This window comes from Lepisosteus platostomus, chromosome 5, assembly GCF_059453375.1.
Source record: "Lepisosteus platostomus isolate fLepPlt1 chromosome 5, fLepPlt1.hap1, whole genome shotgun sequence".
In the NCBI taxonomy this organism is placed as follows: domain Eukaryota; kingdom Metazoa; phylum Chordata; class Actinopteri; order Semionotiformes; family Lepisosteidae; genus Lepisosteus; species Lepisosteus platostomus.
Genome location: NC_142615.1, coordinates 18,953,072 through 19,014,019, shown reverse-complemented (window position 1 = coordinate 19,014,019; position 60,948 = coordinate 18,953,072). Strand labels below are relative to the sequence as shown.

At 42.9% G+C, this 60,948-nt stretch overlaps 4 protein-coding genes and 5 non-coding genes across 12 annotated transcripts in view; 6 read left to right on the top strand and 3 right to left on the bottom strand.

Annotated features, from left to right (window-relative positions):
* Positions 1 to 4,139: 4,139 nt before the first annotated feature.
* On the top strand, positions 4,140 to 4,222 carry trnal-uaa (transfer RNA leucine (anticodon UAA)). The gene has a single exon. It is a non-coding gene; the product is annotated as a tRNA-Leu (tRNA).
* Positions 4,223 to 6,667: 2,445 nt separating this feature from the next.
* trnaw-cca (transfer RNA tryptophan (anticodon CCA)) lies at positions 6,668 to 6,739 on the top strand. The gene has a single exon. It is a non-coding gene; the product is annotated as a tRNA-Trp (tRNA).
* A 5,258-nt stretch (positions 6,740 to 11,997) lies between these two features.
* On the top strand, positions 11,998 to 12,862 carry LOC148664497 (uncharacterized). Its single transcript, XM_088633062.1, has 2 exons — positions 11,998 to 12,649; positions 12,751 to 12,862. The coding sequence occupies exon 1, from the start codon at positions 12,092 to 12,094 to the stop codon at positions 12,473 to 12,475; it is 384 nt and encodes a 127-aa protein (XP_088489188.1). The 5' UTR covers positions 11,998 to 12,091; the 3' UTR covers positions 12,476 to 12,649; positions 12,751 to 12,862.
* A 107-nt stretch (positions 12,863 to 12,969) lies between these two features.
* On the top strand, positions 12,970 to 41,580 carry LOC148664493 (zona pellucida sperm-binding protein 3-like). Its single transcript, XM_088630911.1, has 6 exons — positions 12,970 to 13,045; positions 13,123 to 13,297; positions 13,375 to 13,492; positions 13,691 to 13,791; positions 13,869 to 13,942; positions 41,447 to 41,580. The coding sequence occupies exons 2-6, from the start codon at positions 13,173 to 13,175 to the stop codon at positions 41,578 to 41,580; spliced, it is 552 nt and encodes a 183-aa protein (XP_088487037.1). The 5' UTR covers positions 12,970 to 13,045; positions 13,123 to 13,172.
* trnas-gcu (transfer RNA serine (anticodon GCU)) lies at positions 24,432 to 24,513 on the top strand. The gene has a single exon. It is a non-coding gene; the product is annotated as a tRNA-Ser (tRNA).
* On the bottom strand, positions 31,849 to 31,921 carry trnak-uuu (transfer RNA lysine (anticodon UUU)). Its single transcript has one exon. It is a non-coding gene; the product is annotated as a tRNA-Lys (tRNA).
* Positions 33,207 to 33,278, bottom strand: trnaa-ugc (transfer RNA alanine (anticodon UGC)). Its single transcript has one exon. It is a non-coding gene; the product is annotated as a tRNA-Ala (tRNA).
* A 1,372-nt stretch (positions 41,581 to 42,952) lies between the features above and the next one.
* LOC148664492 (zona pellucida sperm-binding protein 3-like) lies at positions 42,953 to 45,216 on the bottom strand. The gene is made up of 9 exons (XM_088630910.1): positions 44,509 to 45,216; positions 44,292 to 44,407; positions 44,124 to 44,230; positions 43,868 to 44,042; positions 43,673 to 43,790; positions 43,374 to 43,474; positions 43,224 to 43,297; positions 43,008 to 43,067; positions 42,953 to 42,963 (listed from the first exon to the last, which is right to left on the bottom strand). The coding sequence occupies exons 1-9, from the start codon at positions 45,064 to 45,066 to the stop codon at positions 42,953 to 42,955; spliced, it is 1,320 nt and encodes a 439-aa protein (XP_088487036.1). The 5' UTR covers positions 45,067 to 45,216.
* An 11,233-nt stretch (positions 45,217 to 56,449) lies between these two features.
* Positions 56,450 to 60,948, top strand: part of LOC148664491 (uncharacterized) — a 21,521-nt gene continuing 17,022 nt past the window's right edge. For 3 of the 4 annotated variants that reach the window (XM_088631505.1, XM_088631506.1, XM_088631504.1), the window contains exons 1-4: positions 56,450 to 56,647; positions 60,146 to 60,175; positions 60,344 to 60,397; positions 60,900 to 60,948. The exon at positions 60,900 to 60,948 is cut by the window's right edge and continues 62 nt beyond it. In XM_088631505.1, the coding sequence (XP_088487631.1) occupies positions 56,548 to 56,647; positions 60,146 to 60,175; positions 60,344 to 60,397; positions 60,900 to 60,948 (233 nt within the window). In that variant the 5' untranslated portion in view covers positions 56,450 to 56,547. Of the gene's footprint in view, positions 56,648 to 59,289; positions 59,320 to 60,145; positions 60,176 to 60,343; positions 60,398 to 60,899 lie in introns of all 4 variants that reach the window. The other variant, XM_088631507.1, reaches the window with a different exon arrangement.

Genomic DNA, 60,948 nt, shown 5'->3' with positions numbered 1-60,948 from the left:
CCTGTTTGTTTGACTTCTGACACTGCCCCTTTCCCTGTATGTTCCTTTGATATGTTAAAGTATTGCCTACTTTTAATGTATAAAAAAGGAAAGTATAACTTCAGTCCAGTGAGCATGTCTTGAGTGCTAGGGGAAACCCTTTCTCTGTGATATGCTCCCCTTCAGCTGATTGTATTAAAGTTCTCTGTTGACAATCTCCCAACCTGAGTGAAGACTGAGTTTTTTTCGACATACGCCTTCCCGGACTCGGACCCCTGCCTGTTTACTCCGACTACGCCTGCGTCTCGTGCCAACCCTACCAAGGGCACCGCATTGGATCCCTATCCTCAGCAGTCAGCCCCTGCGTGACAGGTTCTGAGTGTCTTGGTTACATCCGTTTGTGTGTATAGATGAAAAAGCTATTGAAGAGCACCCCGACACCCCCCACCCATCTCGGTGGAAGTTGCCATGTTCAAAAAATTAAAGTTTCACACAACAAAGCATGACTTTGAAAGGTCAGGAGGCCTGCCTAATGGTGGTGCTGGCCCCACTAGCACCTCTTCCAGCAGCAACCTTAGTTTTTCCCAGGAGGTCTCCCATCCAGGTACTGACCAGGCTCACACCTGCTTCAGTACTGAAGGCTGCTGATTATGGCCAGCAGCCATATCACCCTGCAACTCACAACTGGCAACCCACTGAAGCTAAGCAGGTGTGAGCCTGGTCAGTACCTGGATGGTAGACCTCCTGGGAAAAACTAAGGTTCCTGAGGGAAGAGGTGCTAGTGGGGCCAGCAGGGGGCGCTCACCCTGCGGTCCATGTGGGTCCTAATGCCCCAGTATAGTGACGGGGACACTATACTGTAAACAGGCGCCTTCCTTCGAATGAGATGTAAAACTGAGGTCCTGACTCTCTGTGGTCATTACAAATCCCATTACGTTTCTTGAAAAGAGTAGGGGTGTAACCCCGGCATCCTGGCCAAATTTCCCCATTGGCCCTTACCAATCATGGCCTCCTAATAATCCCCCTCTTTGAATTGGCTACATTTCTCTTCTCTCCTCCTCACTGATAGTGGTGAGTGTTCTGGTGCACTATGGCTGCCGTCGCATCATCCAGGTGGATGCTGCACATTGGTGGTGGTGGAGGGGAGTCCCCATTACCTGTAAAGCGCTTTGAGTGGAGTGTCCAGAAAAGCACTATATAAGTGTAAGCAATTATTATTATTATTATTATTATTAATGAGCACAACACTTGATTACAGTAAAAAAATCATTAAAAAATAAAGAAATGTTCCACAACTCAAAGCGAGGTTGTATAAGGTTAGGTGGAATGTCTGATGTAAAACACCTGGTTGCTGCACTGTGGTTGTTGTGCTTGAAGAGCTATTGACTCGTGAATAGCACCCTCCTATCACCATGTACCGCCTGTCTAATGGTGCCATATTGAAAACATCATAAAAAATAAAGAAAAGGGACACAGCCACAGCAAGATTGTATAAGGTTAGGGGGCCTGTCTGGTGTGTAAAACACCTGGTTGCAGCACTGTGGCTGTTGTGCTTGAAGAGCTATTGACTCGTGAATACCACCCCCCTATTCCCATGTACCGGCTGTCTAATGGTGCCATATTGAAAAAATCATTACAAAATAAATAAAGGGGCCACAGCCACAGCAAGGTTGTATAAGGTTAGGGGGCCTGTCTGGTGTGTAAAACATATGGTTTCAGCAGTGTGGCTGTTGTATTTGAATTGCTATTGAGCCATGAAGAAGACCCACCTATCCCAATGTATTACCTGAAGTGTTACCTTCAGAAAATCATAAAAAAATAAAGAAAGGGGTCACAGCCACAGCAAGGTTGTATGAGGTTAGGGGGCCTGTCTGGTGTGTAAAACATATGGTTTAAGCAGTGTGGCTGTTGTATTTGAATTTCTATTGCAGGGGCAATGCTTGTTAATAAGACAGAATTAAGCGTTGGTATGCTGTCCTAAAGGAGGCCCCATCTCACCCTCCATCTCTGTGGTGCAGCCACAGAGAAAGTATTCATGCAGGCTGATTTAAGATGTTTTCTTTTGATAAGGAACAAGCTCCCAGACGGGGATGCACTTAGCTAAGCCTGGCTATCATGATCAATGGTCATCCATTGGCGCCTATCAGTCTAGAGAGTGCCGAATGGACATCTGGACTGCATTCCTAAGTATCAAGAGTAAGTGACTTATATCTCATCTTGACCAACCAATCAGGGACTGGCAGGGCGTGGTAATACCATGTGGGTCTCCAATGCCCACCGAACTCTCAACCAATCAGCACACACCTGGGTCTTGGTCAAAAAGGGTGCGCAAGCTCAGATCGGGGCTCTCCTTGGCCATTTTCGTGCATCCTCAGAGACAATCACGTGACAACTGCTGTTGTCTGCAAAAGGACTTGGACTTTGTTCTAAGCGCAAGGCCGAGGATCCCGTACGTACTCAGAATTCTACCAACGTGAATGCTCCGCTTGATCAACGGCAGCCTACAGTTGGACCCTCGTCGACAACCTGAATAGCTTATTCAGAAGCAGCGCTGGACCGGGAACTAACCAGTTTCTTCCCAGGCAAAAGAGTGACTTGTGAGGACTCGCGGTCATACTCTGTGCATAGAGACTTTCTACTAGCCAGCCGGACTGCTGGTAGATCCCCTCGGAGCAACGACTGCCCTGCGCGCCGCAGTCAGATTTCTCCGCCCGTCCTACTCCGAGCTGCACCTTGACTGGTTGGTTTGGTGTTCGTGCCGGGAGATTCCAAATCCATACACAGTGGAAAAGTAAACCCCATGTTCTACATTGCTTCTCGAGAATTCAATTGTACCTCAACACAAGTTGTTATCAATTTAATTCATGAGTAATGTATTTACTTCCGAGTTTAGAGTAACAGTGGGTAATAACACTGGTTAGCGATTTGGTAACCGAACGATATATATTGAAATATATTCTCTGTTGTGTATCTCTTTGTGTTTGCATCTCTTCGAGATTAAGTACCTTGTATATTGATAACCCTCACAGTAAGGTCTGCTGCTCGTATCCAGGCAGACTAGTATATCTTTGGTGCACAATTTATATTAATACATGTATCTCGTGTATTGAACCCGTGTGTGTGCGTTGTTAGTTGTTCTGACGATTGATTTTCTAAAAGCTACAACGAACAACCTCGTGATTACTGTTACAATTAATAATTGTCTAAGTAAACCCATCAAACCACTACACTATTGAGCCATGAAGAAGACCCACCTGTTCCAGTGTATTACTTGTAGTGTTATCTTCAGAAATTCATAAAATATAAAGGTTCCACAACCCAAAACAAAGCTGGGAAAAGTCAGAAGACCTGCTTAGTGTGCAAAACACTTACTTGCAGCATTCTGGGTGCTGTGATTTAAATGCTATTGGTTTGTGAACAGAATACCCCTATCCCAGTGCATTGTGCCATATTAAATAAAAGCATGAGAAAAAGAGATTCAGAACGCAAAGCTGTGTCAGTGTTCTGTGTAAAAAATCGGTTTGAACATCATGGGAGCTGTTTTTAATGAGCTGCTGAGTAAAGAATATTTTAATCTTCCTGCTGTCAGTAGTATTGTCAATATAGTTGACCCTTACCTGAATGAAAACAGGGCGTAAAGGAAGGGTTTCAGAAATCAAACAAAGCTTTATTCCTGTGCTTACAGTCTGGGTAATTGGAGACTGCGCTGTTCTGCTTCCTATGGTCATATACGGGTTATTCGCACAAAGCTGTATTGAACAGTATTTCTCACGTTGTGAACGTCTGTACACAGTGGTCCTCCGGGTTCCAGTAAGTGCGTAATTACGCATCGATGAAAAACCGGAGGTTTAAAAAAAGATAATTAGCCCACTGATAGTTTGATGTAGAGGCTGTGGAAATATCCACAAGTCTTGGTCTTTAAAATGCATTTGGTTTGACGGCGTTCTGTGCTTCCATTGTGAAGATATGGACCAAAGAATATTCGTGCTCGGTCAAAAAAATGTCATAAAAACGAAAAAGTAAAGGCTGAGAAAGCATTCACAATGTATTTTATACACAAAGGAAGTATTCTCGCAACTCTAAGAGGTTTCGTGGTTTAATTTTTTTTTATTACTGAATCATATTTAAATGTTAAACAACTGAAAAGCATATTGCTGTAGACCAGGATGGCCGAGTGGTTAAGGCGTTGGACTTAAGATCCAATGGACAAATGTCCACGTGGGTTCAATCCCCACTCCTGGTAGTGTTGTAATAAGTTTTAAGTGACAGAACACTTTGATGATTTACACTCTATTTAAATATGAATTTACTAAATTTCAGTTCAGTTCTCTTTACTCCCACTCCCTGGCATAACTGAGCTCTCACTATCGCATACTGAAGGCTTTACATGCATTAGCTGTGATACAGCTCCCAATAAAGACGGAATCAAACAGTTTGTTCTGTCTCTCATGGTGATCCTCTTCTCGATCCAAATGAAATGTTTAATATGATGCGTCGAGAAAAAAAAAGGAGTGAATTTCCGCCTGTAATGATTGATGCCCCATCAAACATTTTGTAACATCCCCGGAAGATTATACAGTAGAATCCTGGTTTGTGGCTTAAATTCAAGGTAAACAAGACCAAGGAAACGAGTTGGAAACTTGATGTCGAACTGGAATTTAAGTACCCGGAATATTTCACTACATTGGGCAATATGTGCCAGAGAGGAGCACTTTAAATCCCTTCGATAGCTCAGTTGGTAGCACGGCTGACTGTATTAGAAACAGTTAGGAATCCTTAAGTTGCTGTTTCAACTACAGCTCGAAGAAAGGTGCTTTTGTGAACTTTAATTAAATAGTTAAAATAGCGAATCTTTTTCACTCAGACGTTGATCAAGAGCTCAATAAACGATGAAGCAGAGGCTGTTGTTCCGAATTCAGCTAACATCTGGTTGTCTTGTTTTGGCAAATGTCTTATCTGTGAATTAAGGGACTATGCTGTCTGATTTGTAATTCAAAAGTAGATACAAATGTCACTGTTTTCAAAGGATAGGTACTTAATTGGCTTTATGATTTGGTATTGATTTTGTATCATTATATTATTACGTTTGTGCTTTCTGTGTTTTTTATCGTATTGTGAACTTATTTTTTAAACAAATGCTTACAAAGGCAAACACAGCACACATCTGTTTATACCAGCGGTGAATTGTACATTTTTATTAAGTACAATCTACTGTATTTTTAGAAATAAATGGCATACTGTGCACGATATGTTGCAGAAACACAACCTGATATTTTCATAATTATTATTTTAATCATTTAACAAGTATGAGGTCCCGGATCCAAATCTTCAGTTCTGATTTTTTTTAAAGTGATATCTTCTCTTCCTCTTGTGGAAATCACAAGATGTGAGCAAATGTTTTTTGTTCTTTTTTTTTCACGTTGCGATTTAAAGAGCCTCAGACGCACAGTCTGATAGTAACCAAACCAGAATGGATTCTGCTGGGAGCCGGACTGAGCTCATTCTCACTCCCTGTGCTGAAAACAGAATTATCTCTTCCCCGAACATCGTCTACAGCTGCTAGATATTGCTCTGTGTCCTACTGCTCCAGCAATTCCTTTGACCAAAGACAGATCACTTGTGTGCTTTTAAACTTCTTGCCACTACAGGCTCTTTGATGGCTCATGCTGATCGTCCTGTGGATCCAAAAGAAAATATTAAAGCTGATACTGATATTTTCGATTGTAATTTGCATCTAGCTACAACGCCCCTGGAAAAGATAATTTATTAGTTGCGTGCAATCGGAATCTTTTACTTTATGTATGGTAGTGGAAATAGTTTTAAAAATGTTTTCTAAAGAAGATTGTATTGCCAGGACCTGCCTTTAGGGCTCACTAGCGATGACGCTGTTGATATAGATGGAGAAGAAATGTAAGATGAATTGATGATCTAAGCTAAAATAGCCCTAACACGCCTGCTGTAACAGTGTTTGTATTCATAGCAAGTAATATTCTTTTTCAAACCCGAACGTTCCTTTTGCATTGTGTTATGTAACCATTAGCGGTTTCGGTAGCTTCTGAAGAGCGCACTTTTCCAAACTGAAGCCTATAAGAACATTATTCAAGATGCACCATGGCCCAGAATCGTGCATCGGGACTAGGATTAACATCAATTGAAAGTACTCCCAAATAAAATATTTGACCGAAAAATTAAAAGAGTAGGCAAGTATTAAAAAAAAAACATAACTTCTTGACTTCCAATCTCTTTCCTGGTTCAGGCCATGTAAAATGACATATTCAGTGGACTCATGCCGAGGTTGTGAGTTTAAGCCTCACCTGCAGCAGCCTGGTTTTCTGTCTTGACAGGTAAACAGTGTTTTTTGTTATTTGCTAAATGGAGAGAGGATTCTGTGTTAATTGTGCTCCTCCTGGGAGAGGTCAAGATGAGACGTTCACGAGGCTGGTGGTAAATATCCTGTCCAGGAATATCGGGGCTGTAGGGGGTCAGATCTATAGATGTAGTAAACACATCAGTGGAGACGGTGTGTCTGCTCTCTGTGAGAGAGCCGGGCGGAAAGAATATTCTGTGGTCTGGGAAGAAGAGTCTCTCGTTGGAAGAGCGGCGCTCCTCACAGGAGAGAATGAAAAAAAATCTTTTTCAGGGATGCTGATTGTTCTCTTTGGGGGAATTAAAAGCACTTGTGGCGAGTGACCTCGTGGCGCAATGGTAGCGCGTCTGACTCCAGATCAGAAGGTTGCGTGTTCAAATCACGTCGAGGTCAGCTGAGGAGTTTGCAGGTGCTGCTGGTGCCGAACCCGGAAATTACACCACGCAGTCGGGTTTTATCTGTACACCACATAGGTAATCTGAACGAAGTAACAGCGCAGTACAAAACACCCAAACAGGAGCTTATGCAGCGAATCATCATGAACACGACAAGAGAAAAGGCACATTGCATATCCGCGAAACATCACGCCCGGCTTTAGAGACAGTGACATCAGAGAATGGAAGCTTCAGACCCCTTTTTTGTTACAGGTTCAAGCAAACCTGAAAGTTAGGGAGTGTTTGGTCTCTTTTGTTTGAAAAAGTGTCTGAAGCCTGTAATTATAATTTGCCCTTTTTTAATTGTGGTTGAAATCCACTCCCATGTACCAAGACCTTACAGTATATTCATGTTTACTTAAATGACTAACGCCATTGGACATTAGTTGGTGTTTTTTTTTTTGTAACGATTTGCTATTTCATGTAGGAAAGAAAGGAACCCAGACCCAACGTTTGCTTTCAGGTGCGGTTCATTTACATAACGGACATCTATTTCTGAGGAGCCTGATTTAAATCACACAACCCCGGTAGAAGTCGAATCGACAATCTAATAAACCGAAATCAGACGCGTTATCCATTAAACCACCAGCCCGTCACGTAAATGAATTGCACCATGGTGAGTTCAGCGCCGCTCCTAGTAATACTCCACCCCCATCTTAAATTTCTACGTGAGAAACGTGTTTTCTACATTTTTATCAGTTTTTAAAAATCATCACTTTTAAGCAGACAAAGCCTTTATGTGTCGCTCTGAATTTCTAATTGATTTAGAATTCCAAGAAAAAAGCGTTTTGTTCCACAACAGCGTGAAATGATCACGTCTTTCACTCTACTTCTCTCTTGTAGTAAAGCAGACCTTGCTGGGTGAGTATTTGTTCTGGTAAATTAGGTCACGGATCATGTTAACTCACTTCTGTTAAACACAACATTTCCTTATGCACGGGAGTGTCTTTGTACAGCTGTTATACAAAGGGCTGGTGGTCAGGGACGCGCTTCGGATTGTTTCGATGTAAACATAATCTCCGCTAAAAGCCCTCTTGAACTTTGCAGGAAATGTGCGTGAAACCATTTTCACGTGTGGAATTTTATCTTCAGCTGGCTGTAGTTAGAATGCCTTATACACCCGTTGTGTATCCTTAGCAAAAATGTTTTAAAATTATAACACAGAGTTGTCGGAGAACTCGACAATCATTATTAAATGAGCACAGTACAAATGTACATTGATATTTTTGTTGTATGTACTTTAATTTTAAAAGATATAAACATAACTGTGCTGATATGGATGTTCATTTGAAGGATTTGAGGAATCTATAAAAGATGTCAGAACAACAAAAGAAACATTTGGGCATCTGCATATTTGTAAAGATTAAAGAGCACCCTAAGTGTGAAGTTTGCACATACGAGAGAAGAAATCAGTTTCAATGCACGTCATTAAACTGATGGTGTGCTTATCAGTCGTGCATTAAACATATATAGCAGAGGATGGCTTTGATCCATTGATCTTTGGGTTATGGACCCAGGACGCTTCTGCTGCACCACTCAGCTATGTTTAACACAACTGCTTTTGCACCTGAGATGAAAAGTTTCAACGGTAAACGCAGACGTCACTGAGCACTTGGTCTTTTGTAGTACAAACCATCACACGCTGCTCTACATGGGCGTCTTCAAGATCGTTGAGAACCAAAGCTTCTGCCTTCCTGGTTACTGATTCTTTCTTCGTTAATTCCCAAATCTTCAATGAGAATCAGTGAAACGAAAACCAAACACATGTACACACTCGCGTCCTAGCATGAAAGAAAAATGATGGAAGCGTTTGAGAAATAACAAGAGTAGTCTGAACAGCTCCAGCCTATCAACTGCTCTACAAAGTGATCGCTATCTCCACACCCAGTTTATAACACTGAAAATGATTCAGGAAGCACAGCAAGGTTCTAAAAACAGCGGTTGAAAAGCATCTAGATACATAAAATGACAATTTCTCAAAAGTAAAATCTTCATCTTTTAAATATTGTCATCCATATATTTTCGTTTTCCTCTTTTTTACATAACACGCTTTCGAGAAATAGAGTGTCTTGTAATGAAGGCTGCATTAGAAAATGTGTATCTAAATTAAAATCGGGTTTATTACTTCTGCGTTTTTCAGCTTTCTTAGCGCTTGGGTCTCGATTCAGATATTGCAATGAAAGCAACAGGGGAGTAAGTTTTCCTTTTCTAAATCAAAGGTGATCTGCTCACAAGGAAGTATAAAAACTTCAGCGTTTACTTTTTGAAGACCGCAAATTGTCGAAACACTGTTGCTTCATAAGCTTATAAGTAACGTTTCTGAGCATGCATTGTATTACTCATGCTGTTATTAATAAAAAAAGCTTAAATTCACATAATGGAATTTGGACGGCTCAAAGTAGTCTATTTTTTGTACAACTTTACTTGCCCGCTGAGTAGAGTTTAAAGCAACTGCAGCAGAAGTAGCAGTAATAGCAACAGCATGGTTAGAGTGTCACAATACACTCTGAAATTATTGCGGCTTCAGATCGTTTTGTTCTTTTGAAGCTACCTACAGGCCCTGAACTGTTGACATTGGCTGTGATCTTCTTTTTTCAGGTTTCATGAAATTCTTCACATATTTGAAATATTCCATTCGGGTTCGCCTAATACACGGTGCAACCCGTACCTGCAGCAGAATGCTGTGGCACATGAAGCCGTTTTGTTTATCGGTTGTAAGGATTGAGGAGCGTACTACAAATCGAGCAAGCGAAAAGAAAATTAAACAGGAGTCACTTTTTGGATTGCTAATCCATTGTACTCTGCTCGTCTAGGTTCAAATCCCATCCTTGTCATGGTTAAGGCCTGAGACGTGTGTGTTTTTTCTAAACGGTGTTTTCATTTGTTTCCTTTTTTACTCCTGTACTAGAGCAGTAATATTTCTAGCGGTGGAAGAACATGGTATCACATGCTGACAGCAGGAACACGTGGCCACAAGCTGCAGTACATTGGTTTGGGAACAGCAATAACTTTCCTGTGGAGACAGGTGCGCCGGTATTAATACAGCGCTTTCGAGCGGAAAGAGTTACAAGAACTGACTTAAACTTACCAGTTATGTTCAATAGCTAAAAACACAAAACCAACCTCTTCAGTGGTTGAATCTAAATAACACAAGCCAATGCTGCCATCAAGGGAAAAAAAATCCTGAGTTATGTAGTTTGAGACTACATATCTGACTTTCAGTTTGAAGCGGTACAATGGATTCTAGGTCACATTCGTTCTTGATTCAGGATATATATGAGTGTGCTAATGGTTAGAACTGTGTTTACATGAGGTACAAACGGTAACATTTTCATTGCGAGAAGAAAGTCAGTCCGTGCGCATTTCTCAGCATGCACGTTGTCAGGAAAACTAAACCCACAGTGCCAGCAAACCTTTCGATAGCCTGTAGGTACTGCCATTGCAAATGTAACAGGTTGTTCATACACACAAATGACATCGTTGCTATCTCGTAATTAGGAGATAATTTGGTATTTATTAATTAAGATTTTTTTCCTGGGTGGCAAAAATGCGCTTCCGCAATAAATCATAGACTCTGCTTTCAAAATAGCTGCACCAGGCACTTGGACACAGATAAACACAGGGATTTAAAATTCAGGAATATGAATGGTCAACTGCTTACAGTTGGGTTTTTACGTTTTCTTATTTAGCGATTTGTGTATCAATCTTTTAACAATTCATTAAAATGCTAACAACATGTAAAATAAAAACAACAGCACCGTTAAATGAAGGGGAGACAGGTAGTTTTTTTTTTACAATCAGATTCCAATCTCTAATGCTGTGTGTGAGAGCTTAGGTAACTTTCCTTTTCTCACATTTTCTGACGACTATTCCAAAGGGGCACCCTGTCAACTCCTAATACTTTGTATGTTTGATTATTGTCGTTTTATTTAGAAAAAGTTCAATATTGATCATAACTTTAGAAAATTATGATCACGAATAAAAAAAGGGGCTAAAGATGTGAGTTGCTCTTAAATCAGAGCCGGGTGACACGGGCTTCTGTTCTGATATGGTTGTACGAGAAGCAGGAGGAATCGCTTCTCTCCTATGGAGCATGAGCTGAATCAGGAGGGAGACATTTTGTATGCTCGTGCATATGTTAACGCATGACCTACATCGTAAAACTAAATTAAAAACTAACATTAAGTTGTCAAAGACATTCATTTATATACAAACAAGAGACAGACATAGCAATGGTTCTACATTAACTTGTCCTGCACTGACCAGACTAATTGAAATGTATGAAAGCCCGTTTCTGCCAGGGAGTTAAAAAAACGCGCTATGGTATCGCAGAATTCCGACTAAGTAACTCAAAATTGCGACTTGGTAACTCAGAACTCCGACTTTATATCTAAAATGTTCTTTAGCTCAGCTAGCAAGGCCTGGATTCAAGCCAATACAGTGAGGCACGAAGTAGGGTGGGAGCGGCGAGGGCACAAGCCCTAGAACCCGAGTCCGTTACAATAACAAAAGGACAGACAATGAAATATGGGCTATTTCGAAGTCGCAAATGTGAGATATAAAGTCAAAATTCTGAGTTTTTAGGTCGCAATTCTGAGATTCTAAGTCACAATTCTGAGATACCATAGTGCGTTTTTTTTACTCCCTGGCGGAAACGGGCTTCCATTGGTTCTCAGTGCTGCGAAGCAAAAGCAATCTCTGAGAAATCAGACAAATTATTATCAGAACATGTCAAAAGCTGATCAGTATTTCTTTACTGGGAAGCAAAGAACTGCTTGTATTACACATTTTAATATGACATGCAACTACACATGAAAATTAGTAAAAATATTATTGTAAAATTACGTGTTGATAGAACAGCCCCCTCGATAAAAGAAAGTGTGGACGGACGTGTCGCATGTTCCGTAATCTGTCTGACAGCGAGTTTAACACTGTCCTTGGAAATTAGAAACGAATTGAACAATAAATTAATCTGAGCAAATTTTACAAGTGTGGGTGATTTCATTCTGTCGAAATTACGTGGAACTCCTTCGCTGGGGTCAGATACACACGGGAAAGTGTTCAGGCGGCTTCACGGAGACCCGCCTCAGACTGGAAGCAGGTTCTAATTAGACGCTGAGAACAATTCGGGTCTCTGTGTGTAATTGATTGTGTTGATTGAGCGGTAGTGCGACCATGTGTGTGGTAGCATAGTCCTGCTAGTATAAAAACCTAGTCACCGCGTTCACACTTTATGCTCTCTTGCTTCAACACAGTTTGGTGGTTTATGTGTCTTACTTCTGTAGCAGTTTAGCGGGACGTCAATTTGGCAATGCGCTCGTTTCTCTTTGTGCTGTGCCTGTGCGCAGGGGCCGGACTCCCCGCACTGATTTCCGCCGGGCCGGCTGGCTGGGACTCTCGGGAATTAGCGCTCCAGGCCGACCTCCCGGCTCCTGAAGACTCAGCCCAGTCGGAGGATTTGAACCTGGCAGATGCGCCCTCCGAAGACCTGTCTGCAAGCGAGAACGACTCGCAGTCCTTGGCTCCCGACTTTCGCCGCCTTCCCGTGTCCAGAGACGCGTACTCGCCCTACTTCGACAAGGAGAAGATGAAGCCCGAAGCCGGCAGCCGCCCCTTACCCGCCTACATCAAGAGCGTCCTGTTTCCTCCCCAGCGAGGGCGGCAGCCGGCTCGCCCGGCCATCGGGGGCACCTGAGGAGTGGCTGTGTGGTGCGACTCCAGCAGGCTGTACGTGAGGGTCAGTCGGCTCCTGTTCGGCTTCAGCTGTCGGCCATCGGAGGTGACCTTGGGCAACTGCAGCGTCAGCCGAACCACACGCCGTTACTTCTACTTCATCTACGGGCTTCACGAGTGCGGCACCGAGCGATCGGTAAGCGGCTCTTCATCTACAGGCAGTGTATCGATGTGAGCTGTAGGGCCAGTATCGGGGTTGCCTTTCCTGGGAATATCCCTTCCTCTGTGACTTTGCAGGTTGTCCAGGGCCGCCTGGTGTACTCCAACACTCTCCGCTATGCCCCGCCCTCCTCCAGTGCACCTGTGCATCGCTTCATTCCCTTCTCTGTGCCTGTCAAGTGCTCCTACAACAGGTAGGCAGGGCTCTGCTGCTGCTGAGAAGCCGCTGGGAAAGTGTCCAGAAGCCCCTCATCCCCTCTGTCCTGCAGGTTCCCCTACTCTTTCAAGGTTGGCTATGTCCCCACGTGGGCCTGGAGAAGGACCTTCAAGGACCTGAAGAACAAGCACAGCTTTGTCCTGCTCACCACCAACTGTAAGCTCCTTGAGCGAGTGGCTCCACCTGCCTGCAGGGGGTGCTGTGTGCAGGTGTAATGCTGCCTCTCTCTCCAGCCCACTGGGTCCGGCTCTCTCCCAAGGATGAGTACTTCCTGGGTCAGCCCATGTACTTCCAGGCCACTGCCTACTTTGCCACAGCGGAGCAGAGGCTGTACATCCACTCGTGTTACGTAACTGAGAAACCAGACCAGCACTCCCAGCCCCGTTTCCCCGTGATCGACAACTTGGAGTACGGCCCCTTCTGGGAGGGGAGGTGGGCAGGAGCCCTGAGAGCCTGCAGGGGTTCATCCTTGTCCTTGTCCCCAGGTGCATGGTGGACAGCAAGGCAGATGGCTGCCTGTCCAGGTTTGTCCCCTCCAAGCAGAAGGATGTGCTCCGCTTCACAATTGATGCCTTCCTCTTCCAGAAGAAGCTGTCCAGGAAGGTACTGCTCTCAAAGGCTGCTCAGCCTTCTTGCTCTACTGATCCATGGTCTGCTTTTCCATCCATGATCTAGATGTGAACCAGACTGTGGCAGCTGTAGTTCCTAGAGCTGCCAGCTTGCCTTCACTGATGGCAGAAGGTCCTTCTCTGTCCCTCTATTGGCCTTGATCCCTTAATGCTGTGACCTTCCCTCTTGCAGCATGAAGTGACTGAGCTGTACATGCACTGTGTCATGGCTGTGGCTCCTGCTAAAGCAACACCAGGGACCAAGTCCTGCACCTACAACAGGGAGGCTAAGAGGTACTTCTGCAAGGAGCCTGCTGAGGGTGCTCTGGGACATGCCAGGTTTAGGCCTCACCTGTAAACCTTTCCTCCAGGTGGGAGGAGCTGTATGGTGACCATGAGGTCTGTGCCTGCTGTGATTCCAGGTGTGCTGGCAGTCGGAATGAAGGTGGGTCTGGTTCTCTATCCCTTGTGGATGCATCTCTGCCCAGGAGACAACCATGCTTGGACAACTGAGGAATGATCCCATGCTGGACAAAGGGACTGTTTAGATGAGTAGCATCACTGTGGGACTCTGGGTATAGCGGATCCCTCACTCCTGGGTGTTGCTTGTCCACAGGTACCAGGAGCCTGGTGACCAGCAGTCGGGTGGCTGTGGCACCAGTAGAAGCTCCTCTGGATGTGGGAGCTGACTGGACTGAGGATGAGGAGGGAGACCCTCAGAGCTCCAGTGAGGATGCTGAGAGCACCAGTGAGGATGTGGAGGGAGCAGAGGACTTTGGAGATGTTGGCCAGTGGACAGGTAGGGTCTGGCAGGAGGAGCTCCTGTAGGGGTGGGTGTCCTGCAGTTCAGCTGGATTGTTCTCCTTCTTCCTCCCCAGGTGCCTGAATGAAGGCTCCAGCCTGGCCCTTGTGACTCTCCTGCCTCCACTTGCCTTGTAATGGCAACATCTCAAACCTGTGAAAGACCCTTCTGCCTGCCCTCGTTTCTTTATGGTTTATAGGTTTGAATGGGGTGGAGGAATTCAAGGGAAGTGAGACCCATTAATCAATGGAAGTATTTGTGGGGGTTCCCCTTTTAAGAATGCTTCCCGTATTGCTGCCAATGAGGACTGAAAATGTCTGGAGTAATAAAGTGTTGTAGTTGGGTAAGATGGCCGCACTATTCCTTGGGCAGGGTAGTGTGACTTTTTTTTTTTTACTTGGGGAGAGACAGAGGTGTTCAATATACTGGAAATCCTCCTGTTTCCGAGAGGGGTAGTGCTTATGGAGTGTGAGTTGCTACTGTAGTGCCCAGTAAGAGTGAGATCTGGTTTCCTATTCTAGGCTGCACAAACTGACTAAAAGAAACACAAGGAAGGGATTGTCAACAGGGGCTTGGTATAAAGTAGGCCTTCCCTTCCTTAGCAAAGGAACAATACTGGTGCACAAACATCAGTGAATAATGGTGTAGTTAGAATCTCGGAGGTCTTATCTTATGGGTGTTGGTTTCACAGTAGTGGTATTGGACAGTCATGAGAAGTATTAGGATTGAGACTGGAGATCCCAGTACTTGACTAGGAAGACGGGTGTTTACAACCACCTCTACCAGCAGCACAGACTGTGTAGATTGAGACTGAATGCTTACTACACAAAGCCTCTCCCCTGTTTCAGTGTCCCAGTCATGAATAACAAGTGAATCCTAGTCTTCCTTTGTGACTACCTATAACTTGCACAAATCCTGCTGGCCCACTAACAGTTAATCTTTAGCCCTACTGCACTGACCTATTAAAGCTTCAAGGATTTAGGATAAACTATTTTATATAATGGTTCCAAAGGTGGCTTCTCAAAGCACTTGTCTTAATTACAATAAGAATACACAGGATAAAACAATTCCAATAGACAGAGGAGACCATGGATGGTGGTACTAAGGAAAGTAGAAGCAGGGGGGTAAAGAATGGAACCGGTTCAGTAAAGGCTCTTCTACAGACCAAGGTGTTGAGTCTGAAGTTGAAGGAGTTTAGGGAAGGTGACTCTGCTATCCTTGGGCAGAGCGTGGGGGCATAACAGGAGAAGGCCCTGTCACCCATACAGTGTAGACGGGCTTGGGGGACAGTTAGGAGACCAGAATTAGAAGAGCGAAGGTTATGAAGTGGGGAGTAGGGTGATAATAGATTAAACTGCAACTGAAATGTGAAGGCACGTTCTACAGTTTATGCAAGCAAGGGTAATGTTAGGCTTTTATGGGACGGGGGTAATGGCAGCACTTTTGAGGACCGTTGGTACAACAGCAGTGCTCAAGGATTCATTTTTAATATTGAGGACAATGGGTTATATACCCATCGTTCTTACCAAAGGCTCAGAGACCTTTTGCTATATAAAAAGACTTCTTTCCACCACTAATTTATTCAGGTTTGGTTCATTTGGGTTTTATCAGTTAAACATTTAATATTGTATGTCAGTTTGTTGATGCCTGTATATCATAGTGATCTGCACACACACCTTTGACTGAATATGGGCTGCCAAACCTCTCCACCAAACTTATGTATCACGGTAGGTACACAAGAAGTTTATTTGTACTAACAGAGTTGTTGGTGCCAGTAGTCAGATTGGGTCAATTGCAAGGTAAGAACAGCATCACATTAACTGGAGATGATCCAAAGATTAGCATGCAGCTCTGTACACCAGATTAATACCGATTTGCAACTCGCTCGTCTGCTGACTTTAGTCCCCTGCTCAGTAATCACAATGTTCCCAATTGCAATGAGCCCAAGGAAACAGCTGCTGCTCTCTAGAGGACACTACAGGACAGGACTAAGTACAATTCCTGCAATAGACTAAGCAGTTTAGTGCCAAACTGATGGAACACTGAATGCTATGGGACAGTTCCGAATGTAGTAACAGCTTAATACTGAAATAATATCGTAAACACCTCGTGATCTTAAGAATCTGTCGCTGTTAAAAAGTATTATACTAATAAGCTAAAATTGTACTGCAGCCACAACACAGTGGACTTGCAGCTCCTGTCCTGATCATACAGAAAGATGTCATCACTATAACACCTGTTAACAAACATAGCACCTGCAGTCTGTGAAAGAGAGCTCTGAGGTAAATATTCCTTGCAGGGAAGTGAACTGAAAAACAGGCAAATACATCACTCACATGAAGAGCAACGACTGTCGCTAAAGAAAGTGAGCGAGGGTACACCTATAGTAGTTCATCCACAGAAATTCAAACGTAAATTTGTGACGCACCAGAGTACCACAAAGCTAGAAGCGTGCCTTCAACTGGAGTATTGTAGCACGACTATGTATAAGTAATATTAACTTATTCCAGGCGTTCATCTGGTTTAAGAATACGAATTGATGCCTTCAAATAGACCATTAACAGTCCTGTGATGTAGAATTAAGAAAATGGGGAATTATCTGATCCCGTTCTCAGTCCAGTAGTTTATGGACAGGCGCTCTCAGCGGACTGTGTGCAGGAGTGATGGGTGATGTGGAATTCTATGGGCTCAGTGGGACTCTGGGAGTCAACTCAGGGCTCTGCTGTAGATTCCTGTAGAACCGGTGTGAAATGATAATGTATCGTTGGCTGGTATTGTTAATGTAAAGTTTACTGGTACGTTTCGGCCAAAACATATTTTATTTCTTCTTTTTTTCAGCATGGAATAAACCTATTACTTGTTCCTTTGCAGCCTACGCATGCTGACGCAGCTATCCACCTGAACTACAAATTGTATGTTGGCCGTTCCGTTACACCATATTGATGAATCGTACAAGATCATAGGATCTATAAGCCTGAAGACTTGTCTTGTACAGTGACCTGATAAAAATCAAATTAATTACACTAATTTTTATGGAATCCCATTTCCGGTAGTGAGGCTTCCATAGTAAACGGATGGAATAGTGGACGGTGGGCTTTTAAATTCTTTTTTTATTTAAACACCAGAAATACAAAAACAAAGACAGAATATGAAATAAGATACAGAAATAGACACTTCACATCCAGAAGAATTCACAATTATAAAAGCTGAAACTTATAATTTTTAAATATTTCCATTGTATGTCCTTTTTTACTTAAAAAAGAAACTCTTCTTTAGCTCAGCTGGCAAGGCCTGGGTTCGAGCCAATACAGTGAGGCACGAAGTAGGGTGGGAGCGGGGAAGGCACAAGCCCTGGAACCCGAATCCGTTACAATAACAAAAGGACAGACAATGAAATATAGGTTATTTCGAAGTCCCAAATGTGAGATATAAAGTCGCAATTACGAGATATAAAGTCGGAATTCTGAGTTTTTAAGTCGCAATTCTCAGTTACTAAGTCGGAATTCTGAGATACCTTAGCGCGTTTTTATTTTTACTCCCTGGCGGAAACGGGCTTCCATAGAAATGGTCAGATTCAGAGCCATTGCAGTTCGTGCTAATTAGAACAACGCCAGTACTGAACCCTCAGCACCGTACTAATTACTGAGCACAAGTTCAGCTGCTCGCCAGCTTTGTTACGCACAGTTTTGCATTGCTATTGAGCTCAGAGCAGGAGTTGATCTTCAGACAGTACCGTGTTAAAAAAGCAACATGAGCCAGGCAGGAGTCAAACCTACAATCTTCTGTTTCGAAGTCAGATGCGTTATACATTACGTCACTGGCCCTAATCTTACGGTGCTCAACTGCACCATAGTGACCTCAGCGCCACTACTAGTAATACATCACCCCCGCCCAAAAGTGCTTCGTAAAAAAAAACGTTTTCTATACTTGTCTGTTTAAAAATATTATATCTTTAAAAAAGAGAAAGGGTTTGTGTGTCGCTCTAAAGTTTCGATTCATTTCGAATGCAAAGAAAAAACATTTTCTTCCAAGAAATCATAAATTTGTCTCATCCTCCATACTATAATTCTCTCTTGTAGTAGTAAAGCATTTTGAGTCAAACCGAACAATATATTAAAGGAACAAGTAATAGGTTTATTCCATGCTGAAAAGAGAAGAGAGAAAACACAACGTTTCAGCTGTGAAACATTCTTCAGGTTTGTTTTCTCTCTACTCTTTTCAGCATGGAATAAACCTACAGTATTACTTGTTCCTTTGCAGATATGCATGCTGACGTAGCTACCCACCTGAATATATTTAACGTTTTATCTATACGATTAACATAATGTTCTCCTGAATAACTACAGTAAATGGCAAAGCCTTAGAGCCACAGAGAAAAACAAATTGCATTTAAAGTAATTTTAAAGGCTCGAGATAACATTGCACTATAAACGCAAATGTTTGTCTTCTTTGTGGCGCTTACTTTTTGTTGCTTTAGCAAATTTCATGCAGTTTATTTCTGACACAAGACATAACAAGCTTGTGTATTTACGACAAAAAAGCAGGGCAACAGTTTATATCGGCCTTGAAATTGAAATTGTTAAAAAAGTGAGTTAAATGCAGATATAGTAAATATATGTTCTCATATAATGGTGTGTTTTTTTGTCTAAAAATCCTTCATGAATGGTTTAACAGACACTTTGCATAATAAAAAAAATATATTTACAAATTTTAACTTTTTATATAGTAAAGTTTTGTTGTGAACATGAGCCCTGTTTATCGATATCACCAACACAGTTCTGGATTTTATTCTGCCTTCCTATGGACATATGAATTTTCTTTCACACAACCGCTCGCATGTGTGGTAGCTTATTAGCACCAGGGAGAAAAATAATATTGTTGGCTTTTAAATGAGAAACCATTTGCATTTATACAAAATCACAATGCATTGTCCCAGACATTGGGACATCCTCTGTTTAAACACCTGTCGTTTTCTCTAATATTGGCTCCTGTGCTTCAGTCCATTTGAGAGAGAAGACACTGAAAAAGTCGTGTGAAAGTGGATTTTGCACCTGCGCCAGTGCTGTAGTGGTATCATACAGACACCCATACAAATCCATCACACGTTGGAAGCTCTGGAAGGCAACGTAAAATATTGCTCTGTCTGTTGGTGGATTAGGTATGCATGCTACATTTCAACGTAAAATGCAATGTAAAAAGATCAAATTTGATTCAAAATCGATTAATGTAAAAACCGATAAAGCTCATGTTTTTTATCTAGTTTTATCTATATCTATATCTAGTTTTTCAAAGGTCTTAAAAAAATGTTTATCGCGATTGTGAAAGTTAGAGAAGGTGTACCAGCGCGTGCCTTCATATCGCCAGCTTCAGTCTCGCCTGTAGCTGCGAGAAGGTTAAAAGCGCACAAGTGATCTGTCTTTCGTCAAAATAATTGCTGGAGCAGCAGGACGTAGAGTACCATCCAGCAGCTGTAGATGGTGCTCGGGTAAGAGCTAATTCTTCAGCACAGGGAGCAAGAATGAGCTCAGTCCGGCTCCCAGCAGAATCCATTCTGGTTTGGTTGCTGTCAGACTGTGCATCTGAGGCTTTTTGGATCGCAACGTGAAAAAAAAGAACAAAAAACAATTGCTCACATCGTGTTACTTCCACCAGAGGAAGGGAAAATATCACTTAAAAAAAATCAGAACTGAATATTTGGATCCGGTGCCTCATACTTATCAAATTATTAAAATAATAATTATCTATCAGATTGTGTTTCTGCAACATTTTGTGCACAGTATGCCGTATTCAACAATAAAACAACAGTCACAACGAGGCGTTTACACCCAGTCTGGGGTATTTTCCCCTTTTATATTTTTGCCACTTTATATCGAACCTGTTATACTCCCAGAACTGCGCAGTAGCTTCTACTTAATACAAATATACAATTCACCGCTGGTATAAACAGATGTGTGCCATGTATGCCTTTGTAAACATTTGTTTCAAAAATAAGTTCACAATATGTTAAAAACACAAAAAGCACAAACTTAATAATAAACGATACAAAATCAAAACCAAATCATAAAGCCAATTAAGTACCTATCCTTCGAAAACAGAGAACACCTTTATATCTACAATAAAAAAGTGACATTTGTATCTACTTTTGAATTACTGTACAAAGCAGACAGAGTATTCCCTGAATTCAAAGATCAGATCTTGGCCAAAACAAGACAATCAGACTTGAGCTGAATTCAGAACAAGAGCCTCTGCTTCGTCGTTTATTGAGCTTTTGATCAAAGTCTGAGTGAAAAAGGATCAGCTATTTTAACTGTTTGAATGAAATACACAAAGGGCACCTTCCTTCGAACCGGAGTCAAACCAGCGACCTAAGGATTCCCTCTTGTTTCCACTACAGTCTTCCACTCTACCAACTGAGCTATCAACAGATGTCAGGAGCTGCTCTCTGGCACATACTGCCCAATGTAGTGAAATGTTCCGGATGATTTAAATCCCAGATCGACATCGTTTCCAACTCGTTTCCTTAGTCTTGTTTACCTTGAATTTAAGCCACAAACCAGGATTCTACTGTATAAACTTCTGGAGATATTACAAAATGTTTGATGGAGCATCAATCATTCCAGGCGGAAATTGACTCCTTTCTTTCTCGAGGGATCATATTAAACATTTCATTTGGATCGAGAAGAGGATCACCATGAGACACAAAACAAACAGTTTCATTCTGTCTTTATTAGAATCTGTATCAACGCTAATGTTAGCTAATGTAAAGCCTTTAGTATGCGAGAGTGAGAGTTCAGTTATGCCAGGGAGTGTGAGAAAAGAGAACTGAAATTTAGTAAATTAATATTTAAATAGAGTGTAAATCTTCAAAGTGTCACTGCAAAATTATTACAGGGGTCTACCAGCTGCCGGACGTACTTGTTTTGGGACTATTTCCAATAAGTACCGCATTAGTAGTTGTGTGTCCTTACTGGTATCTTTTAAACATTCGGTTAGATACAAACGGGACAGAGACACAGTAATAATCCGATTTTAACGTGTCCTGCATTTTAACTTACTGAACAGGTAAATTGAAATGTTCTGATTCAGAGCCCCTGCAGTTCGTGCTAATTAGAACCACAACAACACTCCTGAGTCCTGAGCACCACACTGAGCAAAGGTTCAGCTGAACTCTGACTTTGTTCAGCACGACTTGTTGTTGCAGTTGAGCTCAGAGCTGGAGATGATCTCCATATTCTACCACACTAACTAGTCCTAAACGTAGTACACAGTACACACTTTTTAAAAACAATTTAAAATATTACACAAAGGCTGTAAAGCACACTCTAAATCAATCCGAACATTTGATTTCTGCGATCCCTTTAGGCAACATTAGGCAATGTGGTGCTTCTCCAGCAAAGCATTTCTCAGTTTTGTGAACTACTGGTGCTTTTAACACACCAACTTACGTACCTCGTCAGGATGGCTGAGTGGTCTAAGGCATCAGACTCATGGACTCCTGTCTTTCCATTGCTTGGGTGGTCTGGTCTCTAAATAGAGGTGTGGGTTCAAATCCCACTCTTGACAGCTTTTCCCTCTCTTGCATTTTTCCTGTCTTCTTGTGCTCGCTGACAACGACAGAAAGAAGAAAACGGAGAAACCGGCTTGCGGGCACATAATGGGCAGGGAAATGCTTCGTGAACACTTCAATGTGATTAGCAGAAAGTCAAATAGGCTTCGATTTCTCCCTTAAGAACTGTTTGGGGTGCCTGTAATCGAGTAAAGATTTACGGTCAAGGTATGCATTCAAAGGTGAAAGACCGAAATATAAATCCAGAAGAAGATGTATTAAAACCTATTGTTTTCCTTGCGGTTTCCCCTGTATTTCATTAAATGTGGCATTGTGAAATCAGCCTGTAGCCCTACGGAATGCAGCCACCCTCCCAGTGACAGCGGCAGGAGCCGAGAGGATTAAATCAGAGCTCGAACAGAGAGTTAAAAAAATATGGGCAACTAGAACATAGATCATAGAACATTCTTATTAAACTTTCCTATCTGCTCGGCCTTACTGAAGTATTTTAGCTGCATTTTAGCTTCTATTTATATACTTTACAGTAGATAGTGTTTAGTAAGAGAAGAGAGATACAAGCGCTAAACCCCCACAATAACCAAACCTTAACTAAAGCAGGAAGATCAGTTTCTGCTCGAGACAGCCGTTTTCTGAACTGTAAACCTTCAACACTGGCTGGAGACGCTGTGTGTCCGGACTCAGAGGTTGTATAAGAAAAGACTCGGAGAGCTGCAGTCGCTCCCCATGCGGAATGGCGCGTGTCCTCCCTCCTTCATTACCTTCATACACTCGACCACAGCAAACTCCTGAAATATTTCGGTGAACAGATACTGGGTCTTTCTTTCCGAGATATCATAGGCAGAAACAATAAACACGGTGAAAACAGGAAGGTATTCTGATCGTATAGAGAAATGCGAAAAAATACATTTCCTAAAATCTAGTTACATTCTGATGCTATTCTGATGTATCTGAATAGTTTTGGCACAGTTGTTACAGCAAAGAGACAAATAAACTTTTTTTTTAATTTCATTCGAGCTGTAGTTTTGAAAATGTTTTTTCAATTCTCTAAATAATACAAACACACACACCCGTTGTAAGCGTCTGAGCATTGATACTCTTGAATTACAATAAAAGCCCGTACACATGCTGGCAGGCATGTTCTGCGAATATGATGCCCCTGCAGGGGGCGAATATTAGACAGACGTATACATACAGTCATCGTGTGGAGTTTATTCCTCCTCTGCCGCAGTCTTTGCCTCTTGTCACATTTGCGCTTAATTGACGATTTTTTGTATAGAACACCGAATATCTTGAGGAAGCCTGTCAAGCGAAGACTGATGGATTATTGAGGTGCAAACACTGGTTCAAAATCAACACCCTCTGCTATTGCCGTTGTTTCTTTGATAGTTTCTTCAAATTCCTCATCTGACCTTCAATATCAAGGGATATTGAGCATAATACCATACAAATTGTAACTTTCTTTTGATTGCCAGTTTTATTAAAATGCCATCCCCTTTTACAGTTATTTTAGATGTTTGGCAAGGCGTAATATCCCCACTCTCACCCTCAGCTAAAATATTTTAAAAGTACAACAACATTACATTATATTGAACAGCGTTTATGTTAACATTTATATTCAAATTAAGGTAAATATACGAAAATATTAAAATAGAACTCCGGCGACCTGTTGTTTTTGCTTGTCAAGTTCTCGAACAATTTTGCATTGTTTTTTAAATTACTTTAGCTGAAGATGCAACGGGAGCATAAGTGAATTCTCCCTCACTCACTGGAACATATAATTCTATGGGTGAATACTAACTGCTTGCAAGTTGCCAATGTCGGTAATTATTGGAAATTCCCGGTAATGTTGACTCTGGTACTCAATTGTTTACTACTGCAAATATCAAAATAGTTCAGGTTTTGCGGAACAATTAAATTTTTGCGGTGATGATGTTTACTATAGGAAGAAGTGCGTCCCTGGGTGGGATCAAAAAACCCTCCTGGGGTTTAATAGCCGAAAACGCTAACCGATTGCACCACAGAAATGCTTACACCTTGCTTTTTTTCATTTACATACTTTTGGTGAACAAAAAAATTCGCTCGCATTTCATCTTTCACAAGCTGTATGATTTAAAAAAACAAGTTGTTCTGCAAAGGAAATGAATAAACGCATTAAACCAAATCAAGACCTCTTTGAGTGTCCCAAATTACATGTTCTGTAAAACAAGACAGGAAAAAAAAGGTACCGCTGGAATTCGGATCCAGGATTTCCTCTTTATGAAACAGGTGTTTTAACCAGCTTTACCACAGCACCGGCATTATACTATTCTTATACAGGTGGGTAACCACCCTCAAACCTTTGTTCTCTCGCTATTTTACCTTTGCCTACTGCCCTGTTTCTCTCAAACCTGAAGAAGGCTCCACGGGCGAAACGTTGTGTTCTCGTTCTTCTTTTTTTCAGCATGGAATAAACCTATTACCTATTCTTATACAGCCGCTTGGACACACAGCTCTGAGACATCTGAGGTCGATGTGCGCTGAGCCTGGTCGCCGAGCAAAATCATGCCCAAGGGGGGTGGCTGTTGTGACGAGGTGGCCGAGTGGTTAAGGCGATGGACTGCTAATCCATTGTGCTTTGCACGCGTGGGTTCGAATCCCATCCTCGTCGGTTTATGTTTTCGACTTGTGATCCGTTTCTAAGTCGGACTTGCTTTCTTTAGCTACTGTAGTAGAGCAGTAATATTTCTAGCGTTGGCTGAACATGGCTTACAGCAGTAGCTGACAGATATAGTCTCTTAATATTTAGGTTAAATTTATGCTTTGTACTGCTTTCACCTGATATTAATAGTAGTCCTGATGAACGATTTAGGGACATGGCGCATCTTGAAAATGTTCTTGTTAATTTCAGTTTGGAAAAGATGCACTCACCAGATGCAGAAACTGGTCGTATCTGCAAAATGCGCAATGCAATAGCAATGTCTTGCTATGAGTCCTTACCTGTTACAGGAGGCGTTGTAGGACTTTTTTAGTTCAGAAAAAGCTATCAATTCATCTTACATTTCTACTCCATCAATATTAGCAATGCTATCTTTACTAAGCTCTAAATATAGCTCTAAATAAATGCAAATTTTAAAATACATTTTAAAATAAATGCTATTCCATATGTTGTAACTTTGTGGTATTTAGAAATTTTATCTGAGGATGCAAGGGAAAGTATTATACAACTGTGAAAGAGGCTTGTATTTTAATACAATTTTCGATCAAAAGAAAACCAAAGTCCCTATGATATTACCGTCAATATCTCTTGATATCAACGTTCAGTTGAAAGATTTGAAGAAACTCTCAAACAAGCAACTGCAGTAGCAGAGAGTTTTGATGTAAACCGATGCTTGCAGCTCAATACTCCATTCATCCTTGAAAGAAGCAAAGACAGGGATATTTTGAGTGTCTCCATGATCCTCTTCTCAATCCAAAAGAAAGGTTTTATATGATCCTGATCCCACTAGAAAAAGGGTCAATTTCAGCCTGCACTGATGTCCCTTCAAACGTTTTATAAGAACTCTGGACGTTTATACAGTGGAAGCCTGGTCCATTTCTTCTTCTGAACGAGACTATGGGAGTGAGTATTTTGACGTCGAACTGGGATTTAAATAGAGGAACACTACACTAGATTGGGCTACACGTGTGACAAAGGGTTTGCTTTCCGACCTCTCGATAGCTCAATTGCTAGATCTTAAGACTATAGACAAAAACAGTGGGCATTTTTTATGTCCCTGGTTTGAATCCAGCTCGAAGGATGGTGTTTTCTTGTTCCTTAATCAAAAAGTGAAAATTGTGAATTTGTCTTTCACTTTGACGTTCACCCGAAAGCTCAGTATATAAAGAAGTAAAGGCTCCTGTTCTGGATCCTAATCCTAATCCTCACGTCTGATTGTTTTGCTTAGACCTTTAAAATGTACACTGTGGACTGTTTGCTCTTCCTAACACAATTAAAAAGCCGCCGACAAACTTATCGATCGGGAGTTTAGTTCAGTGATAGCGCGCACTTAAGACGCTCCGTTTTCTATCGCCGGCATCTCTGTATTCTTTTTAAACGCGATATTTTTTATTCTTCGTGTGTGAATTTCAGGGAGACTCATAAACCCTTTGTCTGTTTTAAAGATACATTATTTTAAACCAGACATAATGAAAGACGTAGTAACTAGACACACATACAAGACACATGAATAGTAGCGGCTCTGAATGCAATACAAACGCCAATGGCGCAATGGATAACGTGTCTGATTACAGATCAGAAGACTTTAGGTTTGTACTCCTTCCTGGTTCGTGAAGAAGCTTTTAAACCTCACTACTCAACACTGACATCGTAGGGTGTGCGGTCCTACACAACCTTACTATCGACTGGATGAGTCCTCTGTTCAATCTCCGATTTTTTCCGCACATTCCTGCTATTTCACCACCGTTATTGTAAGATAGCCACAGACACGAGAAGATATACTATTCCGAACAAATGTCTTAAAAAATCACGTTGAAAAAGGTGACAATACGTTTTTGTTTCTTTAACGTAACCTTACTTTTGCCTGTAAAGTTCACATTATTTTCTGTAGCCGCAAATCCCCAATATTTCTGCTGTCTCCCGAGAAACACAAGCGTGGAGTCAAATCATATTAAATAACACAACACATCTATTAATTTAACACCCAGATGTGACAGAACACATGTAAGACTTACACACAGCTTTTAATATGCTCTAGTGAATTTGCAGGTGTCCTGGGGAGGGAAGAGAACTGATATTAAGGAAATGCATATTTAAAGGGGATGTAAGTCTTAAATGTGTTTTGTCACATCTGGATGTTAACTGAATAATTTTTTTGCATTATTTATTGTGTTTTGACTCTATACTTGTGTTTCTCAGGAGACAGCAGAAATATTGATGTTTACATTTCTATTCACATTCCCGGTGATATTGACTGAGGTAATGCAGAAGCATGTTCTCTATAACAATAAACGGTGCGAGAAGACAGGAAGAAAGGCACCGCTAGGATTTGAACCCAGGATCTCCTGTTTACTAGACAGGCGATTTAACCAACTAAGCCACGGCGCCGACAGAATCCTCCTCTTTTACTGCGACTTGGACACACCGCTCTGAGACACCTGCGTTCAGTAAGCGCTGAGTCGGCTGGCTGAGCACGTTGCCTCCTTTACATTCAATAGGAGCCCCGACACTAAGAGAAACGTATAGAAATGGGTTTTATCCGGCACTTTTCATGTCCAATGCGCTTGACATCTCCCACGGGCGACAAAGTTCATTTACGACACCTTTCTTTCTTTCTTCTTTCAGCAGGAGTACAATAATGGCAACAACACGTTTGGAGTTCGGCATTTCATTTAGTCTGCGGAAACATCGTATAGGAATGAACTGCCTGAGATAAAAGAGTAATTGCGGCTTCAGATTTTGTTTTTACAGAGCATTGCGTTGTTCTGTTCATGCTGACTACACGCTTTAAATTTGTCATTTACTGCAAGCGTTGCTTTTCCAGGTTTTTCTGAAATTCCTCGCATTTGAGCCAGCACTAAAATATTTCATTCCAGTCGCTGAATACATCGTGGAAACGGTATTTGCAACGGAATGCTGTCACACATGAAACATTTTCGTTATTCGGTTCTGAAGTTTGAAAATGAAAATAAAACGGGGGTCACTTCATAGGCTTGAAAGAAGTCCAAGCAGCATAAAAACCCGCGAATTCTTACAAAGGCTGCACCTTTCTTCTGCTGCTTTTATAAATCAGCCTTAAACATTTGAATGCATACCTTACTGCTGCTAATCACATTCACGTGTTTACGAAGCTTTTTTCTGTCCGTTATGTTTTTGCTAAGCAGTTTCTCAGTTTTCCTCGTACTGTGATTGTCAGCGAGCACAACAAGACTGAAACAGTGTAAAGGCAGGTAAAAAAGTCAGGGTAAAACGCCTGATTGTCGGGAGTGGGATTTGAACCCGTGCCTCTATTTGGAGAGCGAAACACAAAGCTTAAAAGACACGAATCTGTAAATTTGCTGTTTTAAACCGCTCAACTATCCTGAAGAAATGGGTGCGGATTGTATCAGTCACATCCGATTTTCCGTAAATTTAGGACGATTTAAACAACTGGAGGAACAATTTGTGGCGTTTAGCATGACATGGAAAACGGTACCGGAGCGTTCGGGTCCGGACTACAAGACTCAGAAACAGTTTTTACCCCCGCACTATCAAACTATGAAACTCCCAGCCTCTCTCACTCTCTCCTCACCTCTCACCTATGTCTGAACCTCACAGTGCCTTCTTTCTTACCAAAAACCCAAACACACATTGAAAATCTACCTCTCCCATACATGTCAAAAGCTCACTCCCCATCATTTCTATCCCTTTATTTCATTCTTTTGATGCATGTTTTTGCACATAACCTGTTACATTTTTGTTGTTTTGCACACTGCCTGTTGTTGTTTTTGGCACATCGGCTGTTGTCTCTGTATTTCTTTTGTTATACAATTGTATTGTTGTTGTGTTTTTTTCTTTGGACTACTTATGTCCGAGAGCTAGCTAAATAGCATTTCGTTATACCATATACCTGTGTATGAGTATAATGACAATAAACTTGGACTTGAACTTGAACTTGACATAGTCTTGCAGGCAGTATATTATTTTATCGTTTACTCGTTTAAAAAAAATGGTCTTCTTGTTCCTAAGTCAGATTTTTAGTGCTTTCAACCTGGACTGACAGCTCACCCGATCTGTTTGTGATCAGACCATGGAGTTGGGGGCTGTACCAAGCGCACGTTCCTTCCCCATGCTGGGGCGATCATTCAGAAGATGGTTGTGAAGAGAGACAAGCTTTGTCGACTAAAAAACAAGGCAGGATATGCAAGAATACTAATCACTGGCGACAGTTATGCTCTCTTACTATTGAGACTCTTACATTGCGAGTTTTTTTGAAGACTTTGAAACTAAAGGAAAGTGGAGACAAATGAAACAGGCACGGGTGGGGTGAACCCACGATCTTCGGTTTACAAAACCGACGCCTTACCACTTGGCCACCGCACCTTCGAGGAAATATGGGAATAATGTTGTTCAAATTATTTTTTTCTGAATCTGGTTTACATCGCCTGGAGGCAGCAACAACAATAAAAGGGATACTTAACAAGGAGATACGCTGTAGCAGTGCGACTCCAACAGATGCTCCTGAAGAGGCTGGAGGTTTAAGCCAGCTCCTTAGCGCACTCGGCCACGTTACTCTCAACAGCGGCTCTTCAGCTCTTGTTGTTTGACCTAGTGTTTTTATAACGCGTGGAATTGACCGCAGCTTCGTTTTCTGAGATGCTTTCTCTCACGTGGTGAAATCTCGACCTCTTTGGCATCTCTGGCTATAGTTCTTCTGTAGAGCAGGCTTTCACACCTCTGCTTTTAGTGCCCTTGAAGTCATTTTATTTTTACAGGAAGACGCATTCCCTAACGATCTCTCCTGTTTTACAAATGCTTCATAAGGCGTGTTTGATTCAACGGACAAACAGTATACTAATTGTACAATGCAGATTTATGCGGCATTCGTACTGGATTTGAGTGGGATTCTGAAATACTTCTTGAAAAGGTATTCAGACTTTCTTGAACCTATAATAAAAAAACAGACCTGAAACTCCCTAACTTCCAATCTCTGATGTTGCTGTCCTTAAACTCGGACGTGATGTTCTGCAGACGTGTGCATAATGTCCTGTTTTCTTACAGTGTAGACATTTTGCTGTTCACGCTCCGCATTCATCTGCTTTGTGCATTGTTAGTCCGCACCTGTAACATGTAATGTCAGCCGTCCCCTGTTCTTCTATATCTCTAGCATGACTGCGTCCGGCTGCTCGGCTTTTGTTTTTAAAGTTTGAGCGAGCGCCCCGTTCAGTGTCACTTTGTCACTGTGGTCAGAAAGCATTCTTGATTCTGCTTGAGCTGCTTCATGAATTCTAGCGACTTTAAGAGCTCTTTCTAAAGTCAGCCCTTCCTCCTGCAGCAATTTATAGTCTCTTATGTGCACATTTTTCCACAAGTTGATATCTTAACATGTCAGTTTCCAATACTCCAAAGTCACAAGATTTAGCCAGTTCTCTTAGTGCAGTCACAAAAGCAACAACAGATGCGTCCTGAGACTAAGTTCTCTGCCTACATTTATGCCGTTCCAAAACCACTTTTCTCCGCGGTGTAAAGTAAGCGTCTAAGGCAGCTACAGTCTGTTCATATGTACCTTTTTCTCCAGGGAGGTTGGCGAAAATCCGCTGCACGGGAGCCCCGATACAGTGCAGTAGTGTAGCCCGTCTTACGGCATCCTGAGCTTCTGTAGATCCACTGGCTATTTAAAAAAAATCTGTAGGACTCCATCCATATCTTGTATTCCGTATACAAGTCCGGAGCTCCGAGGTTCAGTAGAAGCGGTGGAAAAAGCTGGGCATAAGCAAAGCTTCTCGGCGCGGCTACCATATCTTCCATGGCGCAATCTAAACGAAAAGTCCGAAAATTCAGAAGTTCGTTTCTACCAGCAAGAGAACTAAAATCTGCACTGCACTCGCTTTGAGTCCGTCAAGCACTCATCTCTCGTCGCCTTCAATGTTGTGTATCTTAATAAAGAGACGTTTTTATATTATTTTAACTATTTTATTAACTACACAGATCACGCCCTTACACCATATATTCCTGCCTTCTACTCTCTCGTTCTGTTGTCTCGCGATGTCTACTCACTATACTACATTTAGCATGACTTCTTGTTGCAGTTGAGCTCAAAGCTGGAGATGATCTCCATATTCTACCGCACTAACTAGTACGAAACGTAGTACACTTTTTAAGTGAAGTCAGGTTGTTAAAAAATTAAACCAACGCCCTGTCACAGAAACGTACCCCACTCTCCGGCGCAACAAGCGGGGGTACTCAGCACTATACTAAAGAGGAGCGCTTGTCTGCAGCTGAGCGTCAGCTCTGTTTACTGTCAGCACTCATTTCCAAAGACTTTTTCACCTGCTCTCAGCTTTTAACGACAGTCATAAACGCTCAAGAAGTAATTCATGTCAGTTGGAAGTCTGTTTCTGTTGTCTCAGCTCTTCATAAAGAAAAGCCGTGCTTGGAAGACACCTCTCTGAAGAATTTTCCGTCACCCCGCGAGGGAGAAGAGCCATCAATCACCGAGGCAACCACTGAGACAGTTAACATTAAACACGTGAAATGCGAGATGTTGTGATTTTTTTTCCCGCTTAAGGCTTCTATCGTTTCTACTCTAACGAGAAAGACCTCTTTATTAGAAGTGAGATTTTAACAAACGTCTCCAGGGTTAACTGCGACCTGAACGCAACGCCTTAGACCACCAGCCATCTTGCCTGTGGTACTTAGAGCAGCGCTCAATAAAAAATGATCAGAAACCGAAAGCGCTTCTTATGCGGATCAGTATATTCCGATTCCACTGGTTCTGCAGAAGAAATAAGAAAAGACGAACTCAAAGCAGTGTGTTGCCATTACGGGTACTCTGTCTGCGGCTGCTTTAAGATCTACTCACACCGTGTTGCCATTAAGGCTACCTAGTTAAAAAAAAACTTATCGTCACCTTTTTGAACGTGATTATTAGACACCCGTTAAATCTCCACCGAGTTTTCTTGAGAGATCGTTCAGCGAGCAAGTAATAAAAACTACTTCGCTTCCAACCTCTGCTGTCACTGTAAACTCGAACGTGATGTTCTGCAGATGTGCAGTGTGCCTTTCCTCTTGTCGTATTCAAGAGTTCTCACTGTGTGAGCTGTACTCTACTGTGATTTAATTTAGATGATTACGTGGAGTAGAGTGACAAGATCTACTTGAACATTTTCGTTTTTTGAAATGAAACACTAAATACACTACTGTAAATACAAGTAATGGACATTTAAAATAACCACAGTAAAGCTAGAAGAGTGAAAAATAAAAGACTATTTAGAATGACATTCACAATAGAATTAAAAACGGCACAGCCGCCCGAACAGGGACTTGAACCCTGGGCCCTCAGATTAAAAGTCTGATGCTCTACCGACTGAGCTATCCGGGCTCTGAAAGAAGGTCGACACTGTCGGGTTCCTCGGAAGTCACGTGTCTCTTGTGCCGAAGAGCAGTCATACCTGACCCGTCTGGAATGACCACTGACAGACTTTATCATGAAGCGACGGCACCACTCCCAGTAGAATGAGAGAGAAATACAGCATGACATGGGGAGGTAAGGGGCTCCCACAATCCATCTTTCCTCACATTACTGATTTTTTTCAATAGCATTTTGACCTTTTTTCACATTCAGATTTTTTTCACATTTAATAAAATCTTTTAATCAACAACATTAAAAAGAAAACAAATGGAATATTTTTTGGAACAATAATTAAAAAAAAAACTTTAAATGCCTTGGTTGTATACGTGTGCACACCCTTTATAAAGGGAGTTGCAACAGTGCTGAAATTTAAAGAGCATTTCTGTAGAGAAAACAGCCTTGATGTTAAGTTTAGGGAGCCTGTCTTTTTGAAATTCTATTTCTTAACACCTTGCACAGCCTCCCGACAGACTAACAAATATTTTTTGGAGAAATTGGCTCACACACCGGAAGACACTAACGTTTATTTACGTTAGAGTATGTGAATAACAGTTTAACCGAAAAAGTTTGTAATTGTGATTTTGTTAAAATTCAATAAATCGTCTATCAACAGTTAGAATTTATTAAGAAATTGTTTTATTTCATAAACTATAAGACAATTCAGAGAGTTTATAGGTCATATCCGTCGCTTATGTTCTTTTAACTCTAGCGTTCAGGATCCAAACCCAGCTGCGGACAGTTGTGTTTCTTGAATCTGTTGTAATCATCAAAAGTCGATGTGTAGTCCTTCAGTACTTTCTCGAGTTGTGCCATGGATATTTTATACGATCAATACTTGTCATGCTCTTTTGCACTTTCCTTAACAAGCGGGAAAATTTCAAAGTGTGTTTATGGCTGTGCCTCACATCTACACAAGAGCACTCGTAACAGTACAGGAAACGCAGTGAGGAGTTCGTGAAGCTTTCAGTTTAGTGCGGAGTTCAGAAGGAGGATTCGCTCGCTGAATGATCTCTCAGGAAATCCCGGGTTCAACAGGTGTTTTCTGCAACAGCCACGCCAAGTGTGACACAATCTCTGGATTTCCTGACTTTGAACTAAATTATTAGTTCAAATAATTTAGGATTTAACAGAACTAAATGAGGTACATTTAAAACAGCAGCACATTTAATTTTGTAAACCTGGCGCTCTCTGAACACGAGCAAAGAGTTCGCACTCAACAGAAGATTGCGATGTAAGTACTATAACATAAAGCACCTGGAAATGCTAAGGATTGAACCCAGGACCTCATACATGCAAAGCATGCGCTCTACCACTGAGCTACATCCCCAATCAGAAAGTCTATGGAACAGACTTAGAGATGTGCAAATGCTCACTGATCACACCACTCACGAAGAATGCCTGCAGTTTCCCACTTTTCCGTTTCTTCTACTACAGAGTAAATTCATAGGGATGAAGAAATAAGGAAGGAAAAATAATCACATTGAAACTTCAAGAGACTGGGCACAAATTAATCTGTTATTTTTGTATCCAGTTACATGGGCGACGGTGGTTGATTCCCAGACGGGGGAGTGCTTTTTTTCTACCTCCAAACTCAATTGTCTTTCAATTCTATTTTATTTGAAAGCTTTTTGCATCTTTTAAGTGCTCTTGAATAAACTATGCATAGAAAAACAGCAGTGCTGATGATTTAACGTAAAAGGGTGAAACAACGCCCCAACCACAGGAATGGTAACAGGAAGGATCGTGTTCATATTTAATGTCCTTTTGAGATGTCTTGTCAATGCACACAGGCGGTAGAGCTGAAAAATTTACTTTTAGTGGTGTTTTTAAACAAAGATGGAACACGTTCTTTCTATACCAGGAAGAAAGGAGCAGACTTTACATTTAAGAGACAAAAATGACACCTTAGCAAAGCTAATATTAATTAAAATGACATCACAACAAAAGAGTGGAGCCTTGAGTGAATAAAGCCTTGAGTGGAGCCATGAGCTTTCATTGGACGTCTGTGTCTCCATAACTTTGTAGGTGAGAGAGGATTGTGATAATTTGCAGGTGCTTCTCGGAAGTGCGTTGGTGGTACAGGTGCCTTCCAAATAATTGAGTCAGGTTTGAATCCCAGCCAGTGCAAACCCAAATCTTTTCAAGATAATCTGTGGTCCGCTAACACATCTTTTGAAACACTACAACAGGTAACACCCGTGTGGAACATCATGAGCATCTGTTAAACCTCTCTACCTGCCCGTTCCTCACAGAGACATGACGAGGGTCTAAAGGGACATTTGGAGCCGTAGAAACATTTTATCATTCCGTACTTTCCTGTGCAGTCAGGCCAGTTCCACTTCAACTGCGCCCGACAACGGAGGTCGTTTTGCAAACAACGAGAGTAAAGGGACACTGCACGTCTGCAGAACACCACGTCCGAGTTTAAGGACAGCAACATCAGAAATTGGAAGCTAGGGAGTTTCAGGTCTGTGTTTTTATTATACGTTCAAGAAAATCTGAATACCTTTTCAAGAAGTATTTCAGAATCCCACTCAAATCCAGTACGAATGCCGCATAGATCTGCATTGTACAATTAGTATACTGTTTGTCCGTTGAATCAAACACGCCTTATGAAGCATTTCTAAAACAGGAGAGATCGTTAGGGTATGCGTCTTCCTGTAAAAATAAAATGACTTCAAGGGCACTATAAGCAGAGGTGCTCTACAGAAGAACTATAGCCAGAGATGCCAAAGAGATTTCACCACGTGAGAGAAAGCATCTCAGAAAACGAAGTTGCGGTCGTTTCCACGCCTTATAAAACCACTAGGTCAAACAACAAGAGCTGAAGAGCCGCTGTTGAGAGTAACGCGGCCGAGCGCTCTAAGGAGCTGGCTTAAACCTCCAGCCTCTTCAGGAGCATCTGTTGGAGTCACACTGCTACAGCGTATCTCCTTGTTAAGTATCCCTTTTATTGTTGTTGCTACCTCCAGGCGATGTAAACCAGATTCAGAAAAAAAAATAATTTGAACAACATTATTCCCATGTTTACTCAAAGGTGCAGTGGCAAAGTGGTAAGGCGTCAGTTTCATAAACCAAAGATTGTGGTTTCAAACCCCACCCATGCCTGTTTCAAAGTCTTCAAACAACATGCAATGTAGGAGTCTCAATAGGAAGATAACGTAACTGTCACCAGTGATTAGTATTCGTGTATATCCTGCCTTGCCTTTTAGTCGACAAAGCTTGTCTCTCTTCACACCCATCTTCCGAATGATCGCCTTAGCATTGGGAAGGAACGTGCGCTTGGTACAGCCCCCGACTCCATGGTCTGATCACAAACAGATCTGGTGAGCTGTCAGTCCAGGTTGGAAGTAATGTTCGAAAGCACTAAAAATCTGACTTAGGAACGAGAAGACCCTGTTTTTTTAAACGATAAAATAATATACTGCCTGCAAGACTATGTCAAGTTCAAGTTCAAGTTTAAAGTTCAAGTTCAAGTTTGTTGTCATTATACTCATACGCAGGTTTATGGTATAACGAAATGCTATTTAGCTAGTTCTCGGACATAAGTAGTACAAAGAAAAAAACACAACAACTATACAATTGTACAACAAAAGAAAGACAGAGACAACAGCTGATGTGCAAAAAACAACAACAGGCAGCGTGCAAAACAACAAAAAGGTAACAGGTTATGTGCAAAAACATGCATCAAAAGAATGAAATAAAGGGATAGAAATGACGGGGAGTGAGCTTTTGACATGTATGGTAGAGGTAGATTTTCAATGTGTGTTTGGGTTTTTGGTAAGAAAGAAGGCACTGTGAGGCTCAGATCATAGGTGAGAGGTGAGGTGAGAGTGAGAGAGGCTGGGAGTTTAATAGTTTGATAGTGCGGAGGTAAAAACTTTCTGAGTCTTGTAGTCCGGACCTGAATTCTCCGGTACCGTTTTCCATGTCATGCTAAACGCCACAAATTGTGTTCGTCCAGTCGTATCAATCGTCCTAAAGTTACGGAAAATCGGATGCGACTGGTGCAATCAGCACACATTTTTTCAGGATAGTTGAGCTGTTTAAAACAGCAAATTCACAGCTTCGTGTCTTTTAAGCTTTGTGTTTTGCTCTCCAAATAGAGGCACGGGTTCAAATCCCACTTCCGACAGTCAGACGTTTTACCCTGTCTTTTTTACCTGCCTTTACACTGTTTCAGTCTTGTTGTGCTTGCTGACAATCACAGTACGAAGAAAATGGAGAAACTGCTTAGCAAAAACATAACGGACAGAAAAAAGCTTTATAAACACGTGAATGTGGTTAGCAGCAGTAAGGTATGCATTCAAATGTTTAAGGCAGATTTATAAAAGCAGCAGAAGAAAGGTGCAGCCTTTGTGAGAATTCACTGGTTTTTATGCTGCTTGGACTTCTTTCAAGCCTATGAGGTGACCCCCCTTTTATTTTCATTTTCAAACTTCAGAACCGAATAACAAAAAGGTTTCATGTGTGACAGCATTCCGTTGCAAATACCGGTTCCACGATGTATTCAGCGACGGGAATGAAATATTTTAGTGCTGGCTCAAATACGAGGAATTTCAGAAAAACCTGTAAAAGCAACGCTTGCAGTAAATGACAAATGTAAAGCGTGTAGTCAGCATGAACAGAACAACGCAATGCTCTGTAAAAACGATCTGAAGCCGCAATTACTCTTTTATCTCGGGCAGTTATCTCGGATACGATGTTTCCGCAGAATAAATAAAATGTCGAACTCCAAACATGTTGTTGTCATTATTGTTACTCCTGCTGCTGTAGTTTTCCCAGTGGGCAAAAGACGTACAGATGCAGCCATTCAAAGTGTGCGGTACAGACACGTACCGCAGGTAATTGGCTGCGGTATCGCGTATCATGACGCAATATGACGCGGTGCGTGATTGGTTGACAGACAGGGCACTCGTGTTCCGTTGGTCTGTTGTAGAAAGACTTACTGTAAACGTCTTTACTGTGCCCGTTGTAGATATTGAATTTTACCACTGAAGGGAAATCTAAGTAGCTGAGCATAGAATAGGAGCATACTGTAACGCGTGTGAAGGCCATAAACGATATTAATTTTAGAACATAAACATACAGTATATAGCTGGTCTTGGTACTTTAAAGAAAAAAATACACACCAGTATTCCATTTCTCCCTAAACATTCTAAGCATCGAAGTTTTTAACTAACGTGATACCGGAGTCAACAAGCATACTTTTAGAATTTGATTAATAGGGAATATAATATGGAATCGCGTATCTAAAGAATTTAATAACGGTATAATTATATTCGTGTACTGCGACAGGGCTGTGTAGGGCTGTTTCGCCTCCCTGTTCATGCAATTTGTCTTGTAGCCTACTGGTCTAGGTGCGTGACTAACAATGCACAGGTTGTGTGTTTGAATCTAGCTGGTGCTGGACTTTTCTTTTAACAAACATTTCTTCGAAAAAATAGAATAGCGATATTATGGACAATCAATTGACTTTTATATTTCAAAATATTGCAACATGATCGATTCTAAGTCATTTTTGATAACTATGAATAGTCACCTTCTTCCCTTTAAAAGCTAGCAAGACAGGTTTCGATTCACATTAGCTGGTGAGCCTTGTTAAAAAAACTAATGATAATATAACATGCCACTGTTTGTTCATGAACAAAGTTATACTGAGATTTCCTTAGATACGCGATTAAAAAATAAATAAAAATTTGAATCTCCTGCGGAGCACATTCCATAAGAATCAGCGGTTTTACAGTATATATCGCCTTTAAAGGTGGCTTCTCAAAACGCTTTACGGGATAAAAACAACCAGAACAGCAGCAACAACAATATTGTATCTCATTGCACTTTGAAAACCAAGTAATAACTTAACTATACAGTACGTGCAAACATTTCGTATGTTGCTGTCGTGAATGCCTGCGTACATCACGCAAAGTACATCCTGAAATGCCTCCCCCTGTTCAATCCATTGGAGCACTTGCTTGAGTCTTTCCTCTTTGTTTTTTAGCCTTATCATGGGGCATGTGTTGGTTTTTCTGTATCTCCATCCAAGCCTGCTGCGTACTCTTCTTATCGATGTCGGGCCAACGGTCGCACCGAGGTCAGCCCATAGCCGTCTTTGGACTTGCATCGCCGGCAGCTCATCATTTTCATCAGTCAGCTTGTCGATAGCTCGCACAATAGGACTTGAAAAAAAAGAGATCAACAGTTAGTTTTAAAAATAATGTGCGTAGTTGTATTTACATGCAAGAAAGGTATTTTTAGAAAGTTATTTACCTTTGAATCGTCCTCGGTTTAGATTCTCTTTGCCTCCTCTCCGCTTTATGATGTCGTCTCACTGTGCTTTCACAAACGAAGTTGTCCATCGAAGCCAAATGCTGTACAATGTCCCGTGTTGACTTCCCGTTTCTTTTCATCTTCATTATTTGGTGTGAGAGAGTCTTCGTGATTTTGGCCATTGTCCGTCTCCTTACCAAAGCGATACAGTAGTGCAGCTTGAATTCTGTACCTATATACTGTATGGTATGGTACAGATAAAACTTACACCATACCTTATACCGGGGAAAGACTCCTATTTTATTTAAAACACAATACGCCAGGAAATGTGTCTGATGCATTAGCAAGTTAAAACAATTGCGTCGACAACCTGGGCGTAACAGCTGTTCCTTTTTCTGATCACTCGCTCTCTGGATACACGTCTCACCTGTCCTGTTCTTTGTTTTCCTAATTTGTTGATTATGCCTGCTGCGATCCACTCCTGCCCTCACACCTAAAGAAGACTATTTTAAATTTCTTGGCGCGGTTCATTGTGCAATTAACCCTTGTATGTGCTGTCCTTAAGGTGATATGTTAAAATAATGTTTTTTATTATTGTTATAGAGAAACATGATCAGATTTTCCCCGGTTCAGAAAAAAAATATCTAAAGTATACTAGTTTGTCACTAGTATACTTTTTTAATACAGTCTTTGCTGTGCTCTTGAGGATCCTTGTGATATTTCGAGCTCTGGTTGGATGATAAGTGTCGCAGTTTAAATAATTTTCGTAGTTGGAAATTATGAAACGCTCTGTTAAAAGCAAGGGAGTTTTTGTGTCCTTTACAGTAAAAGAAAATGCCTGACAGAGTAGGGCTTGGACAGATTCCAAGTGCATTTTTGCAATTTACATTGCATTGTGCTGCTGTAATACAGTTTAAAATAATTAAAAGTCTAAACAGTATCAGCTTTATTTATGGGTTGCAATTTAAAAAAAAGTCAAAAACCGCACTCAAAATGCAATTTAGAGCTTTCTGGCAAGAGGAGACACCCCAATTAATAATGTAATATGCCCCTGTTTGTGCATGAATAAGGTTATACTGCTATTTCCTCAGATACGCGATTACAAAAAAATTAAAAAAAAATTGAATCCCCGGCGGAACCGGGCATCCATAAGTATCAAGTAATAGGTTTATTCCACGCTGAAAAAAGAAAGAAAACACATTCCATAAGAATTGGCGCTTTTATATATCACCTTTAAAAGGTGGCTTCTCAAAACGCTTTACAGGATAAAAACAACAATAACATTGTATTTCATTGCACTTTGACAGATCGTCCTTAAATCAAAACAGTAACCCTACACTAACCCCATTTTATTTTTTCAAAGAAATGTTTGTTAAAAAAAAAAGTCATGGTTGTAGCTGGATTCAAACACCCTACATGAGATGTACAAGTCAGTAACCTAGCCCACAGCACCACTGGCAAGGTCGCATGAGGTGTGTTGAAAAAGCCCTAGAGAAACAGTATCAGCAGACATTGTACAGCATGTACTATTCTTGTGTTGCGGTACATGAATATAATTATATCATTATTAATTTCTTAAAATACGCTATTCAATATTATATTCCCTTTTAATCAAATATATACTGTATGTTTATGTTCCAAAATTAATATCGTTTATGGCTTTCACACGCGTTACAGTATGCTCCTATTCTTTTTATGCTCAGCTACCAAGATTTCCCTTCAGTGGTAAAATTCCATATAAATATTCAATACTTAAAACGGGCACAGTTAAGACATTAAATATACATATACATACTGTATACAGTACAGTTTGCATACAGTAATATGTTTATGTTCCTAAATCAATCTCTTTTATGAGCATGTGATGCGAAAGGCATGGTGAATCGGAAATTCTCAAAGATTACTGTACTTTGCATGATTGGAAACAAATGAGTGATTGCGAAATGCTGTGGTGTTACTTTTACAAAGACGGTCAACGAAAAAAAGAATGTGGACCAGGGCAATACTTTGAGTTTACAGCTTGTCCAAGGTCATTCATTATTAATACTATTAGTAATATCTTCGTTAAAGACTTTGATGGCGACAACTCAAACATGAGAGGTTGTGCTTTATTAGCTCCACCTTGTGGAAATTCCGGATACTATTATTTTACTTAAGGTACCACGTGGTATTATGAGGTACTATACGAGAATTTATGGTAACTCGTGGTAGGCTGCGTCAAGCGCACTGCAAAATAATGAGGTATCGCCTGCTCGTTTTGAATGGCTGCATCTATATACAGTAAATTTTATAATCACATAAATCAGCAAATTTCTTCAGATCTTCATCTGTAATTATTTATACTCTTTCCTAAATTTAAGATAGTTTTCTCCACCCTATTAAAATTGTTCACATCCAACATCCACATTAAATTAGACAGAATGTAATTGATCATTTAGAGCAGAATGTTTTCCTGAAGTTCAATGTAAATCAGTTCTGTGTGACAGTAATGACCACTAGAGGACAGTTTTTGGACGGTGAATTCCCTCCCTACCTTTCTTCAGCTTGCTGTTCTGGATCAGCTGCCCCGCTAACAGGGCAAGCACTACAAAGAGCAGAGCCCCCAGCAGCAGGAGGACCAGGGGTGAGATGGACAAGCCTGTCTGGGGTGTTGTCCTGGTGCTGCCTGAGCAAGGAGACAGATCAGAAAATGAACTTGTGTCTTAATCTTGTGTTCATCTGTACAGAGACTAGAAACTGGGGATTTTACCCGTCTTCAAGGAAGAAGTGCTGGTTGAAGTAGGAAGAGCAGTAATACAAGATAAAATGGTTTTGATGAGGAGATTCACAGCAGTTCTTCTGTATTTCTTGACAAAAATGAAACAGAGAGGCCATGGTTTATAGACAGCAGTACTCCTGAGAATCAGCAGCAGCATTTAGACGAATGGAAGCGTCTCGTATTCCCTTCTGTCAACTGCATTACCCGTCATCATTGGATGGTTTTGAGATCCCAAACCTGAAGAAAAAGGAAAAGGGATGGTTGAGATTCAGAAAGCACAAAAGAGGTCATAGCCAAGACAAATACACACTACATTAATATAGAGCATTTAATAGCCAGGGCTCACACTAATTGTTTTTCTAATAGGCAGAATGTGTTGGCTTCTTCATTATTATTTACGTCTGTATTCCTGTAGTGAGAGCAGCCTTGAACACCCCGAGACCTCCAGCTGCTCCCACTCACCTGTACAGGTGACCACAGCATCCTCCTTGTGCCAACAGTCACTCTGTCCCGGGAGAGCATGCCAGCAGTCCCGCAGGTGAAGCTCACTACCCCTGCAGTTCACCTCAGCCAGACAGATGGTGCTGTTTCATCTTCCAAATGAGGAGTTTCCCCACTGCATTTAGCTGAAGAGAAGACATCTGTGCCTTGGAGTCTCAAATCCTGTTCCACAGCCTCAGGCCAGGAAACATGTTCAAGTGAGTTTACAGGATGTGGCCATAAGTTGATAAAGTAAATCAGTTCTTAAATTGTTTCACAGGTATGCGCCACATAACAAGATAGGGGCTACATACACTTTAAAAAAAATAATAACCAATCGCGTCAGTGCACTGAACCAGAGAGTAGCCTAGCTGTATTCTGCATTGATGTTTAATAGATGTTTCAAGCCAGGAAGGAAGAAAATAGACTGGAGCATAAAGTGGTAGCAGAGTGGTGGCTCTGTGACTAAGGATCTGTCCCCGTGACTGGAAGGTTGCCAGTTCAGATCCCACAGGTGGCAGAGGAATCCTACTCTGTTGGGCCCCTGAGCAAGGCCCTTAATACTAACTGCTCCAAGGGTGTTATACAATGGCAGACCCTGTGCTCTGACCCCAAGGTTTGCTCCCTGTCTGTGTCTTCACAGAGAAAAGCTGGGGTATGTGAAAAGATGAATTCCCAATGCAAGAAATTGTATAGGGCTAATAAAGAAACATTAAAATTAAGTGTCTGTCTGTTAATCAGTTTTATTTTGTTCTCTAGACCACTGGTCCCTCTGGTTAGCTGGAGGAGGTGCCTGCTCTGGGAGGGTTGAGGTATATCACAATGGCTCTCGGGGTACAGTCTGTGATTACTCCTGTAACCTGCAGGATGCCCAGGTAGGCTCCAGACCCACTACCCTCTGAATAAGGAAGTGGCTCCTGTCAATTGAGAAAGCATTTAATCTCAAAAACACCTTAAATATGAGACCAACAGCAAAAGCTTTGTTTTTAACATGCTGTTGTATTGTTCCTGAAGCCCAAATAAGTGCAGCAAGTCAGTCATGCTCCCCCAAAACTCCCATTATTTTAGGTTTGATGAAAAAGTGCATAAAGACTTTTGTTCAGAAATCAGATTAACTACAGAGTGAAGGGTGTGGGTTAATTCTTTGTGATGGTTTTGGCCTTATGAACCCACCCCTCCCTTTTTTCCTGCATACATACTTCCCAATTAACTGTCACTGCTAGTGGCAGAACAAGTTGTCACCTTTCTGTGCTTTTGGTCATTAGAAATATTACAGTCTTTGATAAAAAGACTTACTTTAGTCTCCTCATGTCTTAGTGCTTAAACTGAACCTAGGTACATTACCCCACTTACTACTCCAGCCGCCCCCCCAGCTGAAAAGGGGGAGGGGAGGGGGTGATGATTCTCCAAAGTCCTCTGCTCCCTCCACATCCTCACTGGTGCGCTCAGCATCTTGTCCTGCAGCCTCCCTGTCCCCTGGAGCCCCCTCAGCATCTTCACTGGAGCTCTGAGGGTCTCCCTCCTCATCCTCAGTCCAGGCAGATTCCACACCCAGACGACCCTCTACTGGTGCCACAGCCACCCTACTGCTGGTCACCAGGCTCCTGGTACCTGTGGACAAGCAGCACCCAGCAGCGAGGGATCTGCTTCAGCTGGAGACCAACAGTGATGCTACTCATCTAAACAGCTACTTTGCCCAGGAAGGATCATTCCTCATAGTTCTGTTGGGCAGAGATGTATCAACAAGGGATAGAGAACCAGACCCACCTCCATTCTGTCTGCCAGCACACCTGGACTCACAGCAGGCACAGACCTCATGGTCACCATACAGCTCCTCCCACCTGGAGGAGAGGAGGACAGGTGAGGTCCCACCTGGCATGTCCCAGAGCACCCTCAGCAGGCTCCTTGCAGAAGTACCTCTTTGCCTCCCTGTTGTAGGTGCAGGACTTGGTCCCTGGTGTTGCTTTAGCAGGAGCCACAGCCATGACACAGTGCATGTACAGCTCAGTCACTTCATGCTGCAAGAGGGAAGGTCACAGCATTAAGGGATCAAGGCCAATAGAGGGACAGAGAAGGAACTTCTGCCATCAGTGAAGGCAAGCTGGCAGCTCTAGGCACTACAGCTGCCACAGTCTGGTTCACATCTAGATCATGGATGGAAAAGCAGACCATGGATCAGTAGAGCAGGAAGGCTGAGCAGCCTTTGAGAGCAGTACCTTCCTGGACAGCTTCTTCTGGAAGAGGAAGGCATCAATTGTGAAGCCGAGCACATCCTTCTGCTTGGAGGGGACAAACCTGGACAGGCAGCCATCTGCCTTGCTGTCCACCATGCACCTGGGGACAAGGACAAGGATGAACCCCTGCAGGCTCTCGGGGCTCCTGTCCACCTCATCTCCCAGAAGGGGCCGTACCCCAAGTTGTCGATCACGGGGAAACGGGGCTGGGAGTGCTGGTCCGGTTTCTCCGTTACGTAACACGAGTGAATGTACAGCCTCTGCTCCGCTGTGGCAAAGTAGGCAGTGGCCTGGAAGTACATGGGCTGACCCAGGAAGTACTCATCCTTAGGAGAGAGCCGGACCCAGTGGGCTGGAAAGAGAGAGAGGCAGCATTACACCTGCACACAGCACCCCCTGCAGGCAGAAGGAGCCACTCGCTCAAGGAGCTTACAGTTGGTGGTGAGCAGCACAAAGCTGTGCTTGTTCTTCAGGTCCTTGAAGAAGGTCCTTCTCCTGGCCCACGTGGGGACATAGCCAACCTTGTAGGAGTAGTGGAACCTGCAGGACAGAGGGGATGAGGGGCTTCTGGACACTTTCCCAGCAGCAGAGCCTTGCCTACCTGTTGTAGGAGCACTTGACTGGTACGGAGAAGGGAATGAAGCGATGCACAGGTGCACTGGAGGAGGGCGGGGCATAGCGGAGAGTGTTGGAGTACACCAGGCGGCCCTGGACAACCTGCAGGGTCACAGAGTAAGGGATATTCCCAGGAAAGGCAACCCCGATACTGGCCCTACAGCTCACATCGATACACTGCCTGTAGATGAAGACCCGCTTACCGATCGCTCGGTGCCGCACTCGTGAAGCCCGTAGATGAAGTAGAAGTAACTGCGTGTGGTTCGGCTGACGCTGCAGTTGCCCAAGGTCACCTCCGATGGCCGACAGCTGAAGCCGAACAGGAGCCGACTGACCCTCACGTACATCCTGCTGGAGTCGCACCACACAGCCACTCCTCGGGTGCCCCCGATGGCCGGGCGAGCCGGCTGCCGCCCTCGCTGGGGAGGAAACAGGACGCTCTTGATGTAGGCGGGTAAGGGGCGGCTGCCGGCTTCGGGCTTCATCTTCTCCTTGTCGAAGTAGGGCGAGTACGCGTCTCTGGACACGGGAAGGAGGCGAAAGTCGGGAGCCAAGGACTGCGAGTCGTTCTCGCTTGCAGACAGGTCTTCGGAAGGCGCATCTGCCAGGTTCAAATCCTCCGACTGGGCAGCGTCTTCAGGAGCCGGGAGGTCGCCCTGGAGCGCTAATTCCCGAGAGTCCCAGCCAGCCGGCCCGGCGGAGATCAGTGCGGGGAGCCCGGCCCCTGCGCACAGGCACAGCACAAAGAGAAACGAGCGCATTGCCAAATTGACGTCCCGCTAAACTGCTACAGAAGTAAGACACATAAACCACCAAACTGTGTTGAAGCAAGAGAGCATAAAGTGTGAACGCGGTGACTAGGTTTTTATACTAGCAGGACTATGCTACCACACACATGGTCGCACTACCGCTCAATCAACACAATCAATTACACACAGAGACCCGAATTGTTCTCAGCGTCTAATTAGAACCTGCTTCCAGTCTGAGGCGGGACTCCGTGAAGCCGCCTGAACACTTTCCCGTGTGTATCTGACCCCAGCGGAGGAGTTCCACGTAATTTCGACAGAATGAAATCACCCACACGTGTAAAATTTGCTCAGATTAATTTATTGTTCAATTCGTTTCTAATTTCCAAGGACAGTGTGTTAAACTCGCTGTCAGACAGAGTACGGAACATGCGACACGTCCGTCCACACTTTCTTTTATCGAGGGGGCTGTTCTATCAACACGTAATTTTACAATAATAATTTTACTAATTTTCATGTGTAATTGCATGTCATATTAAAATGTGTAATACAAGCATTTCTTTGCTTCCCAGTAAAGAAATACTGATCAGCTTTTGACATGTTCTGATAATAATTTGTCTGATTTCTCAGAGATTGCTTTTGCTTCGCAGCACTGAGAACCAATGGAAGCCCGTTTCCGCCAGGGAGTAAAAAAAAAACGCACTATGGTATCTCAGAATTGTGACTTAGAATCTCAGAATTGCGACCTAAAAACTCAGAATTTTGACTTTATATCTCACATTTGCGACTTCGAAATAGCCCATATTTCATTGTCTGTCCTTTTGTTATTGTAACGGACTCGGGTTCTAGGGCTTGTGCCCTCGCCGCTCCCACCCTACTTCGTGCCTCACTGTATTGGCTTGAATCCAGGCCTTGCTAGCTGAGCTAAAGAACATTTTAGATATAAAGTCGGAGTTCTGAGTTACCAAGTCGCAATTTTGAGTTACTTAGTCGGAATTCTGCGATACCATAGCGCGTTTTTTTAACTCCCTGGCAGAAACGGGCTTTCATACATTTCAATTAGTCTGGTCAGTGCAGGACAAGTTAATGTAGAACCATTGCTATGTCTGTCTCTTGTTTGTATATAAATGAATGTCTTTGACAACTTAATGTTAGTTTTTAATTTAGTTTTACGATGTAGGTCATGCGTTAACATATGCACGAGCATACAAAATGTCTCCCTCCTGATTCAGCTCATGCTCCATAGGAGAGAAGCGATTCCTCCTGCTTCTCGTACAACCATATCAGAACAGAAGCCCGTGTCACCCGGCTCTGATTTAAGAGCAACTCACATCTTTAGCCCCTTTTTTTATTCGTGATCATAATTTTCTAAAGTTATGATCAATATTGAACTTTTTCTAAATAAAACGACAATAATCAAACATACAAAGTATTAGGAGTTGACAGGGTGCCCCTTTGGAATAGTCGTCAGAAAATGTGAGAAAAGGAAAGTTACCTAAGCTCTCACACACAGCATTAGAGATTGGAATCTGATTGTAAAAAAAAAACTACCTGTCTCCCCTTCATTTAACGGTGCTGTTGTTTTTATTTTACATGTTGTTAGCATTTTAATGAATTGTTAAAAGATTGATACACAAATCGCTAAATAAGAAAACGTAAAAACCCAACTGTAAGCAGTTGACCATTCATATTCCTGAATTTTAAATCCCTGTGTTTATCTGTGTCCAAGTGCCTGGTGCAGCTATTTTGAAAGCAGAGTCTATGATTTATTGCGGAAGCGCATTTTTGCCACCCAGGAAAAAAATCTTAATTAATAAATACCAAATTATCTCCTAATTACGAGATAGCAACGATGTCATTTGTGTGTATGAACAACCTGTTACATTTGCAATGGCAGTACCTACAGGCTATCGAAAGGTTTGCTGGCACTGTGGGTTTAGTTTTCCTGACAACGTGCATGCTGAGAAATGCGCACGGACTGACTTTCTTCTCGCAATGAAAATGTTACCGTTTGTACCTCATGTAAACACAGTTCTAACCATTAGCACACTCATATATATCCTGAATCAAGAACGAATGTGACCTAGAATCCATTGTACCGCTTCAAACTGAAAGTCAGATATGTAGTCTCAAAACTACATAACTCAGGATTTTTTTTTCCCTTGATGGCAGCATTGGCTTCTGTTATTTAGATTCAACCACTGAAGAGGTTGGTTTTGTGTTTTTAGCTATTGAACATAACTGGTAAGTTTAAGTCAGTTCTTGTAACTCTTTCCGCTCGAAAGCGCTGTATTAATACCGGCGCACCTGTCTCCACAGGAAATTTATTGCTGTTCCAAAACCAATGTACTGCAGCTTGTGGCCACGTGTTCCTGCTGTCAGCATGTGATACCATGTTCTTCCACCGCTAGAAATATTACTGCTCTAGTACAGGAGTAAAAAAAGAAACAAATGCAAACACCGTTTAGAAAAAACACACACGTCTCAGGCCTTAACTATGACAAGGATGGGATTTGAACCTAGACGAGCAGAGCACAGTGGATTAGCAATCCAAAAAAAGACTCCTGTTTAATTTTCTTTTCGCTTGCTCGATTTGTAGTACGCACCTAAATCCTTACAACCGGCAAACAAAAGGGCTTCATGTGCCACAGCATGTTGCTGACCGGGGTAAAGTTAGCTCGAAGTTCGAAAACGATTTTGGCACGCCTGTAGCGCTTTCACGAAACCTCTTAGAGTTGCGAGAATGCTTGTTTTGTGTATAAAATACATTGTGGATGCTTTCTCAGCCTTTACTTTTTCGATTTTATGAGATTTTTTTGACCATGCACGAATATTCTTTTGTCCATATCTTCGCAATGGAAGCACAGAACGCCGTCAAACCAAATGCATGTTAAAGACCACGACTTGTGGATATTTCCACACCCTTTACATCAAACTATCAGTGAGCTAATTATCTTTTTTTTAAACCTCCGGTTTTTTATCGATGCGTAATTACGCACGAACTGGAACCCGGGGGACCGCTGTGTGCACACGTTCACAAAGTGAGAAATACTGTTCAATACGGCTTCATGCGAAAAACCCGTATATGACCATAGGAAGCAGAACAGCGCAGTCTCCCATTACCCAGACTGTAAGCACGGGAATAAAGCTTTGTTTGATTTCTGAAACCCTTCCTTTACGCCCTGTTTTCATTCAGGTAAGGGTCAACTATATTCACAATACTACTGACAGCAGGAAGATTAAAATATTCTTTTCTCAGCAGCTTATTAAAAACAGCTCCCATGATGTTCAAACCGATTTTTTACACAGAACACTGACACAGCTTTGCATTCTGAATCTCTTTTTCTCATGCTTTTACACTGGGATAGGTGGGTCATCTTCATGGCTCAATAGCATTTCAAATACAGCACCCACACTATTGAAACCAAGTGTTTTACACACCAGACAGGCCCCCGAACCTCGTACAACCTTGCTGTGGCTGTGGCCCCTTTCTTTAATTTTTTATGATTTTTTGAAGATAACACTACAGGTAATACACTGGGATAGGTGGGTCGTCTTCATGGCTCAATAGCATTTCAAATACAGCACCCACACTGCTGAAACCAAGTGTTTTACACACCAGACAGGCCCCCTAACTTTATATAACCTTGCTGTGGCTGTGGCCCCTTTCTTTATTTTTTTATGATTTTCTGAAGATAACACTACAGGTAACACAGTGCGATAGGTGGGTAGTCTTCATGGCTCAATAGCATTTCAAATACAGCACCCACACTGCTGAAACCAAGTGTTTTACACACCAGACAGGCCCCAGAACCTCATACAACCTTACTGTGGCTGTGGCTCCTTTCTTTATTTTGTAATGAGTTTCTGAAGATAACACTACAGGTAATACACTGGGACAGGTGGGTAGTCTTCATGGCTCAATAGCATTTCAAATACAACAACCACACTGCTGAAACCAAGTGTTTTACATACCACACAGGTACCCTAACCTTATACAACCTTTCTGTGGTTGTGGCCCCTTTATTTTTTTAATAAGAATTTTAGTTTTTCAATATGGCACCATTAGACAGGCGGTACATGGGGATTGGGGGGTGCTATTCATGAGTCAATAGCTCTTCAAGCACAACAGCCACAGTGCTGCAACCAGGTGTTTTACACCAGACATTTCCCCTAACCTTATACAACCTTGCTTTGAGTTGTGGAACATTTCTTTATTTTTTAATGTTTTTTTTGACTGTAATCAAGTGTTGTGCTCACTAGGCAGGCCTCCTGACCTTTCACAGTCATGCTTTGTTGTGTGCAACTTTAATTATCTTTTTAGGATTTTTTGAACATGGCAACTTCCACCGAGACGGGTGGGGGGTGTGGGGGTGCTCTTCAATAGCTTTTTCATCTATACACACAAATGGATGTAACGGATGTAACCAAGACACTCAGAACCTGTCACGCAGGGGCTGACTGCTGACTGCTGACGCATAGTCACTGTCCTGACCTTTTGACTCGGTCTTCCACACGTAGCACAGGCGTAGGCACAGAATCGACAGGCGAAGGCGTAGTCGAGGGACTGGCAGGGGTCGGAGTCCGGGAAGGCATAGAAGTTGCGTCGGTAGGCAGAGGCGTAAATGAAGAGACAGGCTGGGGTCAGGATCCGAGAAAGCGTAAAACTTTCGTAAAAAGGCGAAGGTACAAAATCGAGTGGCTAAAGCAGTTGTCGGAAAAGCGGGGTCGAGGTCCAGGGGAGAAGGCATAGTAAGGCAAAGGCGTAGTTAGTAGGTAAGCTCCGGGAGAGAATCTCAATCGTGAGCAATGACCGGGGGACAGATGAGGGTTTAAGTAGAGGACTGATTGACATGTGCACGTTTGGTATGGGGAGAGCTCGAGGGAATGCGGGAGCGCTTGCCTGCGTGAGGGAGATTCGTGACAGAACCAACAGAATCAACCTGAACTCATAGAAAAACAAGAATGCCCCCGAGACACCTGCACCCCCCCCGGACCACTCTGGTATCAACACCCCCAAACCCATCCATACCAGCTAACAAGACTCAGAATCGGTGCAACCCTCCAACCTGGACCAAGAGCAGGATGGGACAAGTATCTGCACCACACTACGTACACAGGTTTGTATTTTTGGCTGAAGATGAAAATGTCTAACATAGATTGTTTTGGTTCTAGCAAACAATAATGATAGTTGTTAAAATCCAAACACACATAATGAGATCACTCTCTGTCAGTATGTGTAACATTCTGGGTCTGGGCTCCTCTGTATTTGGGCTAAAGAGAGTTCAACAACATTATTAAAAGCACTGACATCATAATCTGACAAGAGACATTGTCTAGGGGAGACTTGAACACCCACTGCCCCCCTGGTATCATGAAGCTCATTGTCCTTTAGCTTTCCAAAACCAGAATCACTTGGGACTCCGGGGGGATCGGTGTATGCAGAATATGAATTCCTTATGCAAGAAATTGTATATGGTCAATAAAGCGATCATATCTTATCAGCAGATGGTAATCTCCAAGGAACAAGTAATAGGTTTATTCCACGCTAAAAAATGATCAAATGATTGATGAACCCAAGTGATTTGAAAGAAATGTTAAACAACTCAAAGCGAGGTTGTATAAGGTTAGGGGAGCTGTCTGGTGTGTAAAACACCTGGTTGCAGCACTGTGGCTGTTGTGCTTGAAGAGCTATTGACTCGTAAATAGCACCCCCCTATCCCCATGTACCGCCTGTCTAATGGTGCCACATTGAAAAAATCATAAAAAAATAAAGAAAGGGCCCACAGCCACAGCAAGGTTGTATGAGGTTCAGGGGCCTGTCTGGTGTGTAAAACACTTGGGTACAGCAGTCTGGCTGTTGTATTTGAAATGCTATTGAGCCATGAAGACGACCCACCTGTCCCAGTGTATTACCTGTAGTGTTATCTTCAAAAAATCATTACAAAATAAAGAAAGGGGCCACAGCCACAGCAAGGTTGGATGAGGTTCTGGGGCATATCTGGTGTTTAAAACACTTGGTTTCAGCAGTGTGGCTGTTGTATTTGAAATGCTATTGAGCCATGAAGACGACCCACCTATCCCAGTGTGTTAACTGTAGTGTTATCTTCAGAAAATCCTAAAAAAATAAAGGTTTCATAACCCAAAACAAAGCTGGGAATAGTCAGATGACCTGGTTTTTCGCATGAAGCCGTATTGAACAGTATTTCTCGCGTTGTGAACGTGTGCACACAGCGGTCCCCCGGGTTCCAATTACGTAATTATGCATCGATGAAAAACCGGAGGTTTAAAAAAAGATAATTAGCTCACTGATAGTTTGATGTAAAGAAATATCCACAAGTCGTGGTCTTTAAAATGCATTTGGTTTGACGGAGTTCTGTGCTTCCATTGCGAAGATATGGACAAAAGAATATTCCTGCTTGTTTAAAAAAAATGTCATAAAAACGAAAAAGTAAAGGCTGAGAAAGCATTCACAATGTATTTTATACACAAAACAAGCATTCTCGCAACTCTAAGAGGTTTCGTGAAAGCACTACAGGCGTGCCAAAATCGTTTTCGAACTTCGAGCTAACTTTACCCCGGTGAGGAACCGGGAGAGAGCAGGACAAAAATGAAAGAGAGAGAGAGACGGTGGAAATGTGACAGTTAAAATAAACTGCCAGAAGAGAATAACTGTCTCCATCCTGTCCCGTCCCTCTCCCTGTAGGCGGAGTGTTTAGTCACCGCCGACCTCACGAACCCTACAGCAGTTAGTGAACAGGGCAGAAGGTACTACTGAGCTTCCGTCCGGACTAAGCCCGGAGAGGACGGCGGTTCACTCACCCCTGGGGCGGCCCGGACCCGGATTCCCGTCTCGGGTTTGACAGCCCGTCTCCTGCAGAGCCGGAGCGGACTGGCGACGCGTACACCGGCCAGTCAGCAGATTAATTGGAGGGTGTAATCGTGGGGGGGAATTTAACCTTACGAGAGTTTTTTCTGTTACATTTTTTTTTTCTGTTAGGGAAATTCATATTACAGGATAATGTAAATTTACTATGTAAGGCGTTTAAAGGTCGAGGAGAGGTTGGGAAAGCCCCTGAAACCCAGCGCTGGAAACGTTGTCCATCTCCACTAGGTATAGAATGCGCTCTTTACTCGTCATTCACAGGCGTCACGTTACTCGGGCAACGGAGGTACGCTTATCCTCGGTGGGCAAGTTGATGTAATTCAGTAAAGCTGGAAAAGATACTCAGACACGTTTATTTATCACCTCCATATATTAACAAAGTTATTTTAGATGGACTTGCAGAACTATATCTCTAAGCATTTAAGTTCCAATGTTAGATTTAAGGCGTTTGATATTATGTTATACTGTGCAAGATGTAATGTGGAAGTTGACTGTTTACATTTGATCTGTTAGTAAAACTGGCTAGATATCGCAATCACAAAACAAAACAGCCCATTGATACCCCCTCCTTTAACGCTTCTAAAATGGAACTGCAATATCACTTAAACTGTATTATGAAGATGAAAAATTACAATGTTAAAAAAACAATAGATGTATATAAAACTGATTTATAATAACCTCTAGCTGCGTATTGCTTCGTGTGTGTGTGTGTATTTTTTTCGTTCACATATTTTTTGGATATCTTTCCTCCCTTTGTTTGTTTGTCTCTCTCTCTGGGCTGCAGAACCCAACGGCATACCCAGTCGCGTCCTCAGAGCCTGCGCCAATCAACTGGCTGGTGTATTCACAGACATTTTCAACATGTCTCTGGCCCAAGCCGTAGTCCCCACCTGCTTCAAGACAACCACCATCATCCCAATACCAAAGAAAACCACAGTGACATGTCTTAATGACTACCGACCTGTGGCACTAACACCTGTCATCATGAAGTGCTTCAAGAGGCTGGTCATGAAGCACATTAAGGACACCATCCCAAACACAGTGGACCCGTACCAGTTTGCCTACCGGTCCAACAGATCCACAGATGACGCAATCTCCATTGCCACACACACGGCCCTATCTCATCTGGATAAAAAGAACACATACACAAGACTACTATTCATCGACTTCAGCTCAGCTTTTAACACTATCATCCCAGAGAAACTAGTCAAGAAACTCAGTGCACTGGGTCTCAACACCACCCTCTGCAACTGGATTCGGGACTTTCTGACAGGCAGACCTCAGGCTGTCAGGCTTGGAAACCACACCTCCAGCACACTAACTCTGAACACTGGGGTCCCCCAGGAGTGTGTGCTTAGTCCATTGCTCTACTCCCTCTATACCCACGACTGTAAGGCCAAACACAACACCAACTCCATCATCAAGTTTGCCGATGACACCACAGTTGTAGGTCTGATCACAGACAATGATGAGAGGGCCTACAGGGAGGAGGTCAATCTCCTTACAACATGGTGTGATGACAACAACCTCACCCTCAATGTCAGCAAAACCAAGGAGCTGATCGTTGATTTCAGGAAACTGCAAACCGGACATGCCCCTATCCACATCAATGGGACTGAAGTGGAAATGTCAGTTACTTTAAATTCCTTGGTGTCCATATACCAAGGACCTCACATGGTCTCTCAACACCACCTGTCTGATCAAGAAAGCGCAACAGCGCCTGTACTTCCTAAGACGGTTGAAGAAGGCTAAGATATGTCCCCAGATCCTCACTAACTTTTACAGATGCACTACAGAAAGCACACTGACAGGCTGCATCACAGTGTGGTATGGCAACTGCAGTGCTGCTTACCGCAAAGCCCTACAGCAGGTGGTGAAAACTGCCCAGTCCATCACTGGGGTTACCCATCTATCCAGGACATTTATGACAGATGGTGCTTGAGGAAAGCTCTAAGCATAATCAAAGACCCCACACATCCCAGCGACAGACTTTATGATCTGCTACCATCTGGAAAATGGTACTGGAGCATTCGGGCCCAGACTACCAGACTCAGAGACAGTTTTTACCCCTGCACTATCAAACTGTTAAATTCCCAGCCTCTCTCAATCTCACTCTCACCTCACCTCTCACCTATGATCTGAACCTCACAGTGCCTTCTTCCTTTCTTTCTTTCTTACCAAAAACCCAAACACACATTGAAAATCTACCTCTACCATACATGTCAAAAGCTCACTCCCCATAATTTCTATCCCTTTATTTTATTCTGTTGATGTATATTTTTGCACACAACCTGTTACCTTACTTGTTTTGCACATTGCCTGTTGTTGGTTTTTTGCACATTGCCTGTTGTTGTTTTTTTGCACATCGTCTGTTGTTTTTTGCACACTGCCTGTTGTCTCTGCCTTTTTTTTGCTACACAACTGTATTGTTGTTGTTGTTGTTGTTGTTGTTTTCTTATGTCCCAGAGCTAGCTAAATAGCCTTTTGTTATACCATGTACCATTTATATGAGTGTAATGACAATAAACTTGAACTTGACTTGACTTGACTTGACTTGATTTGATGTTGAACTAAAGTTTGAAAATAAGAACTCGCTGCCTCATTTTTTTCCGGGTTTTCATGGGTTAATGACTTGTCAGAACGTCTGAGCATCTTATGGGTCGCTTGGAGGTGTTGTGTTACAGTGCGTAAAAAAGCTTGGAGACACCCAGATGTGCCTGAACACATCTAACAGTCACATCTCATTTACTTATATCTTCATGTGCCTTAATTTCAGTTCCCTTTCTTTCTACAAGATGCTTACCTCAGAAGGGGGGCGCAGGTGTCAGTACTGGGAGTCTGGTGTCCTGTGTGTGTCCTGTGTGTCTTCTGTAATGGACTGGTGTCCAGTCCAGTGTGTGTCCTGTGATGGACTGGTGTCCTCTCCAGGGTGTACCCCGCCCTGTGCCCGTTGAATGCAGGAGAGGCTCTGGCTCCCCCGCGAGACGATTTGATTTTGGAAAGACAAAGTTCTAGAAGCTGATCAAAGATCCTGAAGAGTGCTTGAGCTGGTATCACTCTAGGTTGTGCCTAGGGGGTTAAGAGACTCAGTTCCTCCAGTCTGTCAGGGTGGGACATTCCCTTCAGACTAAAGAGACTCAGTTCCTGCAGCCTGTCACTGTGGAACACTCCCTTCAGACTGAAGAGACTCAGTTCCTCCAGGCTGTCAGTGTGGGGCATTGCAGCCTGTCTTTAGTCTCCTTCAGACTAAAGAGACTCAGTTCCTGCAGCCTGTCAGTGTGGGACTCTCCCTTCAGACTGGAGACTGTGTTCCTTCAGGCTGTCAGTGTGGGACATTCCCTTTAGACCAAAGAGACTCAGTTCCTCCAGGCTGTCAGTGTGGGTCACTAGCTTCAGACTAAAGAGACTCAGTACCTTCAGTCTGTCAGGGTGGGACACTCCCTTCAGACTGAAGAGACTCAGTTCATGCAGCCTGTCAATGTGGGATACTCCCTTCAGACTAAAAAGACTCAGTTCCTGCAGCCTGTCAGTGTGGGACTCTCCCTTCAGACTTAAGAGACTCAGTCCCTCCAGGCTGTCAGTGTGGGACATTCCCTTCAGACCAAAGAGACTCAGTTCCTGCAGCCTGTCAGTGTGGGACTCTCCCTTCAGACTGAAGAGACTGTGTTCCTCCAGGCTGTCAGTGTGGGACATTCCCTTCAGAATAAAGAGACTCAGTTCCTGCAGCCTGTCAGTGTGGGACACTACCTTCAGACTAATGAGACTCAGTTCCTTCAGTCTGTCAATGTGGGACACTCCCTTCAGACTGAAGAGACTCAGTTCCTTCAGTCTGTCAGGGAGGGACACTCCCTTCAGACTAAAGAGACAGTTCCTGCAGCCTGTCAATGTGGGACACTTCCTTCAGACTGAAGAGACTGAGTTCCTGCAGCCTGTCAGTGTGGGACACTCCCTTCGGACTAAAGAGACTCAGTTTCTTCAGTCTGTCAGAGTGGGACACTGCCTTCGGACAAAAGAGACTCAGTTCCTGCATCCTGTCAGTGTGGGACTCTCCCTTTAGACTTAAGAGACTCAGTCCCTCCAGGCTGTCAGTGTGGGAAACTCCCTTCAGACTAAAAAGACTCAATTCCTGCAGCCTGTCATTGTGGGACACTCCCTTTAGACTAAAGAGACTCAGTTCCTTTAGCCTGTCATCTGTCTTCAACCCTGGTCCGTATCTGGTTGCTTTTCTCTGGACTGATTCCAAAGTTGCAATAAACATTGCTTCGTTTAAATACAACACATCTAGATAAGTACTGAACACAGTTCATACAGTGAGGCTCAACTGGACTCGACCTGGGGTTTGTAAGCCGGTTATTCATGGGTCAGTTCCTGCTTAAAGTGTAAATACAGAGCAATTAAATGTCTCCAAATCAGTTCCCAATCAGTTCAGTTATTTTTTTCACTCATTTTTGCTGGGAGGAGACACAAGTTTCTGAAACTACTCGCAGGAAACCAAGCGACATGTAACCCCCCGCCCCATCCCTCCAGCATAGCAGCGGGGGTTCAAATAGCTGTGCCGCTCACACCCGCGCCTGTGTGAGTGTGATACAGCTGGGCTCTGCAGAGACGCCATGGGACTCCGAGCCTGCCTCTTCATCTCCCTGCTCCTCCTGCTGCTGCTCCCTCTGAACCGCGTGGGGGAAGTCACCGGATGCTCCGGCGACTCCACAGGTGAGCGAGCTCCGTCTTCCCATCCTTTTTCCATCACCTTCCATAACCTGGCCCCCAGCACACTACCAAGTCCCAGAGCATTCTACACACATACAGTACGTGCATTTCGACAAACACATCCAGCAGATGTTTGGAGATATTTGGGTGTTCTGTTTTGTTACATTTCTGTGTGTAAAACAAAGCTGCTGGGAGGCAGGACAAAAATCGTAGAAATGAAAGTATTACTGTAGTGTAAATGTTCATATCCATAGTTCTCCACAGACATACGATATGTACATGTACTGTACACAGATCACGTAGGGAGCTGCGTCAGCATGCGTAGGCTGCAAAGCAACAAGTAAAGGTTATACATGTACGTACATATCATATGTGTGCTGAGATCTATGTATATGAACAAGTACAGGTTTATTCCACGCTGAAAAGAGAAGAAAAAAAGAAGTTTATATGATGAAATGTTGTTTTTCTTCTCTTTTCAGCGTGGAATAAACCTGTACTTGTTCATATACATGGATCTTGGCACACATACGATGTGTAAATAGGTCTATAATTTATACATACTGTGCATCACACCTTTCAGAGAGCTCAGCAGCCGAAACAGTGGGTTTTTTCTTTCTGCTGATCTCTATATGACTTTACTGGTCTCTTAAACACCAGTGCATTTCATTTCATCTCCCTGTCCCAGTACTGTCACTTTCCACTGTGTATGTACGTACAGTATACACATAGATACAGAGGATAGGAACCAGATAATTTACTGTAAGAGATGCACCACAGACAGAATATCTACATATTGCACGTGTTTTATATCTAAACATATTCTGTAATTCCAGCTTCAAAGCTAAATATCTTGTTCTCAAAAACTGAAAAGGATTATGAGGAGTAGAAGCAGTAGCAATTGGAAGAAAAGCATCAAAAGCATCGACGTTAGTAGAGAAATGGAGCTTTTCTTCAGGTTAATATGACGCAGTAAGAGCAATCACTCTGGTAGAGCAGATGCAACCCGCTATCTTGTTTGGAATTAGCAGTGTTAACTCAAAGACACATCTACAACAAACTACTTCCCATGTTAACTGGTTAATTACTTCTGCAAATACATCATTTGTATTAATTGTTTTTGTCCTCCGATAAACACCGATGGAAAAAATAAGCCTTTCTGGTTATAGTGTGGAGCACCACACCCCTTAGATAAGATCATAAGATAAGATCACTTTATTGGCCATATAAAGTTTCTTGCATTAGGAAATTGTCTTTTTGCAGACCCCAGCTTGCTCTCCATGAGACACACAGGCACACAGACGGGGAGAGAAGCTGGGGGTCAGAGCACAGGGTCAGCCATTTATACAGTGCCCCTGGAGCACTTGGGATTAAGGGCTGTGCTCGAGGGCCAAACAGAGTAGGATTCCTCTGCCGGCTGTGGGATTCTGTGGCAACCTTCCAGCCACAGGCACAGATCCTTAGCCACAGAGCCACCACACCGCCCCTTTGTTTAAAGAAGTGTCAGTTGGCCCATCTGGCCTGTGTGACAGCTCATGGCCAATTGGGCTGAGAGAAGCCAGGGTATTGGCTTCAACAGCATGGCTGGGCAGCTTGTTCCACACTCCCACCACCCTTGGTGTGCAGAAGAGCCTCCTGTCCTCACTGGAGGATCTCATCCAGCTGTGTCTTCAGAAAAGCCAGGGTATCGGCTTCAACAACATGGACTGGGCAGCTTGTTCCTCACTCCTCTCCACACGAGCGTTTTCTAATTTGTCTGACACTCAAAATTCACCTCTTCCTTACACGAACATACAAAAAACATTGCCAGCAATTGCAAGATTGCAAGGAAGCCTTTTTTTACCGTTTCTATTTTCTCTGCTCTTGTCGATCGTATCTATCTGGCTCTTGTAACTCCAAGAGGAAATCGACAAACGGCTTTTTAAAAAGCCACAGAAACCCAACAGGAAGCTGCTGCACTAAATATGCAGTCAGAACTGTGGGGGTGTGTGTGTGAGTGTATATATCCCTCTAAACAGTAGGAAAAAATATGTATTGCAAAAATATACAGGTACATTCACAAATAAAAAAGAACATCTGAAAACCTAAAATAGGTTCCAGCTGACCCCTGTATTAACTGAACCAGGGACACAGACCCCTGGACTGACTGGACCAGAGTCACAGTCCCCTGGACAGACTGGACCAGGGACACAGAGCCCTGGACTAACTGAATCAGGGACACAGACCCCTGGACTAACTGATCCAGAGTCACAGTCCCCTGGACTGACTGGACCAGGGACACAGAGCCCTGGACTAACTGAATCAGGGACACAGACCCCTGGGCTAACTGGACCAGAGTCACAGACCCCTGGACTGACTAGACCAGGGACACAGAACCCTGGACTGACTGGATCAGGGACACAGACCCCTGGACTAACTGGACCAGAGTCACAGACCCTTGTATTAACTGGACCAGAGACACAGACCCCTGGACCAACTGGATCAGGGACACAGCGGACAGTAGTGATCCATCTTTCCATTCCCCTGCTTCTTCTCTTTCCCTTCTTTCGCTCATTTCCATTTTGCTACACACTGGTTAAAGAGTGAGCAGGGGCTGAGGTAGCCATGCTGGTTTTGCAGTGTCTCATCAAACTCTGTTTCTTTTTCAGACTTTAATAAAAGCATCACTGATTGTTCAGGTGAGAAAGTATATAACTACATTAAGGGTCTCCAGCCTCTATATAAATTAAATATAAATATATGTTGTCTGCATGCTCGTAATGACACAGTACGGAACAACAGGTCACGCTGTTCACGCTCGAACTGACACTGTACTGAACAACAGGACTCGCTGTTCACACTCGTATTGACACAGTACAGAACGACAGGACTCGCTGTTCACACTTGTATTGACACTGTACTGAACAACAGGACTCGCTGTTCACACTCGTATTGACACAGCACTGAACAACAGGACTCGCTGTTCACACTCGTACTGACACTGTACTGAACAACAGGACTCACTGTTCTCACTCGTATTGACACTGTTCACACTCATATTGACACAGTACTGAACAACAAGACTCACTGTTCACACTCATATTGACACAGTACTGAACAACAGGACTCACTGTTCACACTCGTATTGACACTGTACTGAACAACAGGACTCACTGTTCACACTCGTATTGACACAGTACTGAACAACAGGACTCACTGTTCACACTCGTATTGACACTGTACTGAACAACAGGACTCACTGTTCACACTCGTATTGACACAGTACTGAACAACAGGACTCACTGTTCACACTCGTATTGACACTGTACTGAACAACAGGACTCACTGTTCACACACATATTGACACAGTACTGAACAACAGGACTCACTGTTCACACTCGTATTGACACTGTACTGAACAACAGGACTCACTCAACATGACTGCATGCTGGTTAAAGGGTGAGCAGGGGCTGAGTTAGCCAGGATGGGTTTGCAGTGCCTCATCAAACTCTGTTTCTTTTTCAGACTGTGATGCATGTTGCAATGGATGTCCAGGTGAGAAAGTATATAATTTTATTAAGGGTCCCCAGCCTCTATATAAATGAGGAATAAAAGATACGTTGTTTGCACATTGGTTAAAGGGGACAGAAAGGATGCCAATGTCAATTTCGCCCCCTGGTGTCTGGAGCTGGTGCCGAACCAACCTCTTTTATTCATTCCCAGACTCAACAACATGCAGCACCACTGCTACAGTGTCTTCTGCTCCTCCAAGTCCCAGTGAGTATGGCTGGAATACCACTTCAAGGGTGTGCACTGGGAACACTGGATATCCTCTGAATATTGGGTTTGCACTGGGAACACTGGGTAACCTCTGAATATTGGGTGTGCACTGGAAACACTGGGTATCCTGTGAACACTGGGTGTGCTCTGGAAACACTGGGTATCCTGTGTACCCTGGTTTGCACTGGGAACACTGGGTATCCTCTGAACACTGGGTGTGCAATGTGAACACGAGGAGTGCTCTGGGCACCCCGTGAACACGAGGAGTGCTCTGGGTACTCTGTGAACACCAGGAGTGATCTGGGCACCCTGTGAACACCAGGAGTGCTCTGGGCATCCTGTGAAAACTAGGAGTGCAGTGGGAATACTGGGAGTGCACTGTGAACACCAGGAGTGTTCACCCTGTGAACACTGCTAATTGCATCATGAAACAGCCTCCAGTGTACACTCCTCTGCACATGTCTGAATTATCTCAGCACGCTCTCTGGTGTGTCTACAGAGGAGAGGCAAATGAACTGGGCTGCGATCTGGTCTTCACTAGGAGTCCT

What these genes read in the sequence shown, in the direction of transcription:
- LOC148664497 (XM_088633062.1), top strand. Translation starts at nt 12,092, where the DNA reads ATGCGCTCGTTTCTCTTTGTGCTGTGCCTGTGCGCAGGGGCCGGACTC.
- LOC148664493 (XM_088630911.1), top strand. Translation starts at nt 13,173, where the DNA reads ATGTACTTCCAGGCCACTGCCTACTTTGCCACAGCGGAGCAGAGGCTG. An exon ending in AGAAGAAGCTGTCCAGGAAG is followed by an intron (nt 13,493 to 13,690) that starts GTACTGCTCTCA and finishes TCCCTCTTGCAG; the next exon opens with CATGAAGTGACTGAGCTGTA. An exon ending in TGCTGGCAGTCGGAATGAAG is followed by an intron (nt 13,943 to 41,446) that starts GTGGGTCTGGTT and finishes TCACCTGTACAG; the next exon opens with GTGACCACAGCATCCTCCTT.
- LOC148664492 (XM_088630910.1), bottom strand. Translation starts at nt 45,066, where the DNA reads ATGCGCTCGTTTCTCTTTGTGCTGTGCCTGTGCGCAGGGGCCGGGCTC. An exon ending in GTCAAGTGCTCCTACAACAG is followed by an intron (nt 44,231 to 44,291) that starts GTAGGCAAGGCT and finishes TCTGTCCTGCAG; the next exon opens with GTTCCACTACTCCTACAAGG. An exon ending in AGAAGAAGCTGTCCAGGAAG is followed by an intron (nt 43,475 to 43,672) that starts GTACTGCTCTCA and finishes TCCCTCTTGCAG; the next exon opens with CATGAAGTGACTGAGCTGTA.